The sequence below is a fragment of the Mytilus californianus genome, unplaced genomic scaffold, assembly GCF_021869535.1.
Source record: "Mytilus californianus isolate M0D057914Y unplaced genomic scaffold, xbMytCali1.0.p SCAF_21, whole genome shotgun sequence".
Classification (NCBI taxonomy): Eukaryota; Metazoa; Mollusca; class Bivalvia; order Mytilida; family Mytilidae; genus Mytilus; species Mytilus californianus.
This window is the reverse complement of record NW_026262670.1, coordinates 5,313,899-5,385,987: the sequence shown is the minus strand read 5'-3', so window position 1 is coordinate 5,385,987 and position 72,089 is coordinate 5,313,899. Positions and strand designations below refer to the sequence as shown.

Sequence of the window (72,089 nt, the reverse complement as noted above, 5' to 3'; positions counted from 1 at the left end):
TGTACTGTGAGAGGAAGCATGGGGTATATGGTAAAAATCAGTTTTTGTGTCCAGATTGAACGAAACAATAGAAATTACACTTGAGAGTTATGATATCAATGAAAGGCATAAATATTCCCCCCATTTTACAACACATTTTGCACATATTTCTCCTCATTATGTGTAAAATCATATGGAAAATCAGAATTACCTCCCTTTGACAGTGTATTTTTTTTAGCTGTGTTTCACCATGTTAAGTTGTAGAACAAGTTGTAAATAAGCACTTTTCAAATATTTTAACACTTGAATAATCTGACCGCATGAAGATATTCATTTATTTTTACATAACGCATTGCGATTCTTTATTTAAAAAAAATTGTAGATAACTTTTTATGATTACATGCCCTTCATCTATGAAACTAGTGTTGAAATGTTTGTAATTGGATTACTATGTTAAATAATTGCTTTTAAATATTCTAAATTGTTACTTTAATCTTCCAAATGCAAAGTTTGGTCATACCCAGTCTTATTTTTTCATATTTGGCATTTTTTTCTACTTCAGTTTTGTCTGTCTAGTTTTGGCGAAGAAACCATCCTGATGTTGGGGTAACAGGAATTTCTGCAGAGTGATTGTCAATGACATTTTGTGAACTTTACAAGTAATTAAAACACAAATTTAGTAAAATGAAACATAATTGTTGGTTTTTTTTGTATGAAACTGCTTAAAAAAACCTTTGAAAAGTGTTTTTGTGGTCTTTTCAGGGTATTTAATCAAACACTTCCATATAAGGCAAAATTTAACTAAGAGTACATTAAGACTTTAGTTTCTAGATGTACTTGCAATACTGGTCAAAGCAAACACAGAAAACAATTCATATTTATTAAGCATAGTATTTTACACCATTCTTTTACAAACAGTCAATATGCAACTTTATATACCAAATATACATTGGCCGCAGTATGGGCTGTAGTATAAATTTTCCTCTATCTTTACAAGTTCAGCATTTATGAATGTTGTATTGAAACTGGAACTTGAAAATTGAATACATTACATGATTATTACAAAAAAAGAGGGAAAAGCTACTAAATAGTCCCTTATAGGGGTAAATTCAGTAAATAAATATACGTCATCAGGGACCGCCCATTTGGGGGAGAGCTTTCTGTATAAAACTGAAGTCATGTGCTCTTCTGATTGGTAGATAATGTTTGTAATAAATATTTTTTGATAGATGGATAAAAACTAGAGTTGAAAAAAAATAAAAAATAAATGCTGAATGTACTAAATTTTTTTACTACAGGGTTGAAAAGTAATGGGGGTCAGTGAAGGAATTAAGTGCGAATCTACAGTGTTTGTAAACAAGGCCATGTGAAGGCCCAAAAATGCCGCATGACCCTATGTTTTTATTGTTGCAAATGATAGGGCTACATTTATACTTTCATGAATGATATATGAAATTTTCTAATTTCTAAAGGTAAATCAGGTATAAATTTAATTCAAGACATAGATTAGCATTACAGTCAATGGGAGATTTTTTACTGAATTTACCCCTATAGGAAAATATGCATTCTGTCACTGTACTTGTCCAAGGCCACACAATAATCACAAAACTTATTTCCTGTGAATATTAATGCAATGGAAGCATTTTGGAACCATTTGAAGTTGTTTTTTACACAAATTTCTATGTTTAACTCGGCTATCCAAGATGCACTGAGTGTACTGTGAGAGGAAGCATGGGGTATATGGTAAAAATCAGTTTTTGTGTCCAGATTGAACGAAACAATAGAAATTACACTTGAGAGTTATGATATCAATGAAAGGCATAAATATTCCCCCCATTTTACAACACATTTTGCACATATTTCTCCTCATTATGTGTAAAATCATATGGAAAATCAGAATTACCTCCCTTTGACAGTGTATTTTTTTTAGCTGTGTTTCACCATGTTAAGTTGTAGAACAAGTTGTAAATAAGCACTTTTCAAATATTTTAACACTTGAATAATCTGACCGCATGAAGATATTCATTTATTTTTACATAACGCATTGCGATTCTTTATTTAAAAAAAATTGTAGATAACTTTTTATGATTACATGCCCTTCATCTATGAAACTAGTGTTGAAATGTTTGTAATTGGATTACTATGTTAAATAATTGCTTTTAAATATTCTAAATTGTTACTTTAATCTTCCAAATGCAAAGTTTGGTCATACCCAGTCTTATTTTTTCATATTTGGCATTTTTTTCTACTTCAGTTTTGTCTGTCTAGTTTTGGCGAAGAAACCATCCTGATGTTGGGGTAACAGGAATTTCTGCAGAGTGATTGTCAATGACATTTTGTGAACTTTACAAGTAATTAAAACACAAATTTAGTAAAATGAAACATAATTGTTGGTTTTTTTTGTATGAAACTGCTTAAAAAAACCTTTGAAAAGTGTTTTTGTGGTCTTTTCAGGGTATTTAATCAAACACTTCCATATAAGGCAAAATTTAACTAAGAGTACATTAAGACTTTAGTTTCTAGATGTACTTGCAATACTGGTCAAAGCAAACACAGAAAACAATTCATATTTATTAAGCATAGTATTTTACACCATTCTTTTACAAACAGTCAATATGCAACTTTATATACCAAATATACATTGGCCGCAGTATGGGCTGTAGTATAAATTTTCCTCTATCTTTACAAGTTCAGCATTTATGAATGTTGTATTGAAACTGGAACTTGAAAATTGAATACATTACATGATTATTACAAAAAAAGAGGGAAAAGCTACTAAATAGTCCCTTATAGGGGTAAATTCAGTAAATAAATATACGTCATCAGGGACCGCCCATTTGGGGGAGAGCTTTCTGTATAAAACTGAAGTCATGTGCTCTTCTGATTGGTAGATAATGTTTGTAATAAATATTTTTTGATAGATGGATAAAAACTAGAGTTGAAAAAAAATAAAAAATAAATGCTGAATGTACTAAATTTTTTTACTACAGGGTTGAAAAGTAATGGGGGTCAGTGAAGGAATTAAGTGCGAATCTACAGTGTTTGTAAACAAGGCCATGTGAAGGCCCAAAAATGCCGCATGACCCTATGTTTTTATTGTTGCAAATGATAGGGCTACATTTATACTTTCATGAATGATATATGAAATTTTCTAATTTCTAAAGGTAAATCAGGTATAAATTTAATTCAAGACATAGATTAGCATTACAGTCAATGGGAGATTTTTTACTGAATTTACCCCTATAGGAAAATATGCATTCTGTCACTGTACTTGTCCAAGGCCACACAATAATCACAAAACTTATTTCCTGTGAATATTAATGCAATGGAAGCATTTTGGAACCATTTGAAGTTGTTTTTTACACAAATTTCTATGTTTAACTCGGCTATCCAAGATGCACTGAGTGTACTGTGAGAGGAAGCATGGGGTATATGGTAAAAATCAGTTTTTGTGTCCAGATTGAACGAAACAATAGAAATTACACTTGAGAGTTATGATATCAATGAAAGGCATAAATATTCCCCCCATTTTACAACACATTTTGCACATATTTCTCCTCATTATGTGTAAAATCATATGGAAAATCAGAATTACCTCCCTTTGACAGTGTATTTTTTTTAGCTGTGTTTCACCATGTTAAGTTGTAGAACAAGTTGTAAATAAGCACTTTTCAAATATTTTAACACTTGAATAATCTGACCGCATGAAGATATTCATTTATTTTTACATAACGCATTGCGATTCTTTATTTAAAAAAAATTGTAGATAACTTTTTATGATTACATGCCCTTCATCTATGAAACTAGTGTTGAAATGTTTGTAATTGGATTACTATGTTAAATAATTGCTTTTAAATATTCTAAATTGTTACTTTAATCTTCCAAATGCAAAGTTTGGTCATACCCAGTCTTATTTTTTCATATTTGGCATTTTTTTCTACTTCAGTTTTGTCTGTCTAGTTTTGGCGAAGAAACCATCCTGATGTTGGGGTAACAGGAATTTCTGCAGAGTGATTGTCAATGACATTTTGTGAACTTTACAAGTAATTAAAACACAAATTTAGTAAAATGAAACATAATTGTTGGTTTTTTTTGTATGAAACTGCTTAAAAAAACCTTTGAAAAGTGTTTTTGTGGTCTTTTCAGGGTATTTAATCAAACACTTCCATATAAGGCAAAATTTAACTAAGAGTACATTAAGACTTTAGTTTCTAGATGTACTTGCAATACTGGTCAAAGCAAACACAGAAAACAATTCATATTTATTAAGCATAGTATTTTACACCATTCTTTTACAAACAGTCAATATGCAACTTTATATACCAAATATACATTGGCCGCAGTATGGGCTGTAGTATAAATTTTCCTCTATCTTTACAAGTTCAGCATTTATGAATGTTGTATTGAAACTGGAACTTGAAAATTGAATACATTACATGATTATTACAAAAAAAGAGGGAAAAGCTACTAAATAGTCCCTTATAGGGGTAAATTCAGTAAATAAATATACGTCATCAGGGACCGCCCATTTGGGGGAGAGCTTTCTGTATAAAACTGAAGTCATGTGCTCTTCTGATTGGTAGATAATGTTTGTAATAAATATTTTTTGATAGATGGATAAAAACTAGAGTTGAAAAAAAATAAAAAATAAATGCTGAATGTACTAAATTTTTTTACTACAGGGTTGAAAAGTAATGGGGGTCAGTGAAGGAATTAAGTGCGAATCTACAGTGTTTGTAAACAAGGCCATGTGAAGGCCCAAAAATGCCGCATGACCCTATGTTTTTATTGTTGCAAATGATAGGGCTACATTTATACTTTCATGAATGATATATGAAATTTTCTAATTTCTAAAGGTAAATCAGGTATAAATTTAATTCAAGACATAGATTAGCATTACAGTCAATGGGAGATTTTTTACTGAATTTACCCCTATAGGAAAATATGCATTCTGTCACTGTACTTGTCCAAGGCCACACAATAATCACAAAACTTATTTCCTGTGAATATTAATGCAATGGAAGCATTTTGGAACCATTTGAAGTTGTTTTTTACACAAATTTCTATGTTTAACTCGGCTATCCAAGATGCACTGAGTGTACTGTGAGAGGAAGCATGGGGTATATGGTAAAAATCAGTTTTTGTGTCCAGATTGAACGAAACAATAGAAATTACACTTGAGAGTTATGATATCAATGAAAGGCATAAATATTCCCCCCATTTTACAACACATTTTGCACATATTTCTCCTCATTATGTGTAAAATCATATGGAAAATCAGAATTACCTCCCTTTGACAGTGTATTTTTTTTAGCTGTGTTTCACCATGTTAAGTTGTAGAACAAGTTGTAAATAAGCACTTTTCAAATATTTTAACACTTGAATAATCTGACCGCATGAAGATATTCATTTATTTTTACATAACGCATTGCGATTCTTTATTTAAAAAAAATTGTAGATAACTTTTTATGATTACATGCCCTTCATCTATGAAACTAGTGTTGAAATGTTTGTAATTGGATTACTATGTTAAATAATTGCTTTTAAATATTCTAAATTGTTACTTTAATCTTCCAAATGCAAAGTTTGGTCATACCCAGTCTTATTTTTTCATATTTGGCATTTTTTTCTACTTCAGTTTTGTCTGTCTAGTTTTGGCGAAGAAACCATCCTGATGTTGGGGTAACAGGAATTTCTGCAGAGTGATTGTCAATGACATTTTGTGAACTTTACAAGTAATTAAAACACAAATTTAGTAAAATGAAACATAATTGTTGGTTTTTTTTGTATGAAACTGCTTAAAAAAACCTTTGAAAAGTGTTTTTGTGGTCTTTTCAGGGTATTTAATCAAACACTTCCATATAAGGCAAAATTTAACTAAGAGTACATTAAGACTTTAGTTTCTAGATGTACTTGCAATACTGGTCAAAGCAAACACAGAAAACAATTCATATTTATTAAGCATAGTATTTTACACCATTCTTTTACAAACAGTCAATATGCAACTTTATATACCAAATATACATTGGCCGCAGTATGGGCTGTAGTATAAATTTTCCTCTATCTTTACAAGTTCAGCATTTATGAATGTTGTATTGAAACTGGAACTTGAAAATTGAATACATTACATGATTATTACAAAAAAAGAGGGAAAAGCTACTAAATAGTCCCTTATAGGGGTAAATTCAGTAAATAAATATACGTCATCAGGGACCGCCCATTTGGGGGAGAGCTTTCTGTATAAAACTGAAGTCATGTGCTCTTCTGATTGGTAGATAATGTTTGTAATAAATATTTTTTGATAGATGGATAAAAACTAGAGTTGAAAAAAAATAAAAAATAAATGCTGAATGTACTAAATTTTTTTACTACAGGGTTGAAAAGTAATGGGGGTCAGTGAAGGAATTAAGTGCGAATCTACAGTGTTTGTAAACAAGGCCATGTGAAGGCCCAAAAATGCCGCATGACCCTATGTTTTTATTGTTGCAAATGATAGGGCTACATTTATACTTTCATGAATGATATATGAAATTTTCTAATTTCTAAAGGTAAATCAGGTATAAATTTAATTCAAGACATAGATTAGCATTACAGTCAATGGGAGATTTTTTACTGAATTTACCCCTATAGGAAAATATGCATTCTGTCACTGTACTTGTCCAAGGCCACACAATAATCACAAAACTTATTTCCTGTGAATATTAATGCAATGGAAGCATTTTGGAACCATTTGAAGTTGTTTTTTACACAAATTTCTATGTTTAACTCGGCTATCCAAGATGCACTGAGTGTACTGTGAGAGGAAGCATGGGGTATATGGTAAAAATCAGTTTTTGTGTCCAGATTGAACGAAACAATAGAAATTACACTTGAGAGTTATGATATCAATGAAAGGCATAAATATTCCCCCCATTTTACAACACATTTTGCACATATTTCTCCTCATTATGTGTAAAATCATATGGAAAATCAGAATTACCTCCCTTTGACAGTGTATTTTTTTTAGCTGTGTTTCACCATGTTAAGTTGTAGAACAAGTTGTAAATAAGCACTTTTCAAATATTTTAACACTTGAATAATCTGACCGCATGAAGATATTCATTTATTTTTACATAACGCATTGCGATTCTTTATTTAAAAAAAATTGTAGATAACTTTTTATGATTACATGCCCTTCATCTATGAAACTAGTGTTGAAATGTTTGTAATTGGATTACTATGTTAAATAATTGCTTTTAAATATTCTAAATTGTTACTTTAATCTTCCAAATGCAAAGTTTGGTCATACCCAGTCTTATTTTTTCATATTTGGCATTTTTTTCTACTTCAGTTTTGTCTGTCTAGTTTTGGCGAAGAAACCATCCTGATGTTGGGGTAACAGGAATTTCTGCAGAGTGATTGTCAATGACATTTTGTGAACTTTACAAGTAATTAAAACACAAATTTAGTAAAATGAAACATAATTGTTGGTTTTTTTTGTATGAAACTGCTTAAAAAAACCTTTGAAAAGTGTTTTTGTGGTCTTTTCAGGGTATTTAATCAAACACTTCCATATAAGGCAAAATTTAACTAAGAGTACATTAAGACTTTAGTTTCTAGATGTACTTGCAATACTGGTCAAAGCAAACACAGAAAACAATTCATATTTATTAAGCATAGTATTTTACACCATTCTTTTACAAACAGTCAATATGCAACTTTATATACCAAATATACATTGGCCGCAGTATGGGCTGTAGTATAAATTTTCCTCTATCTTTACAAGTTCAGCATTTATGAATGTTGTATTGAAACTGGAACTTGAAAATTGAATACATTACATGATTATTACAAAAAAAGAGGGAAAAGCTACTAAATAGTCCCTTATAGGGGTAAATTCAGTAAATAAATATACGTCATCAGGGACCGCCCATTTGGGGGAGAGCTTTCTGTATAAAACTGAAGTCATGTGCTCTTCTGATTGGTAGATAATGTTTGTAATAAATATTTTTTGATAGATGGATAAAAACTAGAGTTGAAAAAAAATAAAAAATAAATGCTGAATGTACTAAATTTTTTTACTACAGGGTTGAAAAGTAATGGGGGTCAGTGAAGGAATTAAGTGCGAATCTACAGTGTTTGTAAACAAGGCCATGTGAAGGCCCAAAAATGCCGCATGACCCTATGTTTTTATTGTTGCAAATGATAGGGCTACATTTATACTTTCATGAATGATATATGAAATTTTCTAATTTCTAAAGGTAAATCAGGTATAAATTTAATTCAAGACATAGATTAGCATTACAGTCAATGGGAGATTTTTTACTGAATTTACCCCTATAGGAAAATATGCATTCTGTCACTGTACTTGTCCAAGGCCACACAATAATCACAAAACTTATTTCCTGTGAATATTAATGCAATGGAAGCATTTTGGAACCATTTGAAGTTGTTTTTTACACAAATTTCTATGTTTAACTCGGCTATCCAAGATGCACTGAGTGTACTGTGAGAGGAAGCATGGGGTATATGGTAAAAATCAGTTTTTGTGTCCAGATTGAACGAAACAATAGAAATTACACTTGAGAGTTATGATATCAATGAAAGGCATAAATATTCCCCCCATTTTACAACACATTTTGCACATATTTCTCCTCATTATGTGTAAAATCATATGGAAAATCAGAATTACCTCCCTTTGACAGTGTATTTTTTTTAGCTGTGTTTCACCATGTTAAGTTGTAGAACAAGTTGTAAATAAGCACTTTTCAAATATTTTAACACTTGAATAATCTGACCGCATGAAGATATTCATTTATTTTTACATAACGCATTGCGATTCTTTATTTAAAAAAAATTGTAGATAACTTTTTATGATTACATGCCCTTCATCTATGAAACTAGTGTTGAAATGTTTGTAATTGGATTACTATGTTAAATAATTGCTTTTAAATATTCTAAATTGTTACTTTAATCTTCCAAATGCAAAGTTTGGTCATACCCAGTCTTATTTTTTCATATTTGGCATTTTTTTCTACTTCAGTTTTGTCTGTCTAGTTTTGGCGAAGAAACCATCCTGATGTTGGGGTAACAGGAATTTCTGCAGAGTGATTGTCAATGACATTTTGTGAACTTTACAAGTAATTAAAACACAAATTTAGTAAAATGAAACATAATTGTTGGTTTTTTTTGTATGAAACTGCTTAAAAAAACCTTTGAAAAGTGTTTTTGTGGTCTTTTCAGGGTATTTAATCAAACACTTCCATATAAGGCAAAATTTAACTAAGAGTACATTAAGACTTTAGTTTCTAGATGTACTTGCAATACTGGTCAAAGCAAACACAGAAAACAATTCATATTTATTAAGCATAGTATTTTACACCATTCTTTTACAAACAGTCAATATGCAACTTTATATACCAAATATACATTGGCCGCAGTATGGGCTGTAGTATAAATTTTCCTCTATCTTTACAAGTTCAGCATTTATGAATGTTGTATTGAAACTGGAACTTGAAAATTGAATACATTACATGATTATTACAAAAAAAGAGGGAAAAGCTACTAAATAGTCCCTTATAGGAAAATATGCATTCTGTCACTGTACTTGTCCAAGGCCACACAATAATCACAAAACTTATTTCCTGTGAATATTAATGCAATGGAAGCATTTTGGAACCATTTGAAGTTGTTTTTTACACAAATTTCTATGTTTAACTCGGCTATCCAAGATGCACTGAGTGTACTGTGAGAGGAAGCATGGGGTATATGGTAAAAATCAGTTTTTGTGTCCAGATTGAACGAAACAATAGAAATTACACTTGAGAGTTATGATATCAATGAAAGGCATAAATATTCCCCCCATTTTACAACACATTTTGCACATATTTCTCCTCATTATGTGTAAAATCATATGGAAAATCAGAATTACCTCCCTTTGACAGTGTATTTTTTTTAGCTGTGTTTCACCATGTTAAGTTGTAGAACAAGTTGTAAATAAGCACTTTTCAAATATTTTAACACTTGAATAATCTGACCGCATGAAGATATTCATTTATTTTTACATAACGCATTGCGATTCTTTATTTAAAAAAAATTGTAGATAACTTTTTATGATTACATGCCCTTCATCTATGAAACTAGTGTTGAAATGTTTGTAATTGGATTACTATGTTAAATAATTGCTTTTAAATATTCTAAATTGTTACTTTAATCTTCCAAATGCAAAGTTTGGTCATACCCAGTCTTATTTTTTCATATTTGGCATTTTTTTCTACTTCAGTTTTGTCTGTCTAGTTTTGGCGAAGAAACCATCCTGATGTTGGGGTAACAGGAATTTCTGCAGAGTGATTGTCAATGACATTTTGTGAACTTTACAAGTAATTAAAACACAAATTTAGTAAAATGAAACATAATTGTTGGTTTTTTTTGTATGAAACTGCTTAAAAAAACCTTTGAAAAGTGTTTTTGTGGTCTTTTCAGGGTATTTAATCAAACACTTCCATATAAGGCAAAATTTAACTAAGAGTACATTAAGACTTTAGTTTCTAGATGTACTTGCAATACTGGTCAAAGCAAACACAGAAAACAATTCATATTTATTAAGCATAGTATTTTACACCATTCTTTTACAAACAGTCAATATGCAACTTTATATACCAAATATACATTGGCCGCAGTATGGGCTGTAGTATAAATTTTCCTCTATCTTTACAAGTTCAGCATTTATGAATGTTGTATTGAAACTGGAACTTGAAAATTGAATACATTACATGATTATTACAAAAAAAGAGGGAAAAGCTACTAAATAGTCCCTTATAGGGGTAAATTCAGTAAATAAATATACGTCATCAGGGACCGCCCATTTGGGGGAGAGCTTTCTGTATAAAACTGAAGTCATGTGCTCTTCTGATTGGTAGATAATGTTTGTAATAAATATTTTTTGATAGATGGATAAAAACTAGAGTTGAAAAAAAATAAAAAATAAATGCTGAATGTACTAAATTTTTTTACTACAGGGTTGAAAAGTAATGGGGGTCAGTGAAGGAATTAAGTGCGAATCTACAGTGTTTGTAAACAAGGCCATGTGAAGGCCCAAAAATGCCGCATGACCCTATGTTTTTATTGTTGCAAATGATAGGGCTACATTTATACTTTCATGAATGATATATGAAATTTTCTAATTTCTAAAGGTAAATCAGGTATAAATTTAATTCAAGACATAGATTAGCATTACAGTCAATGGGAGATTTTTTACTGAATTTACCCCTATAGGAAAATATGCATTCTGTCACTGTACTTGTCCAAGGCCACACAATAATCACAAAACTTATTTCCTGTGAATATTAATGCAATGGAAGCATTTTGGAACCATTTGAAGTTGTTTTTTACACAAATTTCTATGTTTAACTCGGCTATCCAAGATGCACTGAGTGTACTGTGAGAGGAAGCATGGGGTATATGGTAAAAATCAGTTTTTGTGTCCAGATTGAACGAAACAATAGAAATTACACTTGAGAGTTATGATATCAATGAAAGGCATAAATATTCCCCCCATTTTACAACACATTTTGCACATATTTCTCCTCATTATGTGTAAAATCATATGGAAAATCAGAATTACCTCCCTTTGACAGTGTATTTTTTTTAGCTGTGTTTCACCATGTTAAGTTGTAGAACAAGTTGTAAATAAGCACTTTTCAAATATTTTAACACTTGAATAATCTGACCGCATGAAGATATTCATTTATTTTTACATAACGCATTGCGATTCTTTATTTAAAAAAAATTGTAGATAACTTTTTATGATTACATGCCCTTCATCTATGAAACTAGTGTTGAAATGTTTGTAATTGGATTACTATGTTAAATAATTGCTTTTAAATATTCTAAATTGTTACTTTAATCTTCCAAATGCAAAGTTTGGTCATACCCAGTCTTATTTTTTCATATTTGGCATTTTTTTCTACTTCAGTTTTGTCTGTCTAGTTTTGGCGAAGAAACCATCCTGATGTTGGGGTAACAGGAATTTCTGCAGAGTGATTGTCAATGACATTTTGTGAACTTTACAAGTAATTAAAACACAAATTTAGTAAAATGAAACATAATTGTTGGTTTTTTTTGTATGAAACTGCTTAAAAAAACCTTTGAAAAGTGTTTTTGTGGTCTTTTCAGGGTATTTAATCAAACACTTCCATATAAGGCAAAATTTAACTAAGAGTACATTAAGACTTTAGTTTCTAGATGTACTTGCAATACTGGTCAAAGCAAACACAGAAAACAATTCATATTTATTAAGCATAGTATTTTACACCATTCTTTTACAAACAGTCAATATGCAACTTTATATACCAAATATACATTGGCCGCAGTATGGGCTGTAGTATAAATTTTCCTCTATCTTTACAAGTTCAGCATTTATGAATGTTGTATTGAAACTGGAACTTGAAAATTGAATACATTACATGATTATTACAAAAAAAGAGGGAAAAGCTACTAAATAGTCCCTTATAGGAAAATATGCATTCTGTCACTGTACTTGTCCAAGGCCACACAATAATCACAAAACTTATTTCCTGTGAATATTAATGCAATGGAAGCATTTTGGAACCATTTGAAGTTGTTTTTTACACAAATTTCTATGTTTAACTCGGCTATCCAAGATGCACTGAGTGTACTGTGAGAGGAAGCATGGGGTATATGGTAAAAATCAGTTTTTGTGTCCAGATTGAACGAAACAATAGAAATTACACTTGAGAGTTATGATATCAATGAAAGGCATAAATATTCCCCCCATTTTACAACACATTTTGCACATATTTCTCCTCATTATGTGTAAAATCATATGGAAAATCAGAATTACCTCCCTTTGACAGTGTATTTTTTTTAGCTGTGTTTCACCATGTTAAGTTGTAGAACAAGTTGTAAATAAGCACTTTTCAAATATTTTAACACTTGAATAATCTGACCGCATGAAGATATTCATTTATTTTTACATAACGCATTGCGATTCTTTATTTAAAAAAAATTGTAGATAACTTTTTATGATTACATGCCCTTCATCTATGAAACTAGTGTTGAAATGTTTGTAATTGGATTACTATGTTAAATAATTGCTTTTAAATATTCTAAATTGTTACTTTAATCTTCCAAATGCAAAGTTTGGTCATACCCAGTCTTATTTTTTCATATTTGGCATTTTTTTCTACTTCAGTTTTGTCTGTCTAGTTTTGGCGAAGAAACCATCCTGATGTTGGGGTAACAGGAATTTCTGCAGAGTGATTGTCAATGACATTTTGTGAACTTTACAAGTAATTAAAACACAAATTTAGTAAAATGAAACATAATTGTTGGTTTTTTTTGTATGAAACTGCTTAAAAAAACCTTTGAAAAGTGTTTTTGTGGTCTTTTCAGGGTATTTAATCAAACACTTCCATATAAGGCAAAATTTAACTAAGAGTACATTAAGACTTTAGTTTCTAGATGTACTTGCAATACTGGTCAAAGCAAACACAGAAAACAATTCATATTTATTAAGCATAGTATTTTACACCATTCTTTTACAAACAGTCAATATGCAACTTTATATACCAAATATACATTGGCCGCAGTATGGGCTGTAGTATAAATTTTCCTCTATCTTTACAAGTTCAGCATTTATGAATGTTGTATTGAAACTGGAACTTGAAAATTGAATACATTACATGATTATTACAAAAAAAGAGGGAAAAGCTACTAAATAGTCCCTTATAGGAAAATATGCATTCTGTCACTGTACTTGTCCAAGGCCACACAATAATCACAAAACTTATTTCCTGTGAATATTAATGCAATGGAAGCATTTTGGAACCATTTGAAGTTGTTTTTTACACAAATTTCTATGTTTAACTCGGCTATCCAAGATGCACTGAGTGTACTGTGAGAGGAAGCATGGGGTATATGGTAAAAATCAGTTTTTGTGTCCAGATTGAACGAAACAATAGAAATTACACTTGAGAGTTATGATATCAATGAAAGGCATAAATATTCCCCCCATTTTACAACACATTTTGCACATATTTCTCCTCATTATGTGTAAAATCATATGGAAAATCAGAATTACCTCCCTTTGACAGTGTATTTTTTTTAGCTGTGTTTCACCATGTTAAGTTGTAGAACAAGTTGTAAATAAGCACTTTTCAAATATTTTAACACTTGAATAATCTGACCGCATGAAGATATTCATTTATTTTTACATAACGCATTGCGATTCTTTATTTAAAAAAAATTGTAGATAACTTTTTATGATTACATGCCCTTCATCTATGAAACTAGTGTTGAAATGTTTGTAATTGGATTACTATGTTAAATAATTGCTTTTAAATATTCTAAATTGTTACTTTAATCTTCCAAATGCAAAGTTTGGTCATACCCAGTCTTATTTTTTCATATTTGGCATTTTTTTCTACTTCAGTTTTGTCTGTCTAGTTTTGGCGAAGAAACCATCCTGATGTTGGGGTAACAGGAATTTCTGCAGAGTGATTGTCAATGACATTTTGTGAACTTTACAAGTAATTAAAACACAAATTTAGTAAAATGAAACATAATTGTTGGTTTTTTTTGTATGAAACTGCTTAAAAAAACCTTTGAAAAGTGTTTTTGTGGTCTTTTCAGGGTATTTAATCAAACACTTCCATATAAGGCAAAATTTAACTAAGAGTACATTAAGACTTTAGTTTCTAGATGTACTTGCAATACTGGTCAAAGCAAACACAGAAAACAATTCATATTTATTAAGCATAGTATTTTACACCATTCTTTTACAAACAGTCAATATGCAACTTTATATACCAAATATACATTGGCCGCAGTATGGGCTGTAGTATAAATTTTCCTCTATCTTTACAAGTTCAGCATTTATGAATGTTGTATTGAAACTGGAACTTGAAAATTGAATACATTACATGATTATTACAAAAAAAGAGGGAAAAGCTACTAAATAGTCCCTTATAGGAAAATATGCATTCTGTCACTGTACTTGTCCAAGGCCACACAATAATCACAAAACTTATTTCCTGTGAATATTAATGCAATGGAAGCATTTTGGAACCATTTGAAGTTGTTTTTTACACAAATTTCTATGTTTAACTCGGCTATCCAAGATGCACTGAGTGTACTGTGAGAGGAAGCATGGGGTATATGGTAAAAATCAGTTTTTGTGTCCAGATTGAACGAAACAATAGAAATTACACTTGAGAGTTATGATATCAATGAAAGGCATAAATATTCCCCCCATTTTACAACACATTTTGCACATATTTCTCCTCATTATGTGTAAAATCATATGGAAAATCAGAATTACCTCCCTTTGACAGTGTATTTTTTTTAGCTGTGTTTCACCATGTTAAGTTGTAGAACAAGTTGTAAATAAGCACTTTTCAAATATTTTAACACTTGAATAATCTGACCGCATGAAGATATTCATTTATTTTTACATAACGCATTGCGATTCTTTATTTAAAAAAAATTGTAGATAACTTTTTATGATTACATGCCCTTCATCTATGAAACTAGTGTTGAAATGTTTGTAATTGGATTACTATGTTAAATAATTGCTTTTAAATATTCTAAATTGTTACTTTAATCTTCCAAATGCAAAGTTTGGTCATACCCAGTCTTATTTTTTCATATTTGGCATTTTTTTCTACTTCAGTTTTGTCTGTCTAGTTTTGGCGAAGAAACCATCCTGATGTTGGGGTAACAGGAATTTCTGCAGAGTGATTGTCAATGACATTTTGTGAACTTTACAAGTAATTAAAACACAAATTTAGTAAAATGAAACATAATTGTTGGTTTTTTTTGTATGAAACTGCTTAAAAAAACCTTTGAAAAGTGTTTTTGTGGTCTTTTCAGGGTATTTAATCAAACACTTCCATATAAGGCAAAATTTAACTAAGAGTACATTAAGACTTTAGTTTCTAGATGTACTTGCAATACTGGTCAAAGCAAACACAGAAAACAATTCATATTTATTAAGCATAGTATTTTACACCATTCTTTTACAAACAGTCAATATGCAACTTTATATACCAAATATACATTGGCCGCAGTATGGGCTGTAGTATAAATTTTCCTCTATCTTTACAAGTTCAGCATTTATGAATGTTGTATTGAAACTGGAACTTGAAAATTGAATACATTACATGATTATTACAAAAAAAGAGGGAAAAGCTACTAAATAGTCCCTTATAGGAAAATATGCATTCTGTCACTGTACTTGTCCAAGGCCACACAATAATCACAAAACTTATTTCCTGTGAATATTAATGCAATGGAAGCATTTTGGAACCATTTGAAGTTGTTTTTTACACAAATTTCTATGTTTAACTCGGCTATCCAAGATGCACTGAGTGTACTGTGAGAGGAAGCATGGGGTATATGGTAAAAATCAGTTTTTGTGTCCAGATTGAACGAAACAATAGAAATTACACTTGAGAGTTATGATATCAATGAAAGGCATAAATATTCCCCCCATTTTACAACACATTTTGCACATATTTCTCCTCATTATGTGTAAAATCATATGGAAAATCAGAATTACCTCCCTTTGACAGTGTATTTTTTTTAGCTGTGTTTCACCATGTTAAGTTGTAGAACAAGTTGTAAATAAGCACTTTTCAAATATTTTAACACTTGAATAATCTGACCGCATGAAGATATTCATTTATTTTTACATAACGCATTGCGATTCTTTATTTAAAAAAAATTGTAGATAACTTTTTATGATTACATGCCCTTCATCTATGAAACTAGTGTTGAAATGTTTGTAATTGGATTACTATGTTAAATAATTGCTTTTAAATATTCTAAATTGTTACTTTAATCTTCCAAATGCAAAGTTTGGTCATACCCAGTCTTATTTTTTCATATTTGGCATTTTTTTCTACTTCAGTTTTGTCTGTCTAGTTTTGGCGAAGAAACCATCCTGATGTTGGGGTAACAGGAATTTCTGCAGAGTGATTGTCAATGACATTTTGTGAACTTTACAAGTAATTAAAACACAAATTTAGTAAAATGAAACATAATTGTTGGTTTTTTTTGTATGAAACTGCTTAAAAAAACCTTTGAAAAGTGTTTTTGTGGTCTTTTCAGGGTATTTAATCAAACACTTCCATATAAGGCAAAATTTAACTAAGAGTACATTAAGACTTTAGTTTCTAGATGTACTTGCAATACTGGTCAAAGCAAACACAGAAAACAATTCATATTTATTAAGCATAGTATTTTACACCATTCTTTTACAAACAGTCAATATGCAACTTTATATACCAAATATACATTGGCCGCAGTATGGGCTGTAGTATAAATTTTCCTCTATCTTTACAAGTTCAGCATTTATGAATGTTGTATTGAAACTGGAACTTGAAAATTGAATACATTACATGATTATTACAAAAAAAGAGGGAAAAGCTACTAAATAGTCCCTTATAGGGGTAAATTCAGTAAATAAATATACGTCATCAGGGACCGCCCATTTGGGGGAGAGCTTTCTGTATAAAACTGAAGTCATGTGCTCTTCTGATTGGTAGATAATGTTTGTAATAAATATTTTTTGATAGATGGATAAAAACTAGAGTTGAAAAAAAATAAAAAATAAATGCTGAATGTACTAAATTTTTTTACTACAGGGTTGAAAAGTAATGGGGGTCAGTGAAGGAATTAAGTGCGAATCTACAGTGTTTGTAAACAAGGCCATGTGAAGGCCCAAAAATGCCGCATGACCCTATGTTTTTATTGTTGCAAATGATAGGGCTACATTTATACTTTCATGAATGATATATGAAATTTTCTAATTTCTAAAGGTAAATCAGGTATAAATTTAATTCAAGACATAGATTAGCATTACAGTCAATGGGAGATTTTTTACTGAATTTACCCCTATAGGAAAATATGCATTCTGTCACTGTACTTGTCCAAGGCCACACAATAATCACAAAACTTATTTCCTGTGAATATTAATGCAATGGAAGCATTTTGGAACCATTTGAAGTTGTTTTTTACACAAATTTCTATGTTTAACTCGGCTATCCAAGATGCACTGAGTGTACTGTGAGAGGAAGCATGGGGTATATGGTAAAAATCAGTTTTTGTGTCCAGATTGAACGAAACAATAGAAATTACACTTGAGAGTTATGATATCAATGAAAGGCATAAATATTCCCCCCATTTTACAACACATTTTGCACATATTTCTCCTCATTATGTGTAAAATCATATGGAAAATCAGAATTACCTCCCTTTGACAGTGTATTTTTTTTAGCTGTGTTTCACCATGTTAAGTTGTAGAACAAGTTGTAAATAAGCACTTTTCAAATATTTTAACACTTGAATAATCTGACCGCATGAAGATATTCATTTATTTTTACATAACGCATTGCGATTCTTTATTTAAAAAAAATTGTAGATAACTTTTTATGATTACATGCCCTTCATCTATGAAACTAGTGTTGAAATGTTTGTAATTGGATTACTATGTTAAATAATTGCTTTTAAATATTCTAAATTGTTACTTTAATCTTCCAAATGCAAAGTTTGGTCATACCCAGTCTTATTTTTTCATATTTGGCATTTTTTTCTACTTCAGTTTTGTCTGTCTAGTTTTGGCGAAGAAACCATCCTGATGTTGGGGTAACAGGAATTTCTGCAGAGTGATTGTCAATGACATTTTGTGAACTTTACAAGTAATTAAAACACAAATTTAGTAAAATGAAACATAATTGTTGGTTTTTTTTGTATGAAACTGCTTAAAAAAACCTTTGAAAAGTGTTTTTGTGGTCTTTTCAGGGTATTTAATCAAACACTTCCATATAAGGCAAAATTTAACTAAGAGTACATTAAGACTTTAGTTTCTAGATGTACTTGCAATACTGGTCAAAGCAAACACAGAAAACAATTCATATTTATTAAGCATAGTATTTTACACCATTCTTTTACAAACAGTCAATATGCAACTTTATATACCAAATATACATTGGCCGCAGTATGGGCTGTAGTATAAATTTTCCTCTATCTTTACAAGTTCAGCATTTATGAATGTTGTATTGAAACTGGAACTTGAAAATTGAATACATTACATGATTATTACAAAAAAAGAGGGAAAAGCTACTAAATAGTCCCTTATAGGGGTAAATTCAGTAAATAAATATACGTCATCAGGGACCGCCCATTTGGGGGAGAGCTTTCTGTATAAAACTGAAGTCATGTGCTCTTCTGATTGGTAGATAATGTTTGTAATAAATATTTTTTGATAGATGGATAAAAACTAGAGTTGAAAAAAAATAAAAAATAAATGCTGAATGTACTAAATTTTTTTACTACAGGGTTGAAAAGTAATGGGGGTCAGTGAAGGAATTAAGTGCGAATCTACAGTGTTTGTAAACAAGGCCATGTGAAGGCCCAAAAATGCCGCATGACCCTATGTTTTTATTGTTGCAAATGATAGGGCTACATTTATACTTTCATGAATGATATATGAAATTTTCTAATTTCTAAAGGTAAATCAGGTATAAATTTAATTCAAGACATAGATTAGCATTACAGTCAATGGGAGATTTTTTACTGAATTTACCCCTATAGGAAAATATGCATTCTGTCACTGTACTTGTCCAAGGCCACACAATAATCACAAAACTTATTTCCTGTGAATATTAATGCAATGGAAGCATTTTGGAACCATTTGAAGTTGTTTTTTACACAAATTTCTATGTTTAACTCGGCTATCCAAGATGCACTGAGTGTACTGTGAGAGGAAGCATGGGGTATATGGTAAAAATCAGTTTTTGTGTCCAGATTGAACGAAACAATAGAAATTACACTTGAGAGTTATGATATCAATGAAAGGCATAAATATTCCCCCCATTTTACAACACATTTTGCACATATTTCTCCTCATTATGTGTAAAATCATATGGAAAATCAGAATTACCTCCCTTTGACAGTGTATTTTTTTTAGCTGTGTTTCACCATGTTAAGTTGTAGAACAAGTTGTAAATAAGCACTTTTCAAATATTTTAACACTTGAATAATCTGACCGCATGAAGATATTCATTTATTTTTACATAACGCATTGCGATTCTTTATTTAAAAAAAATTGTAGATAACTTTTTATGATTACATGCCCTTCATCTATGAAACTAGTGTTGAAATGTTTGTAATTGGATTACTATGTTAAATAATTGCTTTTAAATATTCTAAATTGTTACTTTAATCTTCCAAATGCAAAGTTTGGTCATACCCAGTCTTATTTTTTCATATTTGGCATTTTTTTCTACTTCAGTTTTGTCTGTCTAGTTTTGGCGAAGAAACCATCCTGATGTTGGGGTAACAGGAATTTCTGCAGAGTGATTGTCAATGACATTTTGTGAACTTTACAAGTAATTAAAACACAAATTTAGTAAAATGAAACATAATTGTTGGTTTTTTTTGTATGAAACTGCTTAAAAAAACCTTTGAAAAGTGTTTTTGTGGTCTTTTCAGGGTATTTAATCAAACACTTCCATATAAGGCAAAATTTAACTAAGAGTACATTAAGACTTTAGTTTCTAGATGTACTTGCAATACTGGTCAAAGCAAACACAGAAAACAATTCATATTTATTAAGCATAGTATTTTACACCATTCTTTTACAAACAGTCAATATGCAACTTTATATACCAAATATACATTGGCCGCAGTATGGGCTGTAGTATAAATTTTCCTCTATCTTTACAAGTTCAGCATTTATGAATGTTGTATTGAAACTGGAACTTGAAAATTGAATACATTACATGATTATTACAAAAAAAGAGGGAAAAGCTACTAAATAGTCCCTTATAGGAAAATATGCATTCTGTCACTGTACTTGTCCAAGGCCACACAATAATCACAAAACTTATTTCCTGTGAATATTAATGCAATGGAAGCATTTTGGAACCATTTGAAGTTGTTTTTTACACAAATTTCTATGTTTAACTCGGCTATCCAAGATGCACTGAGTGTACTGTGAGAGGAAGCATGGGGTATATGGTAAAAATCAGTTTTTGTGTCCAGATTGAACGAAACAATAGAAATTACACTTGAGAGTTATGATATCAATGAAAGGCATAAATATTCCCCCCATTTTACAACACATTTTGCACATATTTCTCCTCATTATGTGTAAAATCATATGGAAAATCAGAATTACCTCCCTTTGACAGTGTATTTTTTTTAGCTGTGTTTCACCATGTTAAGTTGTAGAACAAGTTGTAAATAAGCACTTTTCAAATATTTTAACACTTGAATAATCTGACCGCATGAAGATATTCATTTATTTTTACATAACGCATTGCGATTCTTTATTTAAAAAAAATTGTAGATAACTTTTTATGATTACATGCCCTTCATCTATGAAACTAGTGTTGAAATGTTTGTAATTGGATTACTATGTTAAATAATTGCTTTTAAATATTCTAAATTGTTACTTTAATCTTCCAAATGCAAAGTTTGGTCATACCCAGTCTTATTTTTTCATATTTGGCATTTTTTTCTACTTCAGTTTTGTCTGTCTAGTTTTGGCGAAGAAACCATCCTGATGTTGGGGTAACAGGAATTTCTGCAGAGTGATTGTCAATGACATTTTGTGAACTTTACAAGTAATTAAAACACAAATTTAGTAAAATGAAACATAATTGTTGGTTTTTTTTGTATGAAACTGCTTAAAAAAACCTTTGAAAAGTGTTTTTGTGGTCTTTTCAGGGTATTTAATCAAACACTTCCATATAAGGCAAAATTTAACTAAGAGTACATTAAGACTTTAGTTTCTAGATGTACTTGCAATACTGGTCAAAGCAAACACAGAAAACAATTCATATTTATTAAGCATAGTATTTTACACCATTCTTTTACAAACAGTCAATATGCAACTTTATATACCAAATATACATTGGCCGCAGTATGGGCTGTAGTATAAATTTTCCTCTATCTTTACAAGTTCAGCATTTATGAATGTTGTATTGAAACTGGAACTTGAAAATTGAATACATTACATGATTATTACAAAAAAAGAGGGAAAAGCTACTAAATAGTCCCTTATAGGGGTAAATTCAGTAAATAAATATACGTCATCAGGGACCGCCCATTTGGGGGAGAGCTTTCTGTATAAAACTGAAGTCATGTGCTCTTCTGATTGGTAGATAATGTTTGTAATAAATATTTTTTGATAGATGGATAAAAACTAGAGTTGAAAAAAAATAAAAAATAAATGCTGAATGTACTAAATTTTTTTACTACAGGGTTGAAAAGTAATGGGGGTCAGTGAAGGAATTAAGTGCGAATCTACAGTGTTTGTAAACAAGGCCATGTGAAGGCCCAAAAATGCCGCATGACCCTATGTTTTTATTGTTGCAAATGATAGGGCTACATTTATACTTTCATGAATGATATATGAAATTTTCTAATTTCTAAAGGTAAATCAGGTATAAATTTAATTCAAGACATAGATTAGCATTACAGTCAATGGGAGATTTTTTACTGAATTTACCCCTATAGGAAAATATGCATTCTGTCACTGTACTTGTCCAAGGCCACACAATAATCACAAAACTTATTTCCTGTGAATATTAATGCAATGGAAGCATTTTGGAACCATTTGAAGTTGTTTTTTACACAAATTTCTATGTTTAACTCGGCTATCCAAGATGCACTGAGTGTACTGTGAGAGGAAGCATGGGGTATATGGTAAAAATCAGTTTTTGTGTCCAGATTGAACGAAACAATAGAAATTACACTTGAGAGTTATGATATCAATGAAAGGCATAAATATTCCCCCCATTTTACAACACATTTTGCACATATTTCTCCTCATTATGTGTAAAATCATATGGAAAATCAGAATTACCTCCCTTTGACAGTGTATTTTTTTTAGCTGTGTTTCACCATGTTAAGTTGTAGAACAAGTTGTAAATAAGCACTTTTCAAATATTTTAACACTTGAATAATCTGACCGCATGAAGATATTCATTTATTTTTACATAACGCATTGCGATTCTTTATTTAAAAAAAATTGTAGATAACTTTTTATGATTACATGCCCTTCATCTATGAAACTAGTGTTGAAATGTTTGTAATTGGATTACTATGTTAAATAATTGCTTTTAAATATTCTAAATTGTTACTTTAATCTTCCAAATGCAAAGTTTGGTCATACCCAGTCTTATTTTTTCATATTTGGCATTTTTTTCTACTTCAGTTTTGTCTGTCTAGTTTTGGCGAAGAAACCATCCTGATGTTGGGGTAACAGGAATTTCTGCAGAGTGATTGTCAATGACATTTTGTGAACTTTACAAGTAATTAAAACACAAATTTAGTAAAATGAAACATAATTGTTGGTTTTTTTTGTATGAAACTGCTTAAAAAAACCTTTGAAAAGTGTTTTTGTGGTCTTTTCAGGGTATTTAATCAAACACTTCCATATAAGGCAAAATTTAACTAAGAGTACATTAAGACTTTAGTTTCTAGATGTACTTGCAATACTGGTCAAAGCAAACACAGAAAACAATTCATATTTATTAAGCATAGTATTTTACACCATTCTTTTACAAACAGTCAATATGCAACTTTATATACCAAATATACATTGGCCGCAGTATGGGCTGTAGTATAAATTTTCCTCTATCTTTACAAGTTCAGCATTTATGAATGTTGTATTGAAACTGGAACTTGAAAATTGAATACATTACATGATTATTACAAAAAAAGAGGGAAAAGCTACTAAATAGTCCCTTATAGGGGTAAATTCAGTAAATAAATATACGTCATCAGGGACCGCCCATTTGGGGGAGAGCTTTCTGTATAAAACTGAAGTCATGTGCTCTTCTGATTGGTAGATAATGTTTGTAATAAATATTTTTTGATAGATGGATAAAAACTAGAGTTGAAAAAAAATAAAAAATAAATGCTGAATGTACTAAATTTTTTTACTACAGGGTTGAAAAGTAATGGGGGTCAGTGAAGGAATTAAGTGCGAATCTACAGTGTTTGTAAACAAGGCCATGTGAAGGCCCAAAAATGCCGCATGACCCTATGTTTTTATTGTTGCAAATGATAGGGCTACATTTATACTTTCATGAATGATATATGAAATTTTCTAATTTCTAAAGGTAAATCAGGTATAAATTTAATTCAAGACATAGATTAGCATTACAGTCAATGGGAGATTTTTTACTGAATTTACCCCTATAGGAAAATATGCATTCTGTCACTGTACTTGTCCAAGGCCACACAATAATCACAAAACTTATTTCCTGTGAATATTAATGCAATGGAAGCATTTTGGAACCATTTGAAGTTGTTTTTTACACAAATTTCTATGTTTAACTCGGCTATCCAAGATGCACTGAGTGTACTGTGAGAGGAAGCATGGGGTATATGGTAAAAATCAGTTTTTGTGTCCAGATTGAACGAAACAATAGAAATTACACTTGAGAGTTATGATATCAATGAAAGGCATAAATATTCCCCCCATTTTACAACACATTTTGCACATATTTCTCCTCATTATGTGTAAAATCATATGGAAAATCAGAATTACCTCCCTTTGACAGTGTATTTTTTTTAGCTGTGTTTCACCATGTTAAGTTGTAGAACAAGTTGTAAATAAGCACTTTTCAAATATTTTAACACTTGAATAATCTGACCGCATGAAGATATTCATTTATTTTTACATAACGCATTGCGATTCTTTATTTAAAAAAAATTGTAGATAACTTTTTATGATTACATGCCCTTCATCTATGAAACTAGTGTTGAAATGTTTGTAATTGGATTACTATGTTAAATAATTGCTTTTAAATATTCTAAATTGTTACTTTAATCTTCCAAATGCAAAGTTTGGTCATACCCAGTCTTATTTTTTCATATTTGGCATTTTTTTCTACTTCAGTTTTGTCTGTCTAGTTTTGGCGAAGAAACCATCCTGATGTTGGGGTAACAGGAATTTCTGCAGAGTGATTGTCAATGACATTTTGTGAACTTTACAAGTAATTAAAACACAAATTTAGTAAAATGAAACATAATTGTTGGTTTTTTTTGTATGAAACTGCTTAAAAAAACCTTTGAAAAGTGTTTTTGTGGTCTTTTCAGGGTATTTAATCAAACACTTCCATATAAGGCAAAATTTAACTAAGAGTACATTAAGACTTTAGTTTCTAGATGTACTTGCAATACTGGTCAAAGCAAACACAGAAAACAATTCATATTTATTAAGCATAGTATTTTACACCATTCTTTTACAAACAGTCAATATGCAACTTTATATACCAAATATACATTGGCCGCAGTATGGGCTGTAGTATAAATTTTCCTCTATCTTTACAAGTTCAGCATTTATGAATGTTGTATTGAAACTGGAACTTGAAAATTGAATACATTACATGATTATTACAAAAAAAGAGGGAAAAGCTACTAAATAGTCCCTTATAGGAAAATATGCATTCTGTCACTGTACTTGTCCAAGGCCACACAATAATCACAAAACTTATTTCCTGTGAATATTAATGCAATGGAAGCATTTTGGAACCATTTGAAGTTGTTTTTTACACAAATTTCTATGTTTAACTCGGCTATCCAAGATGCACTGAGTGTACTGTGAGAGGAAGCATGGGGTATATGGTAAAAATCAGTTTTTGTGTCCAGATTGAACGAAACAATAGAAATTACACTTGAGAGTTATGATATCAATGAAAGGCATAAATATTCCCCCCATTTTACAACACATTTTGCACATATTTCTCCTCATTATGTGTAAAATCATATGGAAAATCAGAATTACCTCCCTTTGACAGTGTATTTTTTTTAGCTGTGTTTCACCATGTTAAGTTGTAGAACAAGTTGTAAATAAGCACTTTTCAAATATTTTAACACTTGAATAATCTGACCGCATGAAGATATTCATTTATTTTTACATAACGCATTGCGATTCTTTATTTAAAAAAAATTGTAGATAACTTTTTATGATTACATGCCCTTCATCTATGAAACTAGTGTTGAAATGTTTGTAATTGGATTACTATGTTAAATAATTGCTTTTAAATATTCTAAATTGTTACTTTAATCTTCCAAATGCAAAGTTTGGTCATACCCAGTCTTATTTTTTCATATTTGGCATTTTTTTCTACTTCAGTTTTGTCTGTCTAGTTTTGGCGAAGAAACCATCCTGATGTTGGGGTAACAGGAATTTCTGCAGAGTGATTGTCAATGACATTTTGTGAACTTTACAAGTAATTAAAACACAAATTTAGTAAAATGAAACATAATTGTTGGTTTTTTTTGTATGAAACTGCTTAAAAAAACCTTTGAAAAGTGTTTTTGTGGTCTTTTCAGGGTATTTAATCAAACACTTCCATATAAGGCAAAATTTAACTAAGAGTACATTAAGACTTTAGTTTCTAGATGTACTTGCAATACTGGTCAAAGCAAACACAGAAAACAATTCATATTTATTAAGCATAGTATTTTACACCATTCTTTTACAAACAGTCAATATGCAACTTTATATACCAAATATACATTGGCCGCAGTATGGGCTGTAGTATAAATTTTCCTCTATCTTTACAAGTTCAGCATTTATGAATGTTGTATTGAAACTGGAACTTGAAAATTGAATACATTACATGATTATTACAAAAAAAGAGGGAAAAGCTACTAAATAGTCCCTTATAGGGGTAAATTCAGTAAATAAATATACGTCATCAGGGACCGCCCATTTGGGGGAGAGCTTTCTGTATAAAACTGAAGTCATGTGCTCTTCTGATTGGTAGATAATGTTTGTAATAAATATTTTTTGATAGATGGATAAAAACTAGAGTTGAAAAAAAATAAAAAATAAATGCTGAATGTACTAAATTTTTTTACTACAGGGTTGAAAAGTAATGGGGGTCAGTGAAGGAATTAAGTGCGAATCTACAGTGTTTGTAAACAAGGCCATGTGAAGGCCCAAAAATGCCGCATGACCCTATGTTTTTATTGTTGCAAATGATAGGGCTACATTTATACTTTCATGAATGATATATGAAATTTTCTAATTTCTAAAGGTAAATCAGGTATAAATTTAATTCAAGACATAGATTAGCATTACAGTCAATGGGAGATTTTTTACTGAATTTACCCCTATAGGAAAATATGCATTCTGTCACTGTACTTGTCCAAGGCCACACAATAATCACAAAACTTATTTCCTGTGAATATTAATGCAATGGAAGCATTTTGGAACCATTTGAAGTTGTTTTTTACACAAATTTCTATGTTTAACTCGGCTATCCAAGATGCACTGAGTGTACTGTGAGAGGAAGCATGGGGTATATGGTAAAAATCAGTTTTTGTGTCCAGATTGAACGAAACAATAGAAATTACACTTGAGAGTTATGATATCAATGAAAGGCATAAATATTCCCCCCATTTTACAACACATTTTGCACATATTTCTCCTCATTATGTGTAAAATCATATGGAAAATCAGAATTACCTCCCTTTGACAGTGTATTTTTTTTAGCTGTGTTTCACCATGTTAAGTTGTAGAACAAGTTGTAAATAAGCACTTTTCAAATATTTTAACACTTGAATAATCTGACCGCATGAAGATATTCATTTATTTTTACATAACGCATTGCGATTCTTTATTTAAAAAAAATTGTAGATAACTTTTTATGATTACATGCCCTTCATCTATGAAACTAGTGTTGAAATGTTTGTAATTGGATTACTATGTTAAATAATTGCTTTTAAATATTCTAAATTGTTACTTTAATCTTCCAAATGCAAAGTTTGGTCATACCCAGTCTTATTTTTTCATATTTGGCATTTTTTTCTACTTCAGTTTTGTCTGTCTAGTTTTGGCGAAGAAACCATCCTGATGTTGGGGTAACAGGAATTTCTGCAGAGTGATTGTCAATGACATTTTGTGAACTTTACAAGTAATTAAAACACAAATTTAGTAAAATGAAACATAATTGTTGGTTTTTTTTGTATGAAACTGCTTAAAAAAACCTTTGAAAAGTGTTTTTGTGGTCTTTTCAGGGTATTTAATCAAACACTTCCATATAAGGCAAAATTTAACTAAGAGTACATTAAGACTTTAGTTTCTAGATGTACTTGCAATACTGGTCAAAGCAAACACAGAAAACAATTCATATTTATTAAGCATAGTATTTTACACCATTCTTTTACAAACAGTCAATATGCAACTTTATATACCAAATATACATTGGCCGCAGTATGGGCTGTAGTATAAATTTTCCTCTATCTTTACAAGTTCAGCATTTATGAATGTTGTATTGAAACTGGAACTTGAAAATTGAATACATTACATGATTATTACAAAAAAAGAGGGAAAAGCTACTAAATAGTCCCTTATAGGGGTAAATTCAGTAAATAAATATACGTCATCAGGGACCGCCCATTTGGGGGAGAGCTTTCTGTATAAAACTGAAGTCATGTGCTCTTCTGATTGGTAGATAATGTTTGTAATAAATATTTTTTGATAGATGGATAAAAACTAGAGTTGAAAAAAAATAAAAAATAAATGCTGAATGTACTAAATTTTTTTACTACAGGGTTGAAAAGTAATGGGGGTCAGTGAAGGAATTAAGTGCGAATCTACAGTGTTTGTAAACAAGGCCATGTGAAGGCCCAAAAATGCCGCATGACCCTATGTTTTTATTGTTGCAAATGATAGGGCTACATTTATACTTTCATGAATGATATATGAAATTTTCTAATTTCTAAAGGTAAATCAGGTATAAATTTAATTCAAGACATAGATTAGCATTACAGTCAATGGGAGATTTTTTACTGAATTTACCCCTGTAGTATAAACTTCGTAAAGGATAATATTTTGAATCGTTCAAAATGGCAGACGTAGCAGCACCAGCACCAGCACCAGCTAAATCACCAAAGAAAAAGGCAGCAGCTAAGCCAAAGAAGCCTTCAGCACATCCTAAATACAGCGAGATGATTGGGAAAGCCATCGCTGCTTTGAAAGAACGTGGAGGTTCCTCAAGGCAAGCAATTTTGAAGTACATCATGGCCAACTTCAACGTCGGAAAAGATGCCAAGTCAGTAAACGCTCATTTAAAACTTGCACTCAGAGCCGGAGTTAAGAACAACAGTTTGAAGCAGTCCAAGGGAACTGGAGCATCCGGATCTTTCAGAATTGGAGAAGCAAAACAAGCTAAAAAGAAGCCAGCAAAGGCAAAGAAAGCAGCTAAACCTAAGGCTGCCAAGCCAAAGAAGGCAAAGAGCACACCTAAGAAAAAGAAGGCAGCAAAGAAACCAGCTGGAGAGAAAAAGGCAGCCAAGCCTAAAGCTAAGAAACCAGCAGCAAAGAAAGCAGCCAAGCCAAAGAAGGCAGCCAAGTCACCAGCTAAAAAGAAGGCAGCCAAACCAAAAGCCAAGAAGACACCAAAGAAGAAGTAAACTGTTCCAGACTACAGTCTGCAGAGGCTATTCAGCCACCAAAAGCCCTTTTAAGGGCTACCCAATTTGTTCAAAAAGAATCTACAATTGTTGTACATTAGTTATCAAACTAAATATAGCTGAGCCCTACCCTGCCCTTTTCTTTTTTCTTCACTTTGCACTGTTCTTTGAAATATTTTTTTCAGTCAAATTATTTCCATTTTTTGCTTCATTTCACTCCTTAAGAGTATACTATTTCTAACATTTATGCAGTTGCCTTTTGGGAAAATTATTTTTAGTAAGGAAATATTAAAGATATATCATTTTACTTTCACGCACATATTTTTTGAACTGATTAAAATTCTTTCAAAATAATATTCGATTAAAATACAATCTAAGAATAAAGGAAGTGATATTTTTTTTTATTCATTCTCTTTTTTTGGGGGGGGGGGGTTGGGGGGCAAATCACACATTTAAACACTTCAACCAACTAATTCATTTTTCTCATTATGTGATTTTTTTCTCCCTTCTTATTCATTTTCATCTTGACTGAAATTTTTTAGAGGACTTTTTCTACACGTATGCAATGTCAAAGGTTGGACGTCTATTTCATATCAACTAGTCAATGGGGAGGTAACTCTAAATTAAACTCAGTACTTTTTTCGGTACTAATATACTGTAAAAATGTGCTGATTATGTGACGTCCATTTTCACTGAACTAGTACACAATTTTATTTAGGGGCCAGCTGAGGACCACCTCCGGGTGCGGGATTTTCTCGCTGCGTTGAAGACCCATTGGTGGCCTTCGGCTGTTGTCTGCTCTTTGGTCGGGTTGTTGTCTCTTTGACATCATGATTCCCCATTTGCATTCTCAATTTTACAATACAAAAGATGTATAGATGTATTGTCAACATACAAGTAAACAAATAGAAAATGAATGCAGTGACGTTTGTTATTTTTTGTTTTTGTTTTTTTTTTGTCAAAATTACTACAATTGTGTATTAAAAGTTAGCAGGAAACTCTAAAGTATGGAGGTTTTTGTTAAACATTTAACAGTTCTGCAATTATTTTTCATTTTATTACATGCAGATATATATAGTGCGAGTGTACTTACATTCATATATCATCAGTCTTTTATGTTTGGACTCGCTTTTCATCGTGGTTCTATCGTTGGAGATGTGTGTTTGGGGTTGGGGGATAGTAAAAGGAGCGTTCCTGTTATTGACGATAGCTGATTATGTAACCATATTGATACTTTTCTTCACCTCTCGAATTTTCCTTTGTTTTACTCGTGTATGAAATAAATGCACCTACTTGCTTTTATGTTTCTTTAAAATGGGTTGTCCTGTTTGTTTTTCTCTTCTTTTTTCTCTCTGTTTTTTAGTGTTTTGACGACTTGTCTGTGTCTTTGTTATGTCATTTTAATCTGTTCAAAGCACGCGAGATGAATAAACCAGAAACAATACAGTGACGTCACATACGTAGCATGTCTACTGTTATGAACTAAAACAAGGATGGACGGACATTTGTACAAAAGGTAAGAAAAGGGTTTATTTCTTTGATAACATGTATCATGCATTTTAAAGGATTGTTTACGAAATTGTAGGATTCTAATATAACAGAAGAGGTTATTTTCATATTGAAATGACAGCAACTTAACGACACAGAAAAACAAAGTCTACTAGTATATACAGACAATGTGTGACTGACAGTATTAAATGCGCTTATTTGTGTATACATTGAGAAACGTTTGTTGCTGCCGTTTTCAATTAAGACTACCCTAACCCCCGGACAGCAAACACACCTCTTTTCGCCAAGACATTTTCCTTCATTTGTGATAAATACTGTATATTGAGACAGAGAAAAGGCGTTCAATGTCAATATGAAAAGAATAGCTTCAAATATGATAATTCATAAAAACATTTAAAGAAGAAAATAAAAAAGGAGATAGAAAGTAATAAAAAGCCCAAGAATGAAATATTTGATTATAGATTAAGTCCTCTATTGGAAATAAAAAATCTATCGATCTGGTGTTGTTGGGTTTCTGTCCCAAAGAACATGCCAAACTTGTCCTGTTGTTTACGTTTCTAACCATAGCTGAAAAGAGGGATAGGATTCACGTTTGATAGAAATTGATTCTTATTTCTTTTTTTTCTGGATTTGATACGACTAAGAGAGAACTAGAAAGAAAAAGTTTTAAATTTCTACTGGTTGTCAACATCATGAGGTTGTCCTAACATGTAGAAAATAGTTCCATCATGCTGGGAATAAAAAACGACCTAAATAGTACTTTGGATTTACTATTAAAGTGTGTGTTCTATTCATAAACAACTAAATTTCATGTCAAACAATTACTCCCCCCCCCCCAAAAAAAAATAATCCTCCACAAAAATGAAAAAGAAACAGAAAAAAAGGTTTACAAATTAAGAAAGAAAGAAAAACACACAGCATGTTGAGACTTGAACTAACATCCATTAAACGCTATGCTAATTGGCCTTCACAGAAATCAACAGACAATAGAGAAACCTATTTATTTATTTTTTTAACGGAGAATATCTTTTTCTTCGTTTCAATCTTGCTTTGGGATTCTTTTTACATTAAATCTGCTTGTTAATGTTGCAATAGGTAACAAATATTTCAGTCCAACTATCATTCATTGAAAATATATACACCCCCCTTTTCCTCGGGATTTTTTTTTTGTGGGGGAAGGGGTTCAGTTAAATACAGTGGAGACTATTTTTGCCCCAAGTCTAATGGTTAACATTGGTGTGATTTTTGTCTTTATGTCTCTTTTGAATCGTCCGTGTGTATGCTGCTTCACCCGGTACCGATTCTGGTCTTATACTTGCCTAGCCTATATAGGAAAAATGCATATTTATGGCCAGAGTCTTCACCGTGAACCCCCCCCCCCCCCCTTTTTTAAAAACAGATGAACCTTTGTAATTGTTAATTTAGAGGCAAATGATGTGTACAACTTTCGAATTATAAAAATACAAGAATCTTGGGTTTGGTTGGTATATTTTGTATTGAAACTTTCAGGTGGCCAGTTCGAGCACGGACCATCGTTTAATTGATAATAAAATTAAGTACATATATTTTTTGAAAAATATGATATATTCAACAAGACATATTCGAGTTTTAGAGCACGAAGTGCTCAAATTTTACATGAAAATGGAAATAAAAGCAGAGACGCATCATACAGCACAGTTTTCTAGTGCCTCGATCATATCCACTGAACATAAAGTCGCTCTCTGAAAAGTTCCCAAAGCTAGATTAAATTAAACGACATTCCAAATACATATTCTAGATATTGGTTTTATTCATTCGAATCTAGGATGTCTGTGAAATTTCGCTCAGGTTGAATAAAAATGTTTTTTGAAGTTTTCGTAAAAATCTGCAACCAAACAATGGCGCGTGAACTTTTTGTGTGTTTCCCTCCAGCTGAAAACAAACTTATTACGACGAGTAACATACGTCCAGTGAATAAAAACGGAAAGAAACCTGTAGAGAAATGATATTTCTTCCGCTGCACAATTTTACGACGGTAGAATATTTTTCTATTGAGAAAAACTCGTAAATTTTCTGTCAACATACCTGCGAAGACAAATCAGTCGGTTCTACTTTAACTATTAATATCTTTCTACTGTGATCATTGAAAAATACACAGTTTATCTAACCTGCAAGATTAATGACTGTTGAGCAATTTGATATGCTATATGTGAATGTTTTTGATAGAATTATACTAAAAATTATCATAAAAGTCTTCGAAGAAGCACATAATCATTTTACCGAGATCGCGTAATGGATTTTACAAATTATTTTTAAGGGTGTCTTCGTCGAGGTCCGCGTTCGTCTGTTATAAATAAACGAGGCCTTGAATGGCGTTATTTTCAAATCGTTATTCGTAGTATAAACTTCGTAAAGGATAATATTTTGAATCGTTCAAAATGGCAGACGTAGCAGCACCAGCACCAGCACCAGCTAAATCACCAAAGAAAAAGGCAGCAGCTAAGCCAAAGAAGCCTTCAGCACATCCTAAATACAGCGAGATGATTGGAAAAGCCATCGCTGCTTTGAAAGAACGTGGAGGTTCCTCAAGGCAAGCAATTTTGAAGTACATCATGGCCAACTTCAACGTCGGAAAAGATGCCAAGTCAGTAAACGCTCATTTAAAACTTGCACTCAGAGCCGGAGTTAAGAACAACAGTTTGAAGCAGTCCAAGGGAACTGGAGCATCCGGATCTTTCAGAATTGGAGAAGCAAAACAAGCTAAAAAGAAGCCAGCAAAGGCAAAGAAAGCAGCTAAACCTAAGGCTGCCAAGCCAAAGAAGGCAAAGAGCACACCTAAGAAAAAGAAGGCAGCAAAGAAACCAGCTGGAGAGAAAAAGGCAGCCAAGCCTAAAGCTAAGAAACCAGCAGCAAAGAAAGCAGCCAAGCCAAAGAAGGCAGCCAAGTCACCAGCTAAAAAGAAGGCAGCCAAACCAAAAGCCAAGAAGACACCAAAGAAGAAGTAAACTGTTCCAGACTACAGTCTGCAGAGGCTATTCAGCCACCAAAAGCCCTTTTAAGGGCTACCCAATTTGTTCAAAAAGAATCTACAATTGTTGTACATTAGTTATCAAACTAAATATAGCTGAGCCCTACCCTGCCCTTTTCTTTTTTCTTCACTTTGCACTGTTCTTTGAAATATTTTTTTCAGTCAAATTATTTCCATTTTTTGCTTCATTTCACTCCTTAAGAGTATACTATTTCTAACATTTATGCAGTTGCCTTTTGGGAAAATTATTTTTAGTAAGGAAATATTAAAGATATATCATTTTACTTTCACGCACATATTTTTTGAACTGATTAAAATTCTTTCAAAATAATATTCGATTAAAATACAATCTAAGAATAAAGGAAGTGATATTTTTTTTTATTCATTCTCTTTTTTTTGGGGGGGGGGGTTGGGGGGGTTGGGGGGCAAATCACACATTAAAACACTTCAACCAACTAATTCATTTTTCTCATTATGTGATTTTTTTCTCCCTTCTTATTCATTTTCATCTTGACTGAAATTTTTTAGAGGACTTTTTCTACACGTATGCAATGTCAAAGGTTGGACGTCTATTTCATATCAACTAGTCAATGGGGAGGTAACTCTAAATTAAACTCAGTACTTTTTTCGGTACTAATATACTGTAAAAATGTGCTGATTATGTGACGTCCATTTTCACTGAACTAGTACACAATTTTATTTAGGGGCCAGCTGAGGACCACCTCCGGGTGCGGGATTTTCTCGCTGCGTTGAAGACCCATTGGTGGCCTTCGGCTGTTGTCTGCTCTTTGGTCGGGTTGTTGTCTCTTTGACATCATGATTCCCCATTTGCATTCTCAATTTTACAATACAAAAGATGTATAGATGTATTGTCAACATACAAGTTAACAAATAGAAAATGAATGCAGTGACGTTTGTTATTTTTTGTTTTTGTTTTTTTTTTTGTCAAAATTACTACAATTGTGTATTAAAAGTTAGCAGGAAACTCTAAAGTATGGAGGTTTTTGTTAAACATTTAACAGTTCTGCAATTATTTTTCATTTTATTACATGCAGATATATATAGTGCGAGTGTACTTACATTCATATATCATCAGTCTTTTATGTTTGGACTCGCTTTTCATCGTGGTTCTATCGTTGGAGATGTGTGTTTGGGGTTGGGGGATAGTAAAAGGAGCGTTCCTGTTATTGACGATAGCTGATTATGTAACCATATTGATACTTTTCTTCACCTCTCGAATTTTCCTTTGTTTTACTCGTGTATGAAATAAATGCACCTACTTGCTTTTATGTTTCTTTAAAATGGGTTGTCCTGTTTGTTTTTCTCTTCTTTTTTCTCTCTGTTTTTTAGTGTTTTGACGACTTGTCTGTGTCTTTGTTATGTCATTTTAATCTGTTCAAAGCACGCGAGATGAATAAACCAGAAACAATACAGTGACGTCACATACGTAGCATGTCTACTGTTATGAACTAAAACAAGGATGGACGGACATTTGTACAAAAGGTAAGAAAAGGGTTTATTTCTTTGATAACATGTATCATGCATTTTAAAGGATTGTTTACGAAATTGTAGGATTCTAATATAACAGAAGAGGTTATTTTCATATTGAAATGACAGCAACTTAACGACACAGAAAAACAAAGTCTACTAGTATATACAGACAATGTGTGACTGACAGTATTAAATGCGCTTATTTGTGTATACATTGAGAAACGTTTGTTGCTGCCGTTTTCAATTAAGACTACCCTAACCCCCGGACAGCAAACACACCTCTTTTCGCCAAGACATTTTCCTTCATTTGTGATAAATACTGTATATTGAGACAGAGAAAAGGCGTTCAATGTCAATATGAAAAGAATAGCTTCAAATATGATAATTCATAAAAACATTTAAAGAAGAAAATAAAAAAGGAGATAGAAAGTAATAAAAAGCCCAAGAATGAAATATTTGATTATAGATTAAGTCCTCTATTGGAAATAAAAAATCTATCGATCTGGTGTTGTTGGGTTTCTGTCCCAAAGAACATGCCAAACTTGTCCTGTTGTTTACGTTTCTAACCATAGCTGAAAAGAGGGATAGGATTCACGTTTGATAGAAATTGATTCTTATTTCTTTTTTTTCTGGATTTGATACGACTAAGAGAGAACTAGAAAGAAAAAGTTTTAAATTTCTACTGGTTGTCAACATCATGAGGTTGTCCTAACATGTAGAAAATAGTTCCATCATGCTGGGAATAAAAAACGACCTAAATAGTACTTTGGATTTACTATTAAAGTGTGTGTTCTATTCATAAACAACTAAATTTCATGTCAAACAATTACCCCCCCCCCCCCCCAAAAAAAAATAATCCTCCACAAAAATGAAAAAGAAACAGAAAAAAAGGTTTACAAATTAAGAAAGAAAGAAAACCCAACAGCATGTTGAGACTTGAACTAACATCCATTAAACGCTATATGCTAATTGGCCTTCACAGAAATCAACAGACAATAGAGAAACCTATTTATTTATTTTTTTAACGGAGAATATCTTTTTCTTCGTTTCAATCTTGCTTTGGGATTCTTTTTACATTAAATCTGCTTGTTAATGTTGCAATAGGTAACAAATATTTCAGTCCAACTATCATTCATTGAAAATATATACACCCCCCTTTTCCTCGGGATTTTTTTTTTTGTGGGGGAAGGGGTTCAGTTAAATACAGTGGAGACTATTTTTGCCCCAAGTCTAATGGTTAACATTGGTGTGATTTTTGTCTTTATGTCTCTTTTGAATCGTCCGTGTGTATGCTGCTTCACCCGGTACCGATTCTGGTCTTATACTTGCCTAGCCTATATAGGAAAAATGCATATTTATGGCCAGAGTCTTCACCGTGAACCCCCCCCCCTTTTTTAAAAACAGATGAACCTTTGTAATTGTTAATTTAGAGGCAAATGATGTGTACAACTTTCGAATTATAAAAATACAAGAATCTTGGGTTTGGTTGGTATATTTTGTATTGAAACTTTCAGGTGGCCAGTTCGAGCACGGACCATCGTTTAATTGATAATAAAATTAAGTACATATATTTTTTGAAAAATATGATATATTCAACAAGACATATTCGAGTTTTAGAGCACGAAGTGCTCAAATTTTACATGAAAATGGAAATAAAAGCAGAGACGCATCATACAGCACAGTCAAGTTTCTAGTGCCTCATATCCACTGAACATAAAGTCGCTCTCTGAAAAGTTCCCAAAGCTAGATTAAATTAAACGACATTCCAAATACATATTCTAGATATTGGTTTTATTCATTCGAATCTAGGATGTCTGTGAAATTTCGCTCAGGTTGAATAAAAATGTTTTTTGAAGTTTTCGTAAAAATCTGCAACCAAACAATGGCGCGTGAACTTTTTGTGTGTTTCCCTCCAGCTGAAAACAAACTTATTACGACGAGTAACATACGTCCAGTGAATAAAAACGGAAAGAAACCTGTAGAGAAATGATATTTCTTCCGCTGCACAATTTTACGACGGTAGAATATTTTTCTATTGAGAAAAACTCGTAAATTTTCTGTCAACATACCTGCGAAGACAAATCAGTCGGTTCTACTTTAACTATTAATATCTTTCTACTGTGATCATTGAAAAATACACAGTTTATCTAACCTGCAAGATTAATGACTGTTGAGCAATTTGATATGCTATATGTGAATGTTTTTGATAGAATTATACTAAAAATTATCATAAAAGTCTTTGAAGAAGCACATAATCATTTTACCGAGATCGCGTAATGGATTTTACAAGTTATTTTTAAGGGTGTCTTCGTCGAGGTCCGCGTTCGTCTGTTATAAATAAACGAGGCCTTGAATGGCGTTATTTTCAAATCGTTATTCGTAGTATAAACTTCGTAAAGGATAATATTTTGAATCGTTCAAAATGGCAGACGTAGCAGCACCAGCACCAGCACCAGCTAAATCACCAAAGAAAAAGGCAGCAGCTAAGCCAAAGAAGCCTTCAGCACATCCTAAATACAGCGAGATGATTGGAAAAGCCATCGCTGCTTTGAAAGAACGTGGAGGTTCCTCAAGGCAAGCAATTTTGAAGTACATCATGGCCAACTTCAACGTCGGAAAAGATGCCAAGTCAGTAAACGCTCATTTAAAACTTGCACTCAGAGCCGGAGTTAAGAACAACAGTTTGAAGCAGTCCAAGGGAACTGGAGCATCCGGATCTTTCAGAATTGGAGAAGCAAAACAAGCTAAAAAGAAGCCAGCAAAGGCAAAGAAAGCAGCTAAACCTAAGGCTGCCAAGCCAAAGAAGGCAAAGAGCACACCTAAGAAAAAGAAGGCAGCAAAGAAACCAGCTGGAGAGAAAAAGGCAGCCAAGCCTAAAGCTAAGAAACCAGCAGCAAAGAAAGCAGCCAAGCCAAAGAAGGCAGCCAAGTCACCAGCTAAAAAGAAGGCAGCCAAACCAAAAGCCAAGAAGACACCAAAGAAGAAGTAAACTGTTCCAGACTACAGTCTGCAGAGGCTATTCAGCCACCAAAAGCCCTTTTAAGGGCTACCCAATTTGTTCAAAAAGAATCTACAATTGTTGTACATTAGTTATCAAACTAAATATAGCTGAGCCCTACCCTGCCCTTTTCTTTTTTCTTCACTTTGCACTGTTCTTTGAAATATTTTTTTCAGTCAAATTATTTCCATTTTTTGCTTCATTTCACTCCTTAAGAGTATACTATTTCTAACATTTATGCAGTTGCCTTTTGGGAAAATTATTTTTAGTAAGGAAATATTAAAGATATATCATTTTACTTTCACGCACATATTTTTTGAACTGATTAAAATTCTTTCAAAATAATATTCGATTAAAATACAATCTAAGAATAAAGGAAGTGATATTTTTTTTTATTCATTCTCTTTTTTTTTGGGGGGGGGGGGGGGTTGGGGGGCAAATCACACATTTAAACACTTCAACCAACTAATTCATTTTTCTCATTATGTGATTTTTTTCTCCCTTCTTATTCATTTTCATCTTGACTGAAATTTTTTAGAGGACTTTTTCTACACGTATGCAATGTCAAAGGTTGGACGTCTATTTCATATCAACTAGTCAATGGGGAGGTAACTCTAAATTAAACTCAGTACTTTTTTCGGTACTAATATACTGTAAAAATGTGCTGATTATGTGACGTCCATTTTCACTGAACTAGTACACAATTTTATTTAGGGGCCAGCTGAGGACCACCTCCGGGTGCGGGATTTTCTCGCTGCGTTGAAGACCCATTGGTGGCCTTCGGCTGTTGTCTGCTCTTTGGTCGGGTTGTTGTCTCTTTGACATCATGATTCCCCATTTGCATTCTCAATTTTACAATACAAAAGATGTATAGATGTATTGTCAACATACAAGTAAACAAATAGAAAATGAATGCAGTGACGTTTGTTATTTTTTGTTTTTGTTTTTTTTTTTGTCAAAATTACTACAATTGTGTATTAAAAGTTAGCAGGAAACTCTAAAGTATGGAAGTTTTTGTTAAACATTTAACAGTTCTGCAATTATTTTTCATTTTATTACATGCAGATATATATAGTGCGAGTGTACTTACATTCATATATCATCAGTCTTTTATGTTTGGACTCGCTTTTCATCGTGGTTCTATCGTTGGAGATGTGTGTTTGGGGTTGGGGGATAGTAAAAGGAGCGTTCCTGTTATTGACGATAGCTGATTATGTAACCATATTGATACTTTTCTTCACCTCTCGAATTTTCCTTTGTTTTACTCGTGTATGAAATAAATGCACCTACTTGCTTTTATGTTTCTTTAAAATGGGTTGTCCTGTTTGTTTTTCTCTTCTTTTTTCTCTCTGTTTTTTAGTGTTTTGACGACTTGTCTGTGTCTTTGTTATGTCATTTTAATCTGTTCAAAGCACGCGAGATGAATAAACCAGAAGCAATACAGTGACGTCACATACGTAGCATGTCTACTGTTATGAACTAAAACAAGGATGGACGGACATTTGTACAAAAGGTAAGAAAAGGGTTTATTTCTTTGATAACATGTATCATGCATTTTAAAGGATTGTTTACGAAATTGTAGGATTCTAATATAACAGAAGAGGTTATTTTCATATTGAAATGACAGCAACTTAACGACACAGAAAAACAAAGTCTTCTAGTATATACAGACAATGTGTGACTGACAGTATTAAATGCGCTTATTTGTGTATACATTGAGAAACGTTTGTTGCTGCCGTTTTCAATTAAGACTACCCTAACCCCCGGACAGCAAACACACCTCTTTTCGCCAAGACATTTTCCTTCATTTGCGATAAATACTGTATATTGAGACAGAGAAAAGGCGTTCAATGTCAATATGAAAAGAATAGCTTCAAATATGATAATTCATAAAAACATTTAAAGAAGAAAATAAAAAAGGAGATAGAAAGTAATAAAAAGCCCAAGAATGAAATATTTGATTATAGATTAAGTCCTCTATTGGAAATAAAAAATCTATCGATCTGGTGTTGTTGGGTTTCTGTCCCAAAGAACATGCCAAACTTGTCCTGTTGTTTACGTTTCTAACCATAGCTGAAAAGAGGGATAGGATTCACGTTTGATAGAAATTGATTCTTATTTCTTTTTTTCTGGATTTGATACGACTAAGAGAGAACTAGAAAGAAAAAGTTTTAAATTTCTACTGGTTGTCAACATCATGAGGTTGTCCTAACATGTAGAAAATAGTTCCATCATGATGGGAATAAAAAACGACCTAAATAGTACTTTGGATTTACTATTAAAGTGTGTGTTCTATTCATAAACAACTAAATTTCATGTCAAACAATTACTCCCCCCCCCCAAAAAAAAAAATAATCCTCCACAAAAATGAAAAAGAAACAGAAAAAAAGGTTTACAAATTAAGAAAGAAAGAAAAACCCATAGCATGTTGAGACTTGAACTAACATCCATTAAACGCTATGCTAATTGGCCTTCACAGAAATCAACAGACAATAGAGAAACCTATTTATTTATTTTTTTAACGGAGAATATCTTTTTCTTCGTTTCAATCTTGCTTTGGGATTCTTTTTACATTAAATCTGCTTGTTAATGTTGCAATAGGTAACAAATATTTCAGTCCAACTATCATTCATTGAAAATATATACACCCCCCTTTTCCTCGGGATTTTTTTTTGTGGGGGAAGGGGTTCAGTTAAATACAGTGGAGACTATTTTTGCCCCAAGTCTAATGGTTAACATTGGTGTGATTTTTGTCTTTATGTCTCTTTTGAATCGTCCGTGTGTATGCTGCTTCACCCGGTACCGATTCTGGTCTTATACTTGCCTAGCCTATATAGGAAAAATGCATATTTATGGCCAGAGTCTTCACCGTGAACCCCCCCCCCCCTTTTTTTAAAAACAGATGAACCTTTGTAATTGTTAATTTAGAGGCAAATGATGTGTACAACTTTCGAATTATAAAAATACAAGAATCTTGGGTTTGGTTGGTATATTTTGTATTGAAACTTTCAGGTGGCCAGTTCGAGCACGGACCATCGTTTAATTGATAATAAAATTAAGTACATATATTTTTTGAAAAATATGATATATTCAACAAGACATATTCGAGTTTTAGAGCACGAAGTGCTCAAATTTTACATGAAAATGGAAATAAAAGCAGAGACGCATCATACAGCACAGTTTTCTAGTGCCTCATATCCACTGAACATAAAGTCGCTCTCTGAAAAGTTCCCAAAGCTAGATTAAATTAAACGACATTCCAAATACATATTCTAGATATTGGTTTTATTCATTCGAATCTAGGATGTCTGTGAAATTTCGCTCAGGTTGAATAAAAATGTTTTTTGAAGTTTTCGTAAAAATCTGCAACCAAACAATGGCGCGTGAACTTTTTGTGTGTTTCCCTCCAGCTGAAAACAAACTTATTACGACGAGTAACATACGTCCAGTGAATAAAAACGGAAAGAAACCTGTAGAGAAATGATATTTCTTCCGCTGCACAATTTTACGACGGTAGAATATTTTTCTATTGAGAAAAACTCGTAAATTTTCTGTCAACATACCTGCGAAGACAAATCAGTCGGTTCTACTTTAACTATTAATATCTTTCTACTGTGATCATTGAAAAATACACAGTTTATCTAACCTGCAAGATTAATGACTGTTGAGCAATTTGATATGCTATATGTGAATGTTTTTGATAGAATTATACTAAAAATTATCATAAAAGTCTTCGAAGAAGCACATAATCATTTTACCGAGATCGCGTAATGGATTTTACAAGTTATTTTTAAGGGTGTCTTCGTCGAGGTCCGCGTTCGTCTGTTATAAATAAACGAGGCCTTGAATGGCGTTATTTTCAAATCGTTATTCGTAGTATAAACTTCGTAAAGGATAATATTTTGAATCGTTCAAAATGGCAGACGTAGCAGCACCAGCACCAGCACCAGCTAAATCACCAAAGAAAAAGGCAGCAGCTAAGCCAAAGAAGCCTTCAGCACATCCTAAATACAGCGAGATGATTGGGAAAGCCATCGCTGCTTTGAAAGAACGTGGAGGTTCCTCAAGGCAAGCAATTTTGAAGTACATCATGGCCAACTTCAACGTCGGAAAAGATGCCAAGTCAGTAAACGCTCATTTAAAACTTGCACTCAGAGCCGGAGTTAAGAACAACAGTTTGAAGCAGTCCAAGGGAACTGGAGCATCCGGATCTTTCAGAATTGGAGAAGCAAAACAAGCTAAAAAGAAGCCAGCAAAGGCAAAGAAAGCAGCTAAACCTAAGGCTGCCAAGCCAAAGAAGGCAAAGAGCACACCTAAGAAAAAGAAGGCAGCAAAGAAACCAGCTGGAGAGAAAAAGGCAGCCAAGCCTAAAGCTAAGAAACCAGCAGCAAAGAAAGCAGCCAAGCCAAAGAAGGCAGCCAAGTCACCAGCTAAAAAGAAGGCAGCCAAACCAAAAGCCAAGAAGACACCAAAGAAGAAGTAAACTGTTCCAGACTACAGTCTGCAGAGGCTATTCAGCCACCAAAAGCCCTTTTAAGGGCTACCCAATTTGTTCAAAAAGAATCTACAATTGTTGTACATTAGTTATCAAACTAAATATAGCTGAGCCCTACCCTGCCCTTTTCTTTTTTCTTCACTTTGCACTGTTCTTTGAAATATTTTTTTCAGTCAAATTATTTCCATTTTTTGCTTCATTTCACTCCTTAAGAGTATACTATTTCTAACATTTATGCAGTTGCCTTTTGGGAAAATTATTTTTAGTAAGGAAATATTAAAGATATATCATTTTACTTTCACGCACATATTTTTTGAACTGATTAAAATTCTTTCAAAATAATATTCGATTAAAATACAATCTAAGAATAAAGGAAGTGATAGTTTTTTTTATTCATTTTCTTTTTTTGGGGGGGTGGGGGGCAAATCACACATTTAAACACTTCAACCAACTAATTCATTTTTCTCATTATGTGATTTTTTTCTCCCTTCTTATTCATTTTCATCTTGACTGAAATTTTTTAGAGGACTTTTTCTACACGTATGCAATGTCAAAGGTTGGACGTCTATTTCATATCAACTAGTCAATGGGGAGGTAACTCTAAATTAAACTCAGTACTTTTTTCGGTACTAATATACTGTAAAAATGTGCTGATTATGTGACGTCCATTTTCACTGAACTAGTACACAATTTTATTTAGGGGCCAGCTGAGGACCACATATCCAACTATCGCGGTCATCACGTGACTTTTACAATTCAGTTGTATATCATTAATGGCCGATTGATTATCAATGAAAATGAACGGGCTACATAGATTAAACGATCATAACTTTTTTGTTACATTGTGTATTTTACCTTCCAACCCCGCGTTTTATAGTATTTTCATTTTTACAATTAAAAATGTTTTCAGTTTCAGTTCAGAAATATGATTTCTTGCTTCAAATTAAGTTTGAAAATGGAGGTGACATAACCACACGGCCTCCGTTGACTTCTTCGTTAAAACTCAATAAAATTGCAATGGGACCTTCTTATATGATCAATTTTCTCAACATATTATTTGTTAATAATATCCTTCCAACCCCTAAAAAGATAACCAACACATTCATTTAAATGAAATCGAAACCCAAATCAGTTTAGGTAACAAACTTTTTGCTTCAAAATTTGATTGAAAAGTTTACATTTTGGCATTCGTTAACAATATTTTGAAAATGGCGGCCGATGTCGGAAGTAAACAATGACACGACATATATTTATTTAGCAATTAATTAAAAAGTAATTTGTGAAATATTTATTAAAGTGTGTCTTATTTCACCTTTCATTTAATTTTTATATTTATTAGAAACAGTCTCTCCCACTCAAAACAAAGATTTATATGCATCAACCATGCATTGTTTACATTGACCATGTTGACAGCGTAGGTCGACTTGTGAAAATATATATTGTAATATTTTTACGATGAAAATAAAAAAACTGTTGGATGCATGCGTTTTCAGTTTTTGTCTTACCTTAAAGCAGCATAGAATCAAATATTTTGTCTTTTTGATAAAGTGGATACATGCTTTTTGTTTTGATAAAATTTCGAAGTTACGTAAAAAAATGGCGACCAAACAATTTTCAAACGTAGACGATGTTCGACACTAATTTTGCCCATGCAAATAACACAATTTAATTTCTCTGTTTATATTGCAATTAAATATGACACGTTATTGTCACTCTAATAATACCCAAGGACATAACTTGATTAAGGAGATATTAATTAGTCATCAACGTGATCAAAGAAAACCAACTCGGCACCTAATCACGATGTAAGATCATGTAAGTTTTGACAAGACGTATGTAGATTAGTATGGTCCGATTCTTATAGAAATTATTTTATGGTATTATTTTATATTAATAAAAAAAACTTCGAAACCCCGAGGTGAAATATCAATATTTTTCAATTTTCTAAATCATTCATCACACCTGAGACTACTATGTTATAGTAGTCTCAGATCACACTGATTACCAGTAAATTTTTCATAATCCTAATTAAACCAGTAACATGCAGAGTTATCGAACGTAATTATGACTGGTATAGTTGCATATGACCTCCGGGTGCGGGATTTTCTCGCTGCGTTGAAGACCCATTGGTGGCCTTCGGCTGTTGTCTGCTCTTTGGTCGGGTTGTTGTCTCTTTGACATCATGATTCCCCATTTGCATTCTCAATTTTACAATACAAAAGATGTATAGATGTATTGTCAACATACAAGTAAACAAATAGAAAATGAATGCAGTGACGTTTGTTATTTTTTGTTTTTGTTTTTTTTTTTGTCAAATTTACTACAATTGTGTATTAAAAGTTAGCAGGAAACTCTAAAGTATGGAGGTTTTTGTTAAACATTTAACAGTTCTGCAATTATTTTTCATTTTATTACATGCAGATATATATAGTGCGAGTGTACTTACATTCATATATCATCAGTCTTTTATGTTTGGACTCGCTTTTCATCGTGGTTCTATCGTTGGAGATGTGTGTTTGGGGTTGGGGGATAGTAAAAGGAGCGTTCCTGTTATTGACGATAGCTGATTATGTAACCATATTGATACTTTTCTTCACCTCTCGAATTTTCCTTTGTTTTACTCGTGTATGAAATAAATGCACCTACTTGCTTTTATGTTTCTTTAAAATGGGTTGTCCTGTTTGTTTTTCTCTTCTTTTTTCTCTCTGTTTTTTAGTGTTTTGACGACTTGTCTGTGTCTTTGTTATGTCATTTTAATCTGTTCAAAGCACGCGAGATGAATAAACCAGAAACAATACAGTGACGTCACATACGTAGCATGTCTACTGTTATGAACTAAAACAAGGATGGACGGACATTTGTACAAAAGGTAAGAAAAGGGTTTATTTCTTTGATAACATGTATCATGCATTTTAAAGGATTGTTTACGAAATTGTAGGATTCTAATATAACAGAAGAGGTTATTTTCATATTGAAATGACAGCAACTTAACGACACAGAAAAACAAAGTCTACTAGTATATACAGACAATGTGTGACTGACAGTATTAAATGCGCTTATTTGTGTATACATTGAGAAACGTTTGTTGCTGCCGTTTTCAATTAAGACTACCCTAACCCCCGGACAGCAAACACACCTCTTTTCGCCAAGACATTTTCCTTCATTTGTGATAAATACTGTATATTGAGACAGAGAAAAGGCGTTCAATGTCAATATGAAAAGAATAGCTTCAAATATGATAATTCATAAAAACATTTAAAGAAGAAAATAAAAAAGGAGATAGAAAGTAATAAAAAGCCCAAGAATGAAATATTTGATTATAGATTAAGTCCTCTATTGGAAATAAAAAATCTATCGATCTGGTGTTGTTGGGTTTCTGTCCCAAAGAACATGCCAAACTTGTCCTGTTGTTTACGTTTCTAACCATAGCTGAAAAGAGGGATAGGATTCACGTTTGATAGAAATTGATTCTTATTTCTTTTTTTTCTGGATTTGATACGACTAAGAGAGAACTAGAAAGAAAAAGTTTTAAATTTCTACTGGTTGTCAACATCATGAGGTTGTCCTAACATGTAGAAAATAGTTCCATCATGCTGGGAATAAAAAACGACCTAAATAGTACTTTGGATTTACTATTAAAGTGTGTGTTCTATTCATAAACAACTAAATTTCATGTCAAACAATTACTCCCCCCCCCCCCAAAAAAAAATAATCCTCCACAAAAATGAAAAAGAAACAGAAAAAAAGGTTTACAAATTAAGAAAGAAAGAAAAACCCACAGCATGTTGAGACTTGAACTAACATCCATTAAACGCTATGCTAATTGGCCTTCACAGAAATCAACAGACAATAGAGAAACCTATTTATTTATTTTTTTAACGGAGAATATCTTTTTCTTCGTTTCAATCTTGCTTTGGGATTCTTTTTACATTAAATCTGCTTGTTAATGTTGCAATAGGTAACAAATATTTCAGTCCAACTATCATTCATTTAAAATATATACACCCCCCTTTTCCTCGGGATTTTTTTTTGTGGGGGAAGGGGTTCAGTTAAATACAGTGGAGACTATTTTTGCCCCAAGTCTAATGGTTAACATTGGTGTGATTTTTGTCTTTATGTCTCTTTTGAATCGTCCGTGTGCATGCTGCTTCACCCGGTACCGATTCTGGTCTTATACTTGCCTAGCCTATATAGGAAAAATGCATATTTATGGCCAGAGTCTTCACCGTGAACCCCCCCTCTTTTTTTAAAAACAGATGAACCTTTGTAATTGTTAATTTAGAGGCAAATGATGTGTACAACTTTCGAATTATAAAAATACAAGAATCTTGGGTTTGGTTGGTATATTTTGTATTGAAACTTTCAGGTGGCCAGTTCGAGCACGGACCATCGTTTAATTGATAATAAAATTAAGTACATATATTTTTTGAAAAATATGATATATTCAACAAGACATATTCGAGTTTTAGAGCACGAAGTGCTCAAATTTTACATGAAAATGGAAATAAAAGCAGAGACGCATCATACAGCACAGTCAAGTTTCTAGTGCCTCATATCCACTGAACATAAAGTCGCTCTCTGAAAAGTTCCCAAAGCTAGATTAAATTAAACGACATTCCAAATACATATTCTAGATATTGGTTTTATTCATTCGAATCTAGGATGTCTGTGAAATTTCGCTCAGGTTGAATAAAAATGTTTTTTGAAGTTTTCGTAAAAATCTGCAACCAAACAATGGCGCGTGAACTTTTTGTGTGTTTCCCTCCAGCTGAAAACAAACTTATTACGACGAGTAACATACGTCCAGTGAATAAAAACGGAAAGAAACCTGTAGAGAAATGATATTTCTTCCGCTGCACAATTTTACGACGGTAGAATATTTTTCTATTGAGAAAAACTCGTAAATTTTCTGTCAACATACCTGCGAAGACAAATCAGTCGGTTCTACTTTAACTATTAATATCTTTCTACTGTGATCATTGAAAAATACACAGTTTATCTAACCTGCAAGATTAATGACTGTTGAGCAATTTGATATGCTATATGTGAATGTTTTTGATAGAATTATACTAAAAATTATCATAAAAGTCTTCGAAGAAGCACATAATCATTTTACCGAGATCGCGTAATGGATTTTACAAGTTATTTTTAAGGGTGTCTTCGTCGAGGTCCGCGTTCGTCTGTTATAAATAAACGAGGCCTTGAAAGGCGTTATTTTCAAATCGTTATTCGTAGTATAAACTTCGTAAAGGATAATATTTTGAATCGTTCAAAATGGCAGACGTAGCAGCACCAGCACCAGCTAAATCACCAAAGAAAAAGGCAGCAGCTAAGCCAAAGAAGCCTTCAGCACATCCTAAATACAGCGAGATGATTGGGAAAGCCATCGCTGCTTTGAAAGAACGTGGAGGTTCCTCAAGGCAAGCAATTTTGAAGTACATCATGGCCAACTTCAACGTCGGAAAAGATGCCAAGTCAGTAAACGCTCATTTAAAACTTGCACTCAGAGCCGGAGTTAAGAACAACAGTTTGAAGCAGTCCAAGGGAACTGGAGCATCCGGATCTTTCAGAATTGGAGAAGCAAAACAAGCTAAAAAGAAGCCAGCAAAGGCAAAGAAAGCAGCTAAACCTAAGGCTGCCAAGCCAAAGAAGGCAAAGAGCACACCTAAGAAAAAGAAGGCAGCAAAGAAACCAGCTGGAGAGAAAAAGGCAGCCAAGCCTAAAGCTAAGAAACCAGCAGCAAAGAAAGCAGCCAAGCCAAAGAAGGCAGCCAAGTCACCAGCTAAAAAGAAGGCAGCCAAACCAAAAGCCAAGAAGACACCAAAGAAGAAGTAAACTGTTCCAGACTACAGTCTGCAGAGGCTATTCAGCCACCAAAAGCCCTTTTAAGGGCTACCCAATTTGTTCAAAAAGAATCTACAATTGTTGTACATTAGTTATCAAACTAAATATAGCTGAGCCCTACCCTGCCCTTTTCTTTTTTCTTCACTTTGCACTGTTCTTTGAAATATTTTTTTCAGTCAAATTATTTCCATTTTTTGCTTCATTTCACTCCTTAAGAGTATACTATTTCTAACATTTATGCAGTTGCCTTTTGGGAAAATTATTTTTAGTAAAGAAATATTAAAGATATATCATTTTACTTTCACGCACATATTTTTTGAACTGATTAAAATTCTTTCAAAATAATATTCGATTAAAATACAATCTAAGAATAAAGGAAGTGATATTTTTTTTTATTCATTCTCTTTTTTTTTTTGGGGGGGGGGGGGGGTTGGGGGGCAAATCACACATTTAAACACTTCAACTAACTAATTCATTTTTCTCATTATGTGATTTTTTTCTCCCTTCTTATTCATTTTCATCTTGACTGAAATTTTTTAGAGGACTTTTTCTACACGTATGCAATGTCAAAGGTTGGACGTCTATTTCATATCAACTAGTCAATGGGGAGGTAACTCTAAATTAAACTCAGTACTTTTTTCGGTACTAATATACTGTAAAAATGTGCTGATTATGTGACGTCCATTTTCACTGAACTAGTACACAATTTTATTTAGGGGCCAGCTGAGGACCACCTCCGGGTGCGGGATTTTCTCGCTGCGTTGAAGACCCATTGGTGGCCTTCGGCTGTTGTCTGCTCTTTGGTCGGGTTGTTGTCTCTTTGACATCATGATTCCCCATTTGCATTCTCAATTTTACAATACAAAAGATGTATAGATGTATTGTCAACATACAAGTAAACAAATAGAAAATGAATGCAGTGACGTTTGTTATTTTTTGTTTTTGTTTTTTTTTTTGTCAAAATTACTACAATTGTGTATTAAAAGTTAGCAGGAAACTCTAAAGTATGGAGGTTTTTGTTAAACATTTAACAGTTCTGCAATTATTTTTCATTTTATTACATGCAGATATATATAGTGCGAGTGTACTTACATTCATATATCATCAGTCTTTTATGTTTGGACTCGCTTTTCATCGTGGTTCTATCGTTGGAGATGTGTGTTTGGGGTTGGGGGATAGTAAAAGGAGCGTTCCTGTTATTGACGATAGCTGATTATGTAACCATATTGATACTTTTCTTCACCTCTCGAATTTTCCTTTGTTTTACTCGTGTATGAAATAAATGCACCTACTTGCTTTTATGTTTCTTTAAAATGGGTTGTCCTGTTTGTTTTTCTCTTCTTTTTTCTCTCTGTTTTTTAGTGTTTTGACGACTTGTCTGTGTCTTTGTTATGTCATTTTAATCTGTTCAAAGCACGCGAGATGAATAAACCAGAAACAATACAGTGACGTCACATACGTAGCATGTCTACTGTTATGAACTAAAACAAGGATGGACGGACATTTGTACAAAAGGTAAGAAAAGGGTTTATTTCTTTGATAACATGTATCATGCATTTTAAAGGATTGTTTACGAAATTGTAGGATTCTAATATAACAGAAGAGGTTATTTTCATATTGAAATGACAGCAACTTAACGACACAGAAAAACAAAGTCTTCTAGTATATACAGACAATGTGTGACTGACAGTATTAAATGCGCTTATTTGTGTATACATTGAGAAACGTTTGTTGCTGCCGTTTTCAATTAAGACTACCCTAACCCCCGGACAGCAAACACACCTCTTTTCGCCAAGACATTTTCCTTCATTTGTGATAAATACTGTATATTGAGACAGAGAAAAGGCGTTCAATGTCAATATGAAAAGAATAGCTTCAAATATGATAATTCATAAAAACATTTAAAGAAGAAAATAAAAAAGGAGATAGAAAGTAATAAAAAGCCCAAGAATGAAATATTTGATTATAGATTAAGTCCTCTATTGGAAATAAAAAATCTATCGATCTGGTGTTGTTGGGTTTCTGTCCCAAAGAACATGCCAAACTTGTCCTGTTGTTTACGTTTTTAACCATAGCTGAAAAGAGGGATAGGATTCACGTTTGATAGACATTGATTCTTATTTCTTTTTTTTCTGGATTTGATACGACTAAGAGAGAACTAGAAAGAAAAAGTTTTAAATTTCTACTGGTTGTCAACATCATGAGGTTGTCCTAACATGTAGAAAATAGTTCCATCATGCTGGGAATAAAAAACGACCTAAATAGTACTTTGGATTTACTATTAAAGTGTGTGTTCTATTCATAAACAACTAAATTTCATGTCAAACAATTACTCCCCCCCCCCAAAAAAAAAAAATAATCCTCCACAAAAATGAAAAAGAAACAGAAAAAAAGGTTTACAAATTAAGAAAGAAAGAAAAACCCACAGCATGTTGAGACTTGAACTAACATCCATTAAACGCTATATGCTAATTGGCCTTCACAGAAATCAACAGACAATAGAGAAACCTATTTATTTATTTTTTTAACGGAGAATATCTTTTTCTTCGTTTCAATCTTGCTTTGGGATTCTTTTTACATTAAATCTGCTTGTTAATGTTGCAATAGGTAACAAATATTTCAGTCCAACTATCATTCATTGAAAATATATACACCCCCCTTTTCCTCGGGATTTTTTTTTGTGGGGGAAGGGGTTCAGTTAAATACAGTGGAGACTATTTTTGCCCCAAGTCTAATGGTTAACATTGGTGTGATTTTTGTCTTTATGTCTCTTTTAAATCGTCCGTGTGTATGCTGCTTCACCCGGTACCGATTCTGGTCTTATACTTGCCTAGCCTATATAGGAAAAATGCATATTTATGGCCAGAGTCTTCATCGTGAACCCCCCCCCCCCCCCCCCCTTTTTTTAAAAACAGATGAACCTTTGTAATTGTTAATTTAGAGGCAAATGATGTGTACAACTTTCGAATTATAAAAATACAAGAATCTTGGGTTTGGTTGGTATATTTTGTATTGAAACTTTCAGGTGGCCAGTTCGAGCACGGACCATCGTTTAATTGATAATAAAATTAAGTACATATATTTTTTGAAAAATATGATATATTCAACAAGACATATTCGAGTTTTAGAGCACGAAGTGCTCAAATTTTACATGAAAATGGAAATAAAAGCAGAGACGCATCATAAAGCACAGTTTTCTAGTGCCTCATATCCACTGTACATAAAGTCGCTCTCTGAAAAGTTCCCAAAGCTAGATTAAATTAAACGACATCCCAAATACATATTCTAGATATTGGTTTTATTCATTCGAATCTAGGATGTCTGTGAAATTTCGCTCAGGTTGAATAAAAATGTTTTTTGAAGTTTTCGTAAAAATCTGCAACCAAACAATGGCGCGTGAACTTTTTGTGTGTTTCCCTCCAGCTGAAAACAAACTTATTACGACGAGTAACATACGTCCAGTGAATAAAAACGGAAAGAAACCTGTAGAGAAATGATATTTCTTCCGCTGCACAATTTTACGACGGTAGAATATTTTTCTATTGAGAAAAACTCGTAAATTTTCTGTCAACATACCTGCGAAGACAAATCAGTCGGTTCTACTTTAACTATTAATATCTTTCTACTGTGATCATTGAAAAATACACAGTTTATCTAACCTGCAAGATTAATGACTGTTGAGCAATTTGATATGCTATATGTGAATGTTTTTGATAGAATTATACTAAAAATTATCATAAAAGTCTTCGAAGAAGCACATAATCATTTTACCGAGATCGCGTAATGGATTTTACAAGTTATTTTTAAGTTTTTATATGAACAGTCAAAGCAAATTATCTGGTTATTTAATGTAGAAAATGTTGAGTTACTTAAAATAATATGTAATTTTATATACAAACATCTTCCTTAGTGAAGATTAGTTAAAGGAAATCTATGTGTGTATATACATTTGATTGGACATAGAAAATTATATTCATCTGAATATCACAAACATACTAGCCGATTAAAAAAAAAAAAATTTTTAAGATATATTATTTATTCAAATGTTCTCTTATATCCTTGAGGCATCGTCCCCTGGTATCAACTGCATTCAAGTTACCTATGATGCTTCCTTGTTTGCTTTTGATACAGGTAGGAAAGAGACATTTACACACATTTTACATGCCTATGGCCCATAAGGTATCGCCCCCTGGTGTCAGCTGCCTTTAGGAAACCATAATGCTTTCCTATTTGCTGCTGACACAGGATGAGTCATGGACATGTTTAATTTCTACTTTCTTTTTGGCTAATTATTATATATTTAATTGATCCAACTTTTTGTGTACTATACATATGTGGATATCTATTTTTCTTTTTTTCTTTTTGGGCTGCTTGTTTGTTATCTATATCAACCACACTTGCAATAAAATGCATTAGTATTAAAAAAAAAACAACATACTATAGATTCTTTATCTACGTATTCTTTAAGAACTTAAATAGTTCTCGTTTAACTTTTTTTTTTTTTTATCTCATTGTTTGTATTGTATTATGAAAAAAATATTGATGTTGTAATGTTTATGCCCTTTGGGGCCCATAATTGGAAATAAAATATCTTATCTTATCTTATCTTATCTTAAGGGTGTCTTCGTCGAGGTCCGCGTTCGTCTGTTATAAATAAACGAGGCCTTGAATGGCGTTATTTTCAAATCGTTATTCGTAGTATAAACTTCGTAAAGGATAATATTTTGAATCGTTCAAAATGGCAGACGTAGCAGCACCAGCACCAGCACCAGCTAAATCACCAAAGAAAAAGGCAGCAGCTAAGCCAAAGAAGCCTTCAGCACATCCTAAATACAGCGAGATGATTGGGAAAGCCATCGCTGCTTTGAAAGAACGTGGAGGTTCCTCAAGGCAAGCAATTTTGAAGTACATCATGGCCAACTTCAACGTCGGAAAAGATGCCAAGTCAGTAAACGCTCATTTAAAACTTGCACTCAGAGCCGGAGTTAAGAACAACAGTTTGAAGCAGTCCAAGGGAACTTGAGCATCCGGATCTTTCAGAATTGGAGAAGCAAAACAAGCTAAAAAGAAGCCAGCAAAGGCAAAGAAAGCAGCTAAACCTAAGGCTGCCAAGCCAAAGAAGGCAAAGAGCACACCTAAGAAAAAGAAGGCAGCAAAGAAACCAGCTGGAGAGAAAAAGGCAGCCAAGCCTAAAGCTAAGAAACCAGCAGCAAAGAAAGCAGCCAAGCCAAAGAAGGCAGCCAAGTCACCAGCTAAAAAGAAGGCAGCCAAACCAAAAGCCAAGAAGACACCAAAGAAGAAGTAAACTGTTCCAGACTACAGTCTGCAGAGGCTATTCAGCCACCAAAAGCCCTTTTAAGGGCTACCCAATTTGTTCAAAAAGAATCTACAATTGTTGTACATTAGTCATCAAACTAAATATAGCTGAGCCCTACCCTGCCCTTTTCTTTTTTCTTCACTTTGCACTGTTCTTTGAAATATTTTTTTCAGTCAAATTATTTCCATTTTTTGCTTCATTTCACTCCTTAAGAGTATACTATTTCTAACATTTATGCAGTTGCCTTTTGGGAAAATTATTTTTAGTAAGGAAATATTAAAGATATATCATTTTACTTTCACGCACATATTTTTTGAACTGATTAAAATTCTTTCAAAATAATATTCGATTAAAATACAATCTAAGAATAAAGGAAGTGATAGTTTTTTTTATTCATTTTCTTTTTTTTTGGGGGGGGGAGGGCAAATCACACATTTAAACACTTCAACCAACTAATTCAATTTTTCTCATTATGTGATTTTTTTCTCCCTTCTTATTCATTTTCATCTTGACTGAAATTTTTTAGAGGACTTTTTCTACACGTATGCAATGTCAAAGGTTGGACGTCTATTTCATATCAACTAGTCAATGGGGAGGTAACTCTAAATTAAACTCAGTACTTTTTTCGGTACTAATATACTGTAAAAATGTGCTGATTATGTGACGTCCATTTTCACTGAACTAGTACACAATTTTATTTAGGGGCCAGCTGAGGACCACCTCCGGGTGCGGGATTTTCTCGCTGCGTTGAAGACCCATTGGTGGCCTTCGGCTGTTGTCTGCTCTTTGGTCGGGTTGTTGTCTCTTTGACATCATGATTCCCCATTTGCATTCTCAATTTTACAATACAAAAGATGTATAGATGTATTGTCAACATACAAGTAAACAAATAGAAAATGAATGCAGTGACGTTTGTTATTTTTTGTTTTTGTTTTTTTTTTTGTCAAAATTACTACAATTGTGTATTAAAAGTTAGCAGGAAACTCTAAAGTATGGAGGTTTTTGTTAAACATTTAACAGTTCTGCAATTATTTTTCATTTTATTACATGCAGATATATATAGTGCGAGTGTACTTACATTCATATATCATCAGTCTTTTATGTTTGGACTCGCTTTTCATCGTGGTTCTATCGTTGGAGATGTGTGTTTGGGGTTGGGGGATAGTAAAAGGAGCGTTCCTGTTATTGACGATAGCTGATTATGTAACCATATTTATACTTTTCTTCACCTCTCGAATTTTCCTTTGTTTTACTCGTGTATGAAATAAATGCACCTACTTGCTTTTATGTTTCTTTAAAATGGGTTGTCCTGTTTGTTTTTCTCTTCTTTTCTCTCTCTGTTTTTTAGTGTTTTGACGACTTGTCTGTGTCTTTGTTATGTCATTTTAATCTGTTCAAAGCACGCGAGATGAATAAACCAGAAACAATACAGTGACGTCACATACGTAGCATGTCTACTGTTATGAACTAAAACAAGGATGGACGGACATTTGTACAAAAGGTAAGAAAAGGGTTTATTTCTTTGATAACATGTATCATGCATTTTAAAGGATTGTTTACGAAATTGTAGGATTCTAATATAACAGAAGAGGTTATTTTCATATTGAAATGACAGCAACTTAACGACACAGAAAAACAAAGTCTACTAGTATATACAGACAATGTGTGACTGACAGTATTAAATGCGCTTATTTGTGTATACATTGAGAAACGTTTGTTGCTGCCGTTTTCAATTAAGACTACCCTAACCCCCGGACAGCAAACACACCTCTTTTCGCCAAGACATTTTCCTTCATTTGTGATAAATACTGTATATTGAGACAGAGAAAAGGCGTTCAATGTCAATATGAAAAGAATAGCTTCAAATATGATAATTCATAAAAACATTTAAAGAAGAAAATAAAAAAGGAGATAGAAAGTAATAAAAAGCCCAAGAATGAAATATTTGATTATAGATTAAGTCCTCTATTGGAAATAAAAAATCTATCGATCTGGTGTTGTTGGGTTTCTGTCCCAAAGAACATGCCAAACTTGTCCTGTTGTTTACGTTTCTAACCATAGCTGAAAAGAGGGATAGGATTCACGTTTGATAGAAATTGATTCTTATTTCTTTTTTTTCTGGATTTGATACGACTAAGAGAGAACTAGAAAGAAAAAGTTTTAAATTTCTACTGGTTGTCAACATCATGAGGTTGTCCTAACATGTAGAAAATAGTTCCATCATGCTGGGAATAAAAAACGACCTAAATAGTACTTTGGATTTACTATTAAAGTGTGTGTTCTATTCATAAACAACTAAATTTCATGTCAAACAATTACCCCCCCCCCCCCCCCAAAAAAAAAAATAATCCTCCACAAAAATGAAAAAGAAACAGAAAAAAAGGTTTACAAATTAAGAAAGAAAGAAAAACCCACAGCATGTTGAGACTTGAACTAACATCCATTAAACGCTATGCTAATTGGCCTTCACAGAAATCAACAGACAATAGAGAAACCTATTTATTTATTTTTTAACGGAGAATATCTTTTTCTTCGTTTCAATCTTGCTTTGGGATTCTTTTTACATTAAATCTGCTTGTTAATGTTGCAATAGGTAACAAATATTTCAGTCCAACTATCATTCATTGAAAATATATACACCCCCCTTTTCCTCGGGATTTTTTTTTGTGGGGGAAGGGGTTCAGTTAAATACAGTGGAGACTATTTTTGCCCCAAGTCTAATGGTTAACATTGGTGTGATTTTTGTCTTTATGTCTCTTTTGAATCGTCCGTGTGTATGCTGCTTCACCCGGTACCGATTCTGGTCTTATACTTGCCTAGCCTATATAGGAAAAATGCATATTTATGGCCAGAGTCTTCACCGTGAACCCCCCCCCCCCCCCTTTTTTTAAAAACAGATGAACCTTTGTAATTGTTAATTTAGAGGCAAATGATGTGTACAACTTTCGAATTATAAAAATACAAGAATCTTGGGTTTGGTTGGTATATTTTGTATTGAAACTTTCAGGTGGCCAGTTCGAGCACGGACCATCGTTTAATTGATAATAAAATTAAGTACATATATTTTTTGAAAAATATGATATATTCAACAAGACATATTCGAGTTTTAGAGCACGAAGTGCTCAAATTTTACATGAAAATGGAAATAAAAGCAGAGACGCATCATAAAGCACAGTTTTCTAGTGCCTCATATCCACTGTACATAAAGTCGCTCTCTGAAAAGTTCCCAAAGCTAGATTAAATTAAACGACATCCCAAATACATATTCTAGATATTGGTTTTATTCATTCGAATCTAGGATGTCTGTGAAATTTCGCTCAGGTTGAATAAAAATGTTTTTTGAAGTTTTCGTAAAAATCTGCAACCAAACAATGGCGCGTGAACTTTTTGTGTGTTTCCCTCCAGCTGAAAACAAACTTATTACAACAAGTGACATACGTCCAGTGAATAAAAACGGAAAGAAACCTGTAGAGAAATGATATTTCTTCCGCTGCACAATTTTACGACGGTAGAATATTTTTCTATTGAGAAAAACTCGTAAATTTTCTGTCAACATACCTGCGAAGACAAATCAGTCGGTTCTACTTTAACTATTAATATCTTTCTACTGTGATCATTGAAAAATACACAGTTTATCTAACCTGCAAGATTAATGACTGTTGAGCAATTTGATATGCTATATGTGAATGTTTTTGATAGAATTATACTAAAAATTATCATAAAAGTCTTCGAAGAAGCACATAATCATTTTACCGAGATCGCGTAATGGATTTTACAAGTTATTTTTAAGGGTGTCTTCGTCGAGGTCCGCGTTCGTCTGTTATAAATAAACGAGTCCTTGAATGGCGTTATTTTCAAATCGTTATTCGTAGTATAAACTTCGTAAAGGATAATATTTTGAATCGTTCAAAATGGCAGACGTAGCAGCACCAGCACCAGCACCAGCTAAATCACCAAAGAAAAAGGCAGCAGCTAAGCCAAAGAAGCCTTCAGCACATCCTAAATACAGCGAGATGATTGGGAAAGCCATCGCTGCTTTGAAAGAACGTGGAGGTTCCTCAAGGCAAGCAATTTTGAAGTACATCATGGCCAACTTCAACGTCGGAAAAGATGCCAAGTCAGTAAACGCTCATTTAAAACTTGCACTCAGAGCCGGAGTTAAGAACAACAGTTTGAAGCAGTCAAAGGGAACTGGAGCATCCGGATCTTTCAGAATTGGAGAAGCAAAACAAGCTAAAAAGAAGCCAGCAAAGGCAAAGAAAGCAGCCAAACCTAAGGCTGCCAAGCCAAAGAAGGCAAAGAGCACACCTAAGAAAAAGAAGGCAGCAAAGAAACCAGCTGGAGAGAAAAAGGCAGCCAAGCCTAAAGCTAAGAAACCAGCAGCAAAGAAAGCAGCCAAGCCAAAGAAGGCAGCCAAGTCACCAGCTAAAAAGAAGGCAGCCAAACCAAAAGCCAAGAAGACGCCAAAGAAGAAGTAAACTGTTCCAGACTACAGTCTGCAGAGGCTATTCAGCCACCAAAAGCCCTTTTAAGGGCTACCCAATTTGTTCAAAAAGAATCTACAATTGTTGTACATTAGTCATCAAACTAAATATAGCTGAGCCCTACCCTGCCCTTTTCTTTTTTCTTCACTTTGCACTGTTCTTTGAAATATTTTTTTCAGTCAAATTATTTCCATTTTTTGCTTCATTTCACTCCTTAAGAGTATACTATTTCTAACATTTATGCAGTTGCCTTTTGGGAAAATTATTTTTAGTAAGGAAATATTAAAGATATATCATTTTACTTTCACGCACATATTTTTTGAACTGATTAAAATTCTTTCAAAATAATATTCGATTAAAATACAATCTAAGAATAAAGGAAGTGATATTTTTTTTTATTCATTTTCTTTTTTTTGGGGCGGGAGGGTAAATCACACATTTAAACACTTCAACCAACTAATTCAATTTTTCTCATTATGTGATTTTTTTCTCCCTTCTTATTCATTTTCATCTTGACTGAAATTTTTTAGAGGACTTTTTCTACACGTATGCAATGTCAAAGGTTGGACGTCTATTTCATATCAACTAGTCAATGGGGAGGTAACTCTAAATTAAACTCAGTACTTTTTTCGGTACTAATATACTGTAAAAATGTGCTGATTATGTGACGTCCATTTTCACTGAACTAGTACACAATTTTATTTAGGGGCCAGCTGAGGACCACCTCCGGGTGCGGGATTTTCTCGCTGCGTTGAAGACCCATTGGTGGCCTTCGGCTGTTGTCTGCTCTTTGGTCGGGTTGTTGTCTCTTTGACATCATGATTCCCCATTTGCATTCGCAATTTTACAATACAAAAGATGTATAGATGTATTGTCAACATAAAAGTAAACAAATAGAAAATGAATGCAGTGACGTTTGTTATTTTTTGTTTTTGTTTTTTTTTTTTTGTCAAAATTACTACAATTGTGTATTAAAAGTTAGCAGGAAACTCTAAAGTATGGAGGTTTTTGTTAAACATTTAACAGTTCTGCAATTATTTTTCATTTTATTACATGCAGATATATATAGTGCGAGTGTACTTACATTCATATATCATCAGTCTTTTATGTTTGGACTCGCTTTTCATCGTGGTTCTATCGTTGGAGATGTGTGTTTGGGGTTGGGGGATAGTAAAAGGAGCGTTCCTGTTATTGACGATAGCTGATTATGTAACCATATTGATACTTTTCTTCACCTCTCGAATTTTCCTTTGTTTTACTCGTGTATGAAATAAATGCACCTACTTGCTTTTATGTTTCTTTAAAATGGGTTGTCCTGTTTGTTTTTCTCTTCTTTTTTCTCTCTGTTTTTTAGTGTTTTGACGACTTGTCTGTGTCTTTGTTATGTCATTTTAATCTGTTCAAAGCACGCGAGATGAATAAACCAGAAACAATACAGTGACGTCACATACGTAGCATGTCTACTGTTATGAACTAAAACAAGGATGGACGGACATTTGTACAAAAGGTAAGAAAAGGGTTTATTTCTTTGATAACATGTATCATGCATTTTAAAGGATTGTTTACGAAATTGTAGGATTCTAATATAACAGAAGAGGTTATTTTCATATTGAAATGACAGCAACTTAACGACACAGAAAAACAAAGTCTACTAGTATATACAGACAATGTGTGACTGACAGTATTAAATGCGCTTATTTGTGTATACATTGAGAAACGTTTGTTGCTGCCGTTTTCAATTAAGACTACCCTAACCCCCGGACAGCAAACACACCTCTTTTCGCCAAGACATTTTCCTTCATTTGTGATAAATACTGTATATTGAGACAGAGAAAAGGCGTTCAATGTCAATATGAAAAGAATAGCTTCAAATATGATAATTCATAAAAACATTTAAAGAAGAAAATAAAAAAGGAGATAGAAAGTAATAAAAAGCCCAAGAATGAAATATTTGATTATAGATTAAGTCCTCTATTGGAAATAAAAAATCTATCGATCTGGTGTTGTTGGGTTTCTGTCCCAAAGAACATGCCAAACTTGTCCTGTTGTTTACGTTTCTAACCATAGCTGAAAAGAGGGATAGGAATCACGTTTGATAGAAATTGATTCTTATTTCTTTTTCTCTGGATTTGATACGACTAAGAGAGAACTAGAAAGAAAAAGTTTTAAATTTCTACTGGTTGTCAACATCATGAGGTTGTCCTAACATGTAGAAAATAGTTCCATCATGCTGGGAATAAAAAACGACTTAAATAGTACTTTGGATTTACTATTAAAGTGTGTGTTCTATTCATAAACAACTAAATTTCATGTCAAACAATTACTCCCCCCCCCCCCAAAAAAAAATAATCCTCCACAAAAATGAAAAAGAAACAGAAAAAAGGGTTTACAAATTAAGAAAGAAAGAAAAACCCACAGCATGTTGAGACTTGAACTAACATCCATTAAACGCTTTGCTAATTGGCCTTCACAGAAATCAACAGACAATAGAGAAACCTATTTATTCATTTTTTTAACGGAGAATATCTTTTTCTTCGTTTCAATCTTGCTTTGGGATTCTTTTTACATTAAATCTGCTTGTTAATGTTGCAATAGGTAACAAATATTTCAGTCCAACTATCATTCATTGAAAATATATACACCCCCCTTTTCCTCGGGATTTTTTTTTTTTGTGGGGGAAGGGGTTCAGTTAAATACAGTGGAGACGATTTTTGCCCCAAGTCTAATGGTTAACATTGGTGTGATTTTTGTCTTTATGTCTCTTTTGAATCGTCCGTGTGTATGCTGCTTCACCCGGTACCGATTCTGGTCTTATACTTGCCTAGCCTATATAGGAAAAATGCATATTTATGGCCAGAGTCTTCACCGTGAAACCCCCCCCCCCCCCCTTTTTAAAAACAGATGAACCTTTGTAATTGTTAATTTAGAGGCAAATGATGTGTACAACTTTCGAATTATAATAAAATGCTTCGCTGGGGCGCAGCTTGATACGACCGCAGAGGTCGAACCCTGTACAGTTGGGGCAAGTATGGACACAACATTCAAACTTGATACAGCTCTGAATTTGGATTGTTATTAAATATTTGACACAGCATAGGTTTCTGACACAGAAAGAATGTGGTCAAGAACTTGAATTTTTTTAATTTACCTATTATGGTCCAATGTCCAAAATCAAAATACATGGTTAGATTCAGCATATCAAAGAACCCCATATATTCAATTTTTATTAAAATCAAACAAAGTTTAATTTTGGACCCCAACTTGGACAAACTTGAAAACTGGGCCCATAATCAAAAATCTAAACATATGTTTAGATTTAGCATATCAAAGAACCCCAAGAAATCAATTTTTGCTAAAATCAAACTAAGTTTAATTTTGGACCCTTTGGACCTCAATGAAGACCAATTTAAAAAACGGGACCCAAATTAAACATCTAAAAACACGGTTAGATTTGGCATATCAAAGAACCCCAATAATTCAATTTTTGATGAAATCAAACAAAGTTTAATTTTGGACCCTTTTGACCTCAATATGAACCAATTTGATAGCGGGGCCTACAAATAAAAAATCTAAATACATGGTTAGATTCAGCATATCAAAGAACCTCATATATTCAATTTTTGTTGAAATCAAACAAAGTTTAATTTTGGACCCCAATTTGGACCAACTTGAAAACTGGGCCCATAATCAAAAATCTAAATACATGTTTAGATTCAGCATATCAAAGAACCCCATATATTCAATTTTTGTTGAAATCAAACAAAGTTTAAATACTGGACCCTATCTTGGACCAACTTGAAAACTGGGCCCATAATCAAAAATCTAAACACATGTTTAGATTCAGCATATCAAAGAACCCCAAGAATTCAATTTTTGTTAAAATCAAACTAAGCTTAATTTTGGACCCTTTGGACCTTAATGTAGACCAATTTAAAAAACAGGACCCAAAATTAAAAATCTAAATACACGGTTAGATTTGGAATATCAAAGAGCCCCAATAATTCAATTTTAGATGAAATCAAACAAAGTTTAATTTTGGACCCTTTTGACCTCAATATGAACCAATTTGATAACGGGGTCCACAAATAAAAAATCTAAATACATGGTTAGATTCAGCATATCAAAGAACCCCATATATTCAATTTTTGTTGAAATCAAACAAAGTTTAATTTTGGACCCCAATTTGGACCAACTTGAAAACTGGGCCAAAAATCAAAAATCTAAATACATGTTTAGATTCAGCATATCAAAGAACCTCATAAATTCAATTTTTGCTAAAATCAAACAAAGTTTAATTTTGGACCCTTTGGACCTTAATGTAGACTATTTTGAAAACTGGACCCAAAATTAAAAATCTAAATACACTGTTAGAATCGGCATAACAAATAAATAAATGTGATCAAAGATTTTACAAATCTAATGTGCCATACTGTGCAATTAAAGATTACTTCTTGAAATTTTTCAATATTTGAAATTTGAAAAAAAAATAATATTTGAAGAATAATTCTTTTTAATTTCTGAAATCTGAAATGAGAAAAAATTGACCCCCACAATTTCTTTTTATCCCCCCCTTTTTTCCCCAAAAAAATTCTTTCCCTCAAGATATGGTCATAATCTCAATTCAATTTCCAATGGAGTTGGCAACCATAATTACCCATTTAATTTTACCATAGTGCTAACTTAATATATTTTATAAAAGAATTAAAAATATAGTGTCAAATCTTTCATATAGATTTTTTTGTAAAATAAAATGATGCAACATTTGCAGATATTTTTACTGGTCTTCCTTTATAAATATGCATTTCTTTAAACATAATTTAAAAGCAGTGTAAGGGAAGTAACTAAAACGTTGTATTTGGATTACCTCCCTTACACTGTTTTAAATTATCTTTATTGTTCATTAACCATTACTTTATACATAATTTAAAAGCAGTGTAAGGGAGATAATTTCAATGATGTATTTGATTTATCTCCCTTACACTGCTTTAAATTATGTTTTGTACTAAAGTATTTGTCCATTAACCAGGACAACCTTGTTTTTCCCCCTTTTTTGCCCCTAATTCCTAAACGGTTTGAGCCATAACCCCCCAAAGCAAATCCTAACCATCCCTTTGTGGTATGGAAACTTGTAGTATAATTTCAGAGAGATCCATACACTGTTCCACAGTTATTGTCTGGAAACTAGAAAATGCATATTTTTGGCCCCTTTTTGGCCCCTAATTCCTTAACTGTTGGTACCATAACCGCCAAAATCAATCCCAACCTTCCTTTTGTGGTATTTAACCTTATGGTAAAATTTCAAAAAGATCCATTCACTTAAACTAAAGTTAGAGTGCGAAAACCAATGTGTATTCGGACGACGACGCAGGACGACGACGACGACGACGACGACGACGCCGGATGACGACGACGACGACGCCGGACGACGACGACGACGACGCCGGACGACGACGACGACGACGCCAACGTCATACCAATATACGACCACAAAAATTTTTTTGCGGTCGTATAAAAATACAAGAATCTTGGGTTTGGTTGGTATATTTTGTATTGAAACTTTCAGGTGGCCAGTTCGAGCACGGACCATCGTTTAATTGATAATAAAATTAAGTACATATATTTTTTGAAAAATATGATATATTTTCAACAAGACATATTCGAGTTTTAGAGCACGAAGTGCTCAAATTTTACATGAAAATGGAAATAAAAGCAGAGACGCATCATACAGCACAGTTTTCTAGTGCCTCATATCCACTGAACATAAAGTCGCTCTCTGAAAAGTTCCCAAAGCTAGATTAAATTAAACGACATTCCAAATACATATTCTAGATATTGGTTTTATTCATTCGAATCTAGGATGTCTGTGAAATTTCGCTCAGGTTGAATAAAAATGTTTTTTGAAGTTTTCGTAAAAATCTGCAACCAAACAATGGCGCGTGAACTTTTTGTGTGTTTCCCTCCAGCTGAAAACAAACTTATTACGACGAGTAACATACGTCCAGTGAATAAAAACGGAAAGAAACCTGTAGAGAAATGATATTTCTTCCGCTGCACAATTTTACGACGGTAGAATATTTTTCTATTGAGAAAAACTCGTAAATTTTCTGTCAACATACCTGCGAAGACAAATCAGTCGGTTCTACTTTAAGTATTAGATACAATACAAAGGTAACAAAGAAACAGGCCGGTAACAACCGTTGCCGGATAGTTTTTCTGCACGAGTAGTCAGGTGAAGGTCCGAGGCGATAGCCGAGGACCTTGACCTGACTACAAGTGCAGAAAAACTATACGGCAGTTTGTTTCCGGCCTGTTTTTTGTTACCTTTGTTTTGTATCTGACTTGTACGACGTTTCAAGAAAGAAGTAGTACATTTTGCATTTAGAAGAGGTAGCAAAATCAAACAGATTAGAAACTTAAATGGCCATATACCAATTCATGTAAGTTAAAGTTTAAACATTTTTTTTTTTACTTCCCTCCAGCCGAGAGTTTTTTTTTTCTCAAGAAATTCAAGAATCTAATAATTTTATAAAAAAAGAACCATGTCAAGTAAAAGATGAATGTCGTACCAATTTGAGACTTTTTAAAATGCAACTTCGCAAGTAAGTATTGTATGAAAAAGATTTCAGAGGTAAGCAAGCTAACATTGGATTTTTATTTGGGGGAAAACGGAAAAAGGGGGAGGGGGTAAACTAAATTTAAAATAGATAGGCTTGATCCTTTCTTGATTGAAAAAATGCAGGATGTGCCATTCCATCCCCCCATTCCCCCTTAACAAAATAATAAAAATCGTACGTTTGCTCCCAAATATATGAATTCAATATGCATAAATTCAATAACAATATGAATTTATCAAAAGAATGAATTTCCTATTTCATTAGTGAATGAAATGTTATGAAAAAATGGATTTTGTCTTGTTATTAGATATATATATATAGGAATATATTTTGGATTTTTTTTAAATATTTCATGCTTGTAGGTTTTTATATGTCTCAAATAGTGTTGATCATGATTAAACACGTGTCACTATACGACCCAATCGTAGCTTACCGTCCAAAATTGGTGACATAAGTTAAATGATTTTCTTCAAGATTTGCTGCCTATTTGAACATGTATTACACGGACACTTTTTATTTATAGGATCAATCGTGCATTGGTGAGTTGATAGGGATTTTATCTTTTGATTAGATTTGATTTTTTTTATATATATCTCCTGTCTTTTTTATTGAAATATAAACGTCGTTACCAGCATTTTTTTACTTTCAGCATTGTCCAGAATACTATTCATGTCCATATATTGAAAAAAAATATATACATTTACGGACCGACCATTTAGCTTCAAAAGGGGGTATGTTTTTTTTCTGGGTAAGAAAATTGTTTAGTTTTTCAACGCTATCACACACATATTTTTTTTTCGAAATTAGCACTATTATACACGGTATTCGGAAAATCAGGAATCAGAACATTATTTTGTCATCTGATTGACTACAATATATGTTTTCTCATAAAACTGGGGATCAGAATATTTTTTTAGGAAAAAACCATGCATAACCCCCCTTTTGAAGTTAAATGGTCAATCCCTTAGTGTACTGATATGAATAGTAATATACAGGAATTGTTTGATAATAATAGTTATTGATGCCAACGTAAATATTTTAATTAAAAAGACAGGAAATATGTCGGTGAAACAAAAAGTTCAAATCTAATTGAAATTTAAAGTGCCTATGAACTCACTGATCATGCACGAGTGATTCTATTCATAAAAAGTGTCCGTGTAACAACTAAAAAGTGTCCGTGTATCATCTAAAAAGTGTCCGTGTAACACCCGTTAATGTACTGTTTTTCTATAGCTCTGCTGGGGGTAAAGTCGTACAACTATTAATATCTTTCTACTGTGTTCATTGAAAAATACACAGTTTATCTAACCTGCAAGATTAATGACTGTTGAGCAATTTGATATGCTATATGTGAATGTTTTTGATAGAATTATACTAAAAATTATCATAAAAGTCTTCGAAGAAGCACATAATCATTTTACCGAGATCGCGTAATGGTGTAACACCACTAATTCGGCCCGGCCAGAAAGCACATACCAGAAAGTAGTACATATTTAGCACAAAATAGTTCCTACGCATGAGTGTAACTTTCAAAATATGTAGAATATTTAGGTATTGTTGGTATCAAATGAAAGCTTAATGACTGGTGATCATTGTAGAACACTTTTTGACTTATAATTTTAAATATTAAAAAAACTGCACCAAATTTTATAAAGAGGGTACTTTTTGCCTGTATGTCAGATCTGAAGTACCTGTTTTGGTACATCCGAAGTTCCGGGAACCAGTTCTTTCTTATATGCCATTAAAGGTATGTTGATTTTTCCAGTACAAGACACCGTAAAGTGTTGCTTTGACATGCAATGATTGTCACTTTATTTGAACTTGAAACAAAAGAGCTGTGTCTGCTTGAAATTGAGGAATTTAACATAGAAAGCAATGGGGCCACGAATTAGTGGTGTACTTCCTATTACAGAGAATCATCAGAAATTCAATTCTTAGAAGTTGTACCTATTCCAATGAAAATAAGTCATATTTGATGTAAGTAAACATGTTTAATGATCTTTTTTGGATGAACAATTCTGTTTATGGGAAATTTCAGCTCTTAAATTGACATAATCAGGTATTTTAGCCTTTTATGGTCACACAACATGCATGCAGTTAAGACTTGACTCCAAATTCTTATTTTTGCATTATTTGGGATTGCAATCAATAAAACATGTATATAATGACTTGTTTATGGTAAAAAAAATAGCTCTTGGTCAAATAATTCTATGATTTTTCAAGTTTTATTGGTTTTCTTATGATAGCCTTTTACAATCTAGGCAATTGGTATATACTCATATAAGAATTCCAAAATCTCACTGTACATGCAATTTTGAACCAGCTTAGCAAGTTATCCAGCTGAAATATATATAAATTGCTCTTTATAATCTATGTTGTACCACAGAAGTATGGTTTATACCAAAAATGTCCCTTTTCCAATTTGAAGAAAAAAGGGGGGACAATTTTCTCAATTATGTTTTAGGTTTGGTCTAATATATTTTTATTAAATGAACAAACTCTGGTGAAATATGACTATTGGTAAGCACATTGTTTTCCTAACAGAAATTATTAAATACAACAATGATATTGAGAATAAAATAAGTATATTGGCCATTTATAATATCCATATGCAGTTTTCTTTGAATAACCTATATGTTACTACCAGTCCAATTTGAGCTTAAAATTAGTAAAATAGTATTTGGACTTAAGCTTTATGTAATTTTTATTGCTTGAAATAGATCATAGAATGAAATAAAGTGATGCTGAAGTCAGTATAGCAAGTTTTGTTCTGTTATAGGTGTAACACCACTAATTCGGCCCGGCCAGAAAGCACATACCAGAAAGTAGTACATATTTAGCACAAAATAGTTCCTACGCATGAGTGTAACTTTCAAAATATGTAGAATATTTAGGTATTGTTGGTATCAAATGAAAGCTTAATGACTGGTGATCATTGTAGAACACTTTTTGACTTATAATTTTAAATATTAAAAAAACTGCACCAAATTTTATAAAGAGGGTACTTTTTGCCTGTATGTCAGATCTGAAGTACCTGTTTTGGTACATCCGAAGTTCCGGGAACCAGTTCTTTCTTATATGCCATTAAAGGTATGTTGATTTTTCCAGTACAAGACACCGTAAAGTGTTGCTTTGACATGCAATGATTGTCACTTTATTTGAACTTGAAACAAAAGAGCTGTGTCTGCTTGAAATTGAGGAATTTAACATAGAAAGCAATGGGGCCACGAATTAGTGGTGTACTTCCTATTACAGAGAATCATCAGAAATTCAATTCTTAGAAGTTGTACCTATTCCAATGAAAATAAGTCATATTTGATGTAAGTAAACATGTTTAATCATCTTTTTTGGATGAACAATTCTGTTTATGGGAAATTTCAGCTCTTAAATTGACATAATCAGGTATTTTAGCCTTTTATGGTCACACAACATGCATGCAGTTAAGACTTGACTCCAAATTCTTATTTTTGCATTATTTGGGATTGCAATCAATAAAACATGTATATAATGACTTGTTTATGGTAAAAAAAATAGCTCTTGGTCAAATAATTCTATGATTTTTCAAGTTTTATTGGTTTTCTTATGATAGCCTTTTACAATCTAGGCAATTGGTATATACTCATATAAGAATTCCAAAATCTCACTGTACATGCAATTTTGAACCAGCTTAGCAAGTTATCCAGCTGAAATATATATAAATTGCTCTTTATAATCTATGTTGTACCACAGAAGTATGGTTTATACCAAAAATGTCCCTTTTCCAATTTGAAGAAAAAAGGGGGGACAATTTTCTCAATTATGTTTTAGGTTTGGTCTAATATATTTTTATTAAATGAACAAACTCTGGTGAAATATGACTATTGGTAAGCACATTGTTTTCCTAACAGAAATTATTAAATACAACAATGATATTGAGAATAAAATAAGTATATTGGCCATTTATAATATCCATATGCAGTTTTCTTTGAATAACCTATATGTTACTACCAGTCCAATTTGAGCTTAAAATTAGTAAAATAGTATTTGGACTTAAGCTTTATGTAATTTTTATTGCTTGAAATAGATCATAGAATGAAATAAAGTGATGCTGAAGTCAGTATAGCAAGTTTTGTTCTGTTATAGGTGTAACACCACTAATTCGGCCCGGCCAGAAAGCACATACCAGAAAGTAGTACATATTTAGCACAAAATAGTTCCTACGCATGAGTGTAACTTTCAAAATATGTAGAATATTTAGGTATTGTTGGTATCAAATGAAAGCTTAATGACTGGTGATCATTGTAGAACACTTTTTGACTTATAATTTTAAATATTAAAAAAACTGCACCAAATTTTATAAAGAGGGTACTTTTTGCCTGTATGTCAGATCTGAAGTACCTGTTTTGGTACATCCGAAGTTCCGGGAACCAGTTCTTTCTTATATGCCATTAAAGGTATGTTGATTTTTCCAGTACAAGACACCGTAAAGTGTTGCTTTGACATGCAATGATTGTCACTTTATTTGAACTTGAAACAAAAGAGCTGTGTCTGCTTGAAATTGAGGAATTTAACATAGAAAGCAATGGGGCCACGAATTAGTGGTGTACTTCCTATTACAGAGAATCATCAGAAATTCAATTCTTAGAAGTTGTACCTATTCCAATGAAAATAAGTCATATTTGATGTAAGTAAACATGTTTAATCATCTTTTTTGGATGAACAATTCTGTTTATGGGAAATTTCAGCTCTTAAATTGACATAATCAGGTATTTTAGCCTTTTATGGTCACACAACATGCATGCAGTTAAGACTTGACTCCAAATTCTTATTTTTGCATTATTTGGGATTGCAATCAATAAAACATGTATATAATGACTTGTTTATGGTAAAAAAAATAGCTCTTGGTCAAATAATTCTATGATTTTTCAAGTTTTATTGGTTTTCTTATGATAGCCTTTTACAATCTAGGCAATTGGTATATACTCATATAAGAATTCCAAAATCTCACTGTACATGCAATTTTGAACCAGCTTAGCAAGTTATCCAGCTGAAATATATATAAATTGCTCTTTATAATCTATGTTGTACCACAGAAGTATGGTTTATACCAAAAATGTCCCTTTTCCAATTTGAAGAAAAAAGGGGGGACAATTTTCTCAATTATGTTTTAGGTTTGGTCTAATATATTTTTATTAAATGAACAAACTCTGGTGAAATATGACTATTGGTAAGCACATTGTTTTCCTAACAGAAATTATTAAATACAACAATGATATTGAGAATAAAATAAGTATATTGGCCATTTATAATATCCATATGCAGTTTTCTTTGAATAACCTATATGTTACTACCAGTCCAATTTGAGCTTAAAATTAGTAAAATAGTATTTGGACTTAAGCTTTATGTAATTTTTATTGCTTGAAATAGATCATAGAATGAAATAAAGTGATGCTGAAGTCAGTATAGCAAGTTTTGTTCTGTTATAGGTGTAACACCACTAATTCGGCCCGGCCAGAAAGCACATACCAGAAAGTAGTACATATTTAGCACAAAATAGTTCCTACGCATGAGTGTAACTTTCAAAATATGTAGAATATTTAGGTATTGTTGGTATCAAATGAAAGCTTAATGACTGGTGATCATTGTAGAACACTTTTTGACTTATAATTTTAAATATTAAAAAAACTGCACCAAATTTTATAAAGAGGGTACTTTTTGCCTGTATGTCAGATCTGAAGTACCTGTTTTGGTACATCCGAAGTTCCGGGAACCAGTTCTTTCTTATATGCCATTAAAGGTATGTTGATTTTTCCAGTACAAGACACCGTAAAGTGTTGCTTTGACATGCAATGATTGTCACTTTATTTGAACTTGAAACAAAAGAGCTGTGTCTGCTTGAAATTGAGGAATTTAACATAGAAAGCAATGGGGCCACGAATTAGTGGTGTACTTCCTATTACAGAGAATCATCAGAAATTCAATTCTTAGAAGTTGTACCTATTCCAATGAAAATAAGTCATATTTGATGTAAGTAAACATGTTTAATCATCTTTTTTGGATGAACAATTCTGTTTATGGGAAATTTCAGCTCTTAAATTGACATAATCAGGTATTTTAGCCTTTTATGGTCACACAACATGCATGCAGTTAAGACTTGACTCCAAATTCTTATTTTTGCATTATTTGGGATTGCAATCAATAAAACATGTATATAATGACTTGTTTATGGTAAAAAAAATAGCTCTTGGTCAAATAATTCTATGATTTTTCAAGTTTTATTGGTTTTCTTATGATAGCCTTTTACAATCTAGGCAATTGGTATATACTCATATAAGAATTCCAAAATCTCACTGTACATGCAATTTTGAACCAGCTTAGCAAGTTATCCAGCTGAAATATATATAAATTGCTCTTTATAATCTATGTTGTACCACAGAAGTATGGTTTATACCAAAAATGTCCCTTTTCCAATTTGAAGAAAAAAGGGGGGACAATTTTCTCAATTATGTTTTAGGTTTGGTCTAATATATTTTTATTAAATGAACAAACTCTGGTGAAATATGACTATTGGTAAGCACATTGTTTTCCTAACAGAAATTATTAAATACAACAATGATATTGAGAATAAAATAAGTATATTGGCCATTTATAATATCCATATGCAGTTTTCTTTGAATAACCTATATGTTACTACCAGTCCAATTTGAGCTTAAAATTAGTAAAATAGTATTTGGACTTAAGCTTTATGTAATTTTTATTGCTTGAAATAGATCATAGAATGAAATAAAGTGATGCTGAAGTCAGTATAGCAAGTTTTGTTCTGTTATAGGTGTAACACCACTAATTCGGCCCGGCCAGAAAGCACATACCAGAAAGTAGTACATATTTAGCACAAAATAGTTCCTACGCATGAGTGTAACTTTCAAA

At 32.5% G+C, this 72,089-nt stretch overlaps 6 protein-coding genes and 1 pseudogene across 6 annotated transcripts; all 7 read left to right on the top strand.

The window, feature by feature from the left end:
* The first annotated feature begins 28,820 nt into the window (after positions 1-28,820).
* On the top strand, positions 28,821-29,489 carry LOC127732008 (histone H1-delta-like). Its single transcript, XM_052241056.1, has one exon. The coding sequence runs from the start codon at positions 28,858-28,860 to the stop codon at positions 29,422-29,424; it is 567 nt and encodes a 188-aa protein (XP_052097016.1). The 5' UTR covers positions 28,821-28,857; the 3' UTR covers positions 29,425-29,489.
* Positions 29,490-33,279: 3,790 nt separating this feature from the next.
* On the top strand, positions 33,280-33,982 carry LOC127732010 (histone H1-delta-like). The gene has a single exon (XM_052241057.1). It carries the CDS (start codon positions 33,351-33,353, stop codon positions 33,915-33,917), a length of 567 nt encoding a protein of 188 aa, XP_052097017.1. The 5' UTR covers positions 33,280-33,350; the 3' UTR covers positions 33,918-33,982.
* A 3,800-nt stretch (positions 33,983-37,782) lies between these two features.
* On the top strand, positions 37,783-38,485 carry LOC127732007 (histone H1-delta-like). The gene has a single exon (XM_052241054.1). It carries the CDS (start codon positions 37,854-37,856, stop codon positions 38,418-38,420), a length of 567 nt encoding a protein of 188 aa, XP_052097014.1. The 5' UTR covers positions 37,783-37,853; the 3' UTR covers positions 38,421-38,485.
* Positions 38,486-42,274: 3,789 nt separating this feature from the next.
* Positions 42,275-42,977, top strand: LOC127732003 (histone H1-delta-like). The gene has a single exon (XM_052241051.1). The coding sequence runs from the start codon at positions 42,346-42,348 to the stop codon at positions 42,910-42,912; it is 567 nt and encodes a 188-aa protein (XP_052097011.1). The 5' UTR covers positions 42,275-42,345; the 3' UTR covers positions 42,913-42,977.
* Positions 42,978-48,157: 5,180 nt separating this feature from the next.
* Positions 48,158-48,824, top strand: LOC127732015 (histone H1-delta-like). Its single transcript, XM_052241062.1, has one exon. The coding sequence runs from the start codon at positions 48,199-48,201 to the stop codon at positions 48,757-48,759; it is 561 nt and encodes a 186-aa protein (XP_052097022.1). The 5' UTR covers positions 48,158-48,198; the 3' UTR covers positions 48,760-48,824.
* A 4,637-nt stretch (positions 48,825-53,461) lies between these two features.
* LOC127732012 (histone H1-delta-like) lies at positions 53,462-54,138 on the top strand (annotated as a pseudogene).
* Positions 54,139-57,957: 3,819 nt separating this feature from the next.
* LOC127732013 (histone H1-delta-like) lies at positions 57,958-58,605 on the top strand. The gene has a single exon (XM_052241059.1). The coding sequence runs from the start codon at positions 57,997-57,999 to the stop codon at positions 58,561-58,563; it is 567 nt and encodes a 188-aa protein (XP_052097019.1). The 5' UTR covers positions 57,958-57,996; the 3' UTR covers positions 58,564-58,605.
* Positions 58,606-72,089: the final 13,484 nt, after the last annotated feature.

Excerpts from the sequence above, each read along its gene's own strand:
- LOC127732003 (XM_052241051.1), top strand. The coding sequence starts at position 42,346 with ATGGCAGACGTAGCAGCACCAGCACCAGCACCAGCTAAATCACCAAAG.
- LOC127732008 (XM_052241056.1), top strand. The coding sequence starts at position 28,858 with ATGGCAGACGTAGCAGCACCAGCACCAGCACCAGCTAAATCACCAAAG.
- LOC127732013 (XM_052241059.1), top strand. The coding sequence starts at position 57,997 with ATGGCAGACGTAGCAGCACCAGCACCAGCACCAGCTAAATCACCAAAG.
- LOC127732010 (XM_052241057.1), top strand. The coding sequence starts at position 33,351 with ATGGCAGACGTAGCAGCACCAGCACCAGCACCAGCTAAATCACCAAAG.
- LOC127732015 (XM_052241062.1), top strand. The coding sequence starts at position 48,199 with ATGGCAGACGTAGCAGCACCAGCACCAGCTAAATCACCAAAGAAAAAG.
- LOC127732007 (XM_052241054.1), top strand. The coding sequence starts at position 37,854 with ATGGCAGACGTAGCAGCACCAGCACCAGCACCAGCTAAATCACCAAAG.